The following is a 70696-nucleotide window of genomic DNA, read 5'->3' on the forward strand; positions in this document are numbered from 1 at the left end:
ACTGCGTAGTAATTTTCGAGAGTAATTATTTTTTGCGAACTTATACATATATACGAATATATAATAATTCATTTCCACACAGCTGAATTTATCCATACTGCCTTACTTCTCACAACGTTAAGAACACTGAACGATAGTTGCGAGTTAGATTCATCCATCTGTAATACATTTGTCGCTCAAATCAATACTCTCTTAACATCAACTATCGACGAGTTCTCATTATAAACAAATACAAATTCGATATTGTTAAATTGTTGCATTGACCTGGTTGAACAATACACCAACGAAATTACGTTCAACATCCAGATTACACGACCTTCTTTAAAAAATGTAAAAAATAAGGAGGCGTTGGGTTTTATTTTCATCGTGTAGGTATAAAGATGTTATTGATTCTTGTTCCCTTTATAAAGCCACAAGAAAGCCAAAAACTTTATTTGACCATATAAGCACTGATATACCTAAATAACCGATTTATAATGACTTTACCGTTGAGATCAGTGATCACCATATTCCGTATGTTTAAACATTAGGAAGACAATATTCGAACCAACATTCAAGTGGTTACGAAACGAAAAATTGTTTGATAAGAACAAATAGAATTTCAAAACCTTCCTTTAAACTTTCAGCTTTAATTTAATATCCTCAACCATTTAATCATGCACCGCTTTGAAAGGTTAAAATAATAGCACCCTGGATGAATGATCCACTAATCATAACAATGAGAGACCGAAACGATCTGTATCCAGGAATCCGAAGCTTAAGAAATGAATGTATTACAAAAATCTATAACGAATAAAAGTCAAGAGAAATAAATAGGAATTTTTGTTGTTCTGTATATATATGCAACGTTATTATTGTATTATTTTTTATTTCGTTGCTGAAGAATGTACATTTTACATTCAAATAAATACAAATCAATGGCTGTATGATGTCATAGGATCTTAAAAATATAATTGCTTTTAAAAATGTACTTTAATTGACGTAGATACTTGCAAACGTAAATTTGCTTTACTTAATAGACATGCAAAAAAATTATGAATAACGATAGGAGAAAACTAATACCATCCTTGAATGACTCTTGCAAATTTGTAAGAAAGTGTTTTGATGAGAATATGGTTACTTTAAGAATTACGAAAACAAGCAAAATATAAGAAACAATGACAATGCTTTGAAATTATCTGTTGTACGCAAAAAGTTTGGCAGCAAAGATCTATGACAGTCAACTATTAAATATTAGAAAAACGGAATTCTTTTTGCGAAATTTCCTACCTTACCTGAAGTACTTGTGTGTTTGATTTGTACCTTTAAAATTTATTAACACAGGACCTGAAGTAATAATCCTGTGTATAATAAATTTTCGAACTAAATAAATAAAAAAAATTTGTTGGCAAACAATTTCTGATATGGTTTGTACGCTTAGCATAACGTACAGTTTTCGCACAACACAGCACGTCTAATGTACCGATGCAACTTCGATCCCAGGTTCCAGTTGTCTCTTTTCGTATATCTGACATCAAGTGCAGCGTCAGCGAAAGACAAAAAGGTTCATATTGAGGTTGATATTGATGATCAGAAGGACTTTTTTATTTCCTAGGAAGATTTAACGTAGCCGAGCGTGATCAACAATTTCGGTCCGCAAAAAAAACGCACCCAGCTTTGGTCAAGTCCTCAGGGTCAGGCTTGCTAGAATTTTTAAAATGGTGCACTGACAGCGGTCACACAGTCACTACTGAGGAAGCAAGAATTCGTTAGCTAGAGAAATGCTTATTATTTTTGCAGTTTTATTGCAGTGTATGATTTCAAATGCTGAAGACTGCGGTCCTATAGGATATGACGCAAAAGATCTTTTAAGGTATATATATAATCTTAAGAGTAATAAAAACCCTAAACATCAGTAAATCAAATGGCCCAAATAGTATCCCATCAAAACTAGTCAGTCAGGGAAATCCTCTTAATTAAGCTGTATAGCTTAATTTGGAGATCTCCTAAATAAGCTGTATCATACAGCTTAATTAGGTAACATACATCTAAATTAGGAAGTAGAAAAAGTTTTTCCCTGCTTTCTCGAAAAATGTAAATTTTAGCAGAATCACCGCTGCAGCTCTTTTATCGTCAGTATGACCGCTATATTATAAAAGAAGAACAGTATTTCCACCACCCGGGTTCAAAAGATATGGACTATAAACAATGGTTCATTGTTAGCGATAGTCTATTTAAGCTGTACTGCATCCTAGTTAGGATGTCACGTTACGTAATACATCCTAATTAAGCGGATATTTTTAAAACTTCAAATTTAGCGGATCTCCGGGGTGCTACGAGACGTAAATATTGGATTTATTCAGTTGGATAGATGCTAAAACTCAGTTAAATGTGTGTTTTAGATGATCAAAGTTTTGTACATCTTAACTAAGCTGTAAAACGTCTAATTAGACTGTATCATACGTCCTAATTAAGCTGTACAGCTTAATTAAGAGAATTTTCCTGACTGCTAGTGGTCAATGTAGTCAACGAAATCTCACCTGCATTAACTAAAATAATCAACATTTCTTTTCAAACAGGCACTTATCCCGGCCTTCTTAAAACAGTTAAAGTCATTCCTGTTTTTAAAAAAAAGGCTCACCACTAGATGTAAATAATTATAGACCAATATCTTTGCTCTCTAATGTTGATAAAATTTACGAAAAAAATTGTTTACTCCCGTCTCATCTCATTTCTTGATAACCATAAATTAATCACTAATAAACAATATGGCTTCAGGAATAAACTCTCAACTAACCATGTATTAATCAGTCTAATTGAAAACATTAGAAAACAACTTGACTATGGAAATTTTTCTTGTGGATTTTTTATAGAAAAGCCTTTGCAGGCCTTGCCATGAGCAAATAACTCCCAAGCCATTAATTGCTCGCATCAGAGTGTCTACGCGAGCAATTTTGTTTGCCACATTTTTCGCTAAAAAAACGACAGTATAATCAGAATTATTGAATAGTCCTGGTCCTTTTAAATCCACAAGCAAGCCTATTCATAGCCAACCTGACCATCCTAGCTAATTCACCGACTTCCTGACTTAATTAAAAAACTATGTAGACAGAAATCTCTTTTGCCCAGCCTCTTCGTCGTTGGTAACCAGGTCTTACACGAGAAATCCAGCCATGCGGTTCTTAACTAATGCGGAGGCGAACGCCTTAGTTAAGACACATCCGGAGCATGGATGACGCAAGTCTGCAAAGCTGCACTTACAGGCGGAATAGACAATTTATCATGGATTTAATTGTAGATAATTTCTTCATTTGACGAAACAATTGGAAACCATAGCAGGTTTTTAATTTAATGGATTCTTTTCTTTGCACCACAACTGTTATTCAAACAATTTTAAAAACAAAACCCACATGCGGTGTAATTTTTTTTCTGTATAAATTTTATGTCCTTGCGTGTACCTTTTAAAAAGAGATTTTATTTATTAGTTTTATTTAAACCATGCAGATAAAGTTTTTTTTATAATTTGAAAACAAAGCATATTTTTTCCTATTTGCTTGTGATGACCTGAAAAATAAACAGTAAATTTATGAAAACGACAGTATAATCATGCATACTATTTTGGACATGTAGAAAAGGAAGTTAAAATTGAGAGAGTCTCCATACCAGTAGACGCTCAGTCATCGTGTTTGAGGTTCACGATTAAAAACGTCCCTTACTTTTCTACTTCAAAATGAATGTGCAAGGAATATTAACCTTAATGCCCATATCGCACGTGTTTTATAAAATGGCCAAAGAACTGTTGCACGATGGGTGGAATATAATCACACCAAATATCTTTTCAGTTTCAACTTAAAAGACTAATCAATGCTTGAGAAAAAGTGTTTACACTTATCTCAAAATTTTAATATTTACACGAGCAATATAATGCTCGGTAACGAGCGAGCACTATGCGGGCGCGAGCAATTGCTCGCGACTTATGGCAAGGCCAGTTTTGATACTGTTGACCACAACATACTATTGGGTAAAATGCAACACTATGACATTTGAAGACTAGCAAACTCCTGGTTTAAATCTTACCTTACTAACTGAAGGCATTTTGTTTTATTTCTGGGAATTCTTGCGGTCGGATCCGCGTCATAATACTGGTTAAACCAATCATGGGCCAGTATTCAGGTTAAGCAGCCATTATGAAATGGTGTACAAATGCCGTAATCATAATGTTTTTGTGGTGAAACCTTCATAAATACAATACTGATCTTTTTTTAGTCAAATCTTTAATAAGTTTTAGATACTGCCTAATTTTTGTCATTTTGCGACATTTTAACGTCGTTTTACTTGTAAATTCTGTTTCATTAAGGTTGCTACTGTGAAGGTTTGACCGTGAAAAGTCCACTTTGTACCCCATCAGAGATCAACAGAGGAGAACATTCCTGCTGCATAAATAGCTCTTCCGAACTATAAATTTTTCATGGGGTGCCTCTGGGATTGGTCCATGGACCACTACTCTTCTTCTGTATTAATAACCACCCAAACGGAATTTACTATAGTGATGTTTTTCGCTTTGCAGATGACACTATTATGCTTTAGTCCCAATTTAAAAACCATTAAGAACAGAGTAAATATTGATCTAAAACTTACTGGTTAAATGTCTTATCCTTTTCATAATTATCAGGAAAAAAATTAACTATGAAATCAAGTTGAAACTAGGTGGTAAACGTCTCTCACTCTCATCATCAGTCAAATACTTGGGGGTTTACTTAAATAAAAATTTAAGCTGGTTCTATCATTATAACACTTATCTGCCAAATACTCATGTAACTAGAGGATACTCCTACAAACTTCTTTCTATACCATCTATTAGGACTTTAACATATGGTACGGATTCTATTCACTATCAAGCAATAAAAAACTGGAACTCTCCCCCAAAGCATTTTAATTCTATTGATCTTACCTCACTTAGTCTTTCTAGACTTAATTATTTACCTGTACATCATCATCATCATCATTCTCGGCTTAACGTCCGTTTTCCATGCTAGCATGGGTTGGACGGGGTATATTAATGACCCTCTTCCAATCTGATCTAGACTGTGTTAGATCTAAACTCAACTTCCTCTGTATCAAGTCTGTCCTTATAACCTCCTGCTAAGTCTTTCTCGGTCTGCCTCTGGGCTTTGCCCCAGGCCTCGGCCAGTTCAATCTTCTTATCTGGATAACATCTTTAATTCTACGGAGACTTAGCCTGCTTCTTAGCTCATCTGAACTCTTTCTGTCTCTCAGACTGGCGTTACACATCCACCTAACCATTCTCATATCATTCCTTTCTAAACGGTCAAGATCTTCTGCCCATGTCTCACTACCGTACAACATAACACTTCTTACACAGGCCTCATACAACCTACCTTTTACCTCAATTGACAGGACTCTGCTAGTCAACAAAGGAAGTAACTCTCTGAACTTTTTCCAAGCAGAACCTATCCTGCAAGTAACACTTCTACCAATACCCCCTTCACTGCCCAACATATCACCTAAGTAACAGAAGTTCTCAACTATCTCTAACGAGCCACTGTTGTACATCATTAAAGCTGGAAATACTTCATTCTCTATAATCTCACCTTTGCAACGCTTGCATACAAACTGTATGTCAGCTCTCAACCTTCCACTAATAATACATTTCTCCAAAAAAAAATCACAACTCTTAAAAATATTTTTTTTGCATATTCCACATAAACAAAAATAGTTTTGAAACTATACCTAAAGGTGGCCTCCTTAGATAAGCTTTTGCTAGTGGTTGGTCTCCTGACTCCTATAGCTTGTATTGTATTATTTTCATTTTTCAACATACAACTTTATATACATTTATACATTTTTATATTATATATATATAGCAGCAAAAAAATACTACTACTACTAAATGCAAGTAAAATAACATCGCCAAAACGAAGGCTTCAGGCATCCCAATAATAAATATACAGATAATGGTGTTGATAAAGTAATAGAAACTCTTGACAGCTTATTTAAAAGACTCGTTACAATTAGCTTTTACTAACTTTGATAATTTTGAAAAATTTTGCAAAAGTGAAGAAGAGAGTCACAGAGTCACAAGGTAATACAATATTTAAGTTTGGAGATGGAAATGAAATGAGATCTATTAAACAAATGAAATTGCCAGCCAGAATTGCAGATTCTAATATCAATATTGTAACAGATGTTGTAAAAGGAGATTTGCCACTACTTTTTAGTAAAGATGCCATGAAGAAAGCAGGCACAAAGATTGATTTTTCAAAGGACAGGATAGAAGCAAAAGGTGTTTCTCACATCTTCAGGACACTATTGTATCCCTTTAGGCAAAAGAAAATTTGAATTTGATGATATTTCATGTGTGGACCTAATGCACCTAAAAGAGTGAACAGATGGCAATACAAAAACATGGTTCTTACATTTAATTGTTATTTTTATGAAGTATAGTGCTGCTACTGTCATACATAGCAAATAAAAAGAAGTGATTGTCAAGAAGATATTTGAAATCTGGATAGGAACAATTGGCTGTGCAGGAAAGTTCATGGTTGACAATGGAGGGGAGTTCGATAACAGTGAATTCGATAACAGTGAATTCATTGAGTTCTGTGAAAAATTTAACATTACAGGGTTGTAACCACTGCTGCAGAGAGTCCATGGAGTAACGGAATAGTTGAAAGGCATAATGCTATCATTGGAGAGACTGTTCGAAAAATTATGAATAATCAAAACTGTGAGTTAGAAGTGGCTTTAAGTTGGGCAATTAGTGCAAAGAACTCACTTGCGAATTACAATGGCTACAGTCCAAACCAATTACTTTTTGGCAAGAACCCCAATAACCATGCATATTGACAGACAAGACCCTTCTTCATTATCAATATCTAAAATCAAATCACTCTGCAAAAATTCCCTTCTCAATCCTGACTAACATTCATTGTAACATTCCTAACTAACTTTTTTTGCAATGATTGTACTCTAAACAGATAAAAAACCTAGTTACAGTGTGTATAGTTAATCTTCTTAAAGAAAGCAAACAAAATTTTTTATTTATTTATTTATAATGGAAAATTCTAATGATATAAATAAAATATCACCGTGCATATAACAAAACATCACAAGTTGACAAACTCTGTCCCTCCATCTTAACATAAAAGAAACGGAGAATATCGAACACAAAAACAGATATACACAAGTCTACATATACCAACCGTCGATCCTCCGTTCAAGGTGCTGCCATGCAAGTGCTATGGTTGACCTAGCTGAAGAGTACCTCGCCTCAACGCTATCGCAACAATTAAGTAGCGTAAACAGAGTCAATCAGGAAAGGGTCTAAAAAAGAAACCTGAATAAGTAGACCAATACACACATACATAAATGTGAGGGGAGTGATAGCAGTACATTTTATTTGAGAAGCACCATACAGGTAATGTTACTATCAAAGAAAAGATTAAAGGTGATGATAAAGCGCACAAGTTCTTTGAGAACCTAATTAAAGGGACCCATGCGCTGTAGAAATAAAAATAAAAGAGTTGAGAAATATCATAACAGGCTGATGCTGTAACGATAAGTAAGCATAAAGAAAGTGAAGAATAATTTAAGTCGGAATTTAGAGAGAAGTTACGTCATAATAACAAAAATAATAAAACTATCCGTAATCAAAGGTCACTTCATGCTCATTCAGTCAATGTGGAACAAAAGAATTCAATTTAATTTGCCATAATGCTTCACGACGGCGAAGGCTATCCACACTATAATGTATTCCCAGTCGTGGATACAATGATGGCCTGGTTGGTTAAAGTGAGCGTGAAAGGACTCTTGAGGTACTGTCTTTTTTGAATTGTAATTCCTGTAGCAAGATTTATGGTTGTTAAAATGGAGACAGAACTTGGTACTTGCACTTCCAACATACTCCTTCTTGCAACCCCGACATTGTACCAAATAAACCATCATAGTGGGATTACAGTTCAAACTCTTTAGATGTTATAATTTTTATCGCCGCTTTGAAAGCTTCGACAATTCTTAACATTGTTGCAGGCACCGCAACGGCTCCCCTTACACCTCTTACTACCGCTCTCCTCAACTTTATTCTGCTGTAACTTAGCTCTTACAAGAAAATCTTTTAAGCCTTTCCCTTGCTTTAATCCCACAATTGAAGCTTTGGGAAAGGCCTTGCGATGTTCTTTATCTGGTGACAGTAGCAGGTGTATATTGCGTATAATAAATTTTAATTTAGAAAGCGCTGGATGATAAGTTATATTAAACGTAATGCTGGGGTTTTTTTGACAGAAGATTTTCTATCCAATTTCTTTGAAACATTTGAACATGTTCTGGTTGTCAGTTTTCAATAAAATTTTCAGGATAATGTTTTCTCATGTATATCTTTTAATTTTTACAATAAAATAGGTACCTTAAAAAAATTTGCCAACAGGGTGATTATGCGCCTTTAATAATACCTGGGTCATTCTGGCCAATATCACCAAGGGTCTGGAGTAAGGGACTTTGAAATTGTTTCAAATTTACACTATTTGATCACTTCTATAAGTTAAGCACATTTGGAAAGTTTCACCTTGATATCTTTTTTCCATCAGTTGTTACGGCTAGCTATAACTGTTTTAGCAAGAGCGGAAAATTCCTGATAAAGAAGGTGAAGAAGATATAGATGTAAGCGAAGGTGATTCTGATGCTGACCCCAAACCTCCTATGCAGCAGGAGCAGCCAACACCAGCTAAAAAGGCAAAGAAAGTCGTCACCAGAAAGAAAAAGGCTCTTCCCTCACAACCTTCTGACGATTGGTTTTTACTGGGGGATGATGATGATGATCATAGAACATAATACTTCCGGTTTATACCAAGTAAAACTCCAGGAGTTCAAGGTAACTTTGAAGAGAAAAACACTCCAATTGACTACTTTTTTGAATTATTTCCTCTTGAAGTCCAAATAAACTTAGTTGATATGATCAATGAATTTGCTGATGCTAAAGTTATAGCTAATAACCCAGCCAAAAAGACTTCTATCTATGGCAAGTGGAAGCCAATTAATCGGTACGAGCTAATCAAATTTCTCGGTATCGTCATTGCGATGGGATTAGACAAGAAACCGTCAATCAAAGATTACTGGTCAATGAATTCCTCGATGTATACACCATGGTTTCACCATTTATTTGCTAGAGTCAGAGTTGAATCTATAATGCACACAATTGCTCATGTTTCCCCAGCCATGGCACAAACCAAAGCCACAATTGAACCATTTATAAATAAAATTGTCAAAAACTTTCAAACGTCATACTATCCTTATCAAGATGTTTCTATCGACGAAATGGTAATCGAATGGAAAGGACAATCACAATACAAAATGTATAACCCTATGTCACCAGAAAATCTTTTGGTTTATGTTGTGCTACTACTGGCTAGGCATACCATATCTTACCATATTTTGGTGCCAAAACTGACTATGCCGCAATATGTTAGAGTCTGGAATGTCAGAGAAAATTTTTGAATATTTATTACGTCCACTTGGCCCTGGACATCATATATTTGCTGATAGATATTATACTACGAAAGTCCTAGTTGAGTGTCTGACTGCTAAAAACTTTTATTACACAGGGACTGTTCAAGTAAATCGGAAAGGTTTTCCGGAAGACATAAAACAAAACAAAAAGGAAAATAAATTTGCTCTTATGGAGCATAAATTCTGGAGAAGTGAAACATCTGGATTATTGCATGTCATGTTGAAGGACAAGAAGGCTAAGAAACCAGTAGTTGTTGTTTCTTCACACGGAGAGTCTGGAATGACAAGAGTAGAGCCAATAAAAACAAACCAATAAAATTGTTGAGAAGCTCACCATAATAACTGGTTACAATCGATCCATAAACGAATGTGACAGATTGGATCAGTTTGTATCCTATTAATCAAATCTTCACAGAAAGACAGTAAAGTAGTTGAAAAGAATGTTCTTCTGGACATTAGAAGTCGTTCAAGTAAATACATTCATTTTGCATGCACTATCTCACGAGAAAAAAACTTTGTTAAAATTGTTCAAGCTTCAGATGGTTGACTAGCTTGTTGAGTTTTCGCATGGACTGAAGGGAGATGACCACCATGAACACAAAGTAGGAAGACGTCGAGTATCTAATACAGTTGAAGGGTATCAAGATAAGAAACATTTAATCGGATATATGGAGGTTGATAGGAACTGTATAGTTTGTAGCACTTCTGCAAACCGTAAAAGAACACGTTTTATCTGTACTGGATGCACAGATAAACCATATCTCCATCCCAGAGAATGTTTTTCATCCTATCACTCTAGGTGAATGGTATATCATGCTTATATTATTTACATATTTGATTCCTGTGGGAAAATATTATTGATATTGTGACATAAATAAACAGCTATATACATGTTGTGTAATTTTTTATTTTATCAGCTCAAATTTGAATGTTGAACGGGTGTTGGAAAACTTAATTTAAGAAAAAACTTTTATATAAAATGAATTTATTTTTATGCCTATCACATAATAATACGTTACTACTGCCATTTCTCAAGACAGGCACAAAATACTTTTTCATATTGTTTTTCTTTGCAAACATCTCCAAATTATCATAAAAAAATCTACAAACATCAAAACAAAAATCTATTCATGGCATATTTCTTTCAATTATGTATGCTATTTTTCTCTTCTTGTAGACAATTTATTCTTCTTTCTAATGGTGTGTTGCATTAATTCTGAAACATAATACTTCTTTAGTTATGGAAATTTTTAATATACCCAATAAAAATTTGATATCGTAAAAAAATTAATTCTGGCCAGAGTGGTTTTTAATTCTGTAGCAAATGAGCTGCATCTTAATTCCATGATCAAAAGATGCCTCACCTGAAAATAATGTTTTCAGTTGAGGCACGGTTTATTTAGCCGCAGCCTAGGATTTTGTAATACGAAACGTATTTTATTTATATATATATAAAAATAAATCGTTGTTGACAGCTTGTTTTTGCCATATAATGGCTTGTTTTGCTATTTTCCCCACGAAAATGTTGTGGGCTTTTTGTGGACTAAAAAAGTCTGCAAAAGTGTAGAAAACATACAGGAATAGCCACATAGAGTTTTTTTTGTGTACAGTTTGAATCAGCAAACGTTTTTGATTCAGTATTGGCAGCGTTATCATCACGACCATGTGACTAAACACACAAAGCTAAACACACCTGATCGAAATTGTAGGATGTGCTTGGCGCTTAGCCTAGTATCTGGACTTAAATTCATGCAACCTTTTCTAAGAGGCTCATGGAGTTTTTTGATATGAGAATGAAATGTGTATGTGACACAAAAAACAAACACAAAGTGATATCAAAAGGCGAGAAGGAGAAACAAGTATGCATGTTATCGGCATTATCAAAAGAACGCTACAATTTCTTGCGTTTGCAATTTTTTGCAGATGCAGTCCTCCATTATACTGTTTTGCATTGGCATTTCCCCATTTCATGTCGGCAAAAAAATGTTGACGTGAATTTTTTTATGATACGCCTCAGCAATCCACAATTTCACGTTGGCAAAAACTTTTTATTTTTAAAGCCATCTTGTTCACATTTATACTACTGTAATTCTATTTAGGGTAAGTAAGTAAAATGCTCAACACCAACTTTTTATTAATACTTTCTGTTGCTTTTCTATCTTCTATACAAGGCAATTGAAGGTTTCTATAGATTGTGAAGGAAAAATTTGCCTTGACATAAACTTGTTTTCTTTCCAAATGACCTTGGCATTCACCTCTGCATTTGCCATGTGCCAATGTGAATTAGATCACCTCAGATTAGTTACAAGTTCAAAATATTTCGCTCATGTTACAAAATTATATTACTCAATTTTAAATTTAAGAGAAAAAGTAACTTCCACGAGAATTATTTACATTTTTTTCGTTTGCTATGCATAATGGTGTAGTTTCTGTACAGTTAGATCATTTACCGTAATTATTCTGTATAAAACATGTTGGCCTCTCAAAAATAGATAATGTTTTCTATTGTCTATAAAAGGATATAGATTTAATATTTGCAGCATATAAGGGTTGCAGAAACCACTTCGAAAGCATTAAAAAATCTCTTAACCCTATTCGGTCCGGGGGGGGGGGGGGGGGGGGTGGGGGCGGATTCCGCCCCTCCCTGACGGTTTTTTTTTAATAACTCCTGATTGCTTTCTTATATGGCTATGATACTTACTGAGTTTCAACATTTATCTATTAGACACCTGCATACTAAATTTTTAGGTCCCATACCTTTCAGAGGCTTTGATATTGGCCATTACTCGAAACTACCCCTAAAATCTCTATGAAATCCTTATAATGGGGAAAATATAATAACTCCTGTTAGGATTATCCTTATAACTTGAAACTTGCAACACAACTTTGTTTCATCAAGAAGAATCATTTTGAATAATTTTGACACGTGACTAATCCGATTTCCCGATTTTGTCGGATTTTACCCGAAAATCGGAAAAAAACGGATTTTCGGGCAATTTTTGGCAATTTTTTATCCGATCCATGTAAAAACCGGAAGATATGTTAAAAAATTTTTATTTAGCTTTCAGAAACTTCAAACAGAATGTAAAAATTCGCTCTAGAACAAAAGTAATAATATTTTAAGCAGATAGTGGCATTTTTAACAATTTTCAAGCTTCTGATGACGTCACAAAAAATGTGCTGACGCAAGCAAAAAGTTATTGCCGCCATTTTGTTCCTTTTATGACGTACTATAAGTGTGCCAAGTTTGATTCAATTTGAACAATCCTATGAAAAGTTATTGAGGGGGGGCGGAATCCGCCACCCCCCTGGTCATAGTATGTTCTAAAAACCCTGGACCGGATAGGGTTAAAATGGTGCTGTTTTACTCGTGCCAGACGTCTTGTTTTTTTTACCACTCTGTAACTTAGGATTTGGTTTGATTAACACAGAGGAGGTTTTTTAAAAACTTATAACAACCATGGTTTATATTTTACCACTGTATATTTCTTTTTGACAACAATGTATAACAATGTATATATTCCTTTTAGTCCCAGCTATTGGTATTTCGACCTTCCGCCAAAAGACTGCCCACCTATTCCTGAACCAGATTTAATCTTTCTTAACTCAACAGACGCAAATAATTCAACGTGTCGCATATACTTTAATTTATGTCAGTCGATGTATTTTCAGTGTGCTGGTTCGGTGTGTGTCAACTATCTGAACACTGAAGATTATATAAACTTTCTAGGTGAAACAGTATCACATCCATTTCATGAAAGTAAGTGATGGTTTTTTAGTGTTCACTATTTATTTTCTTTATGTATGCTACACATGCTACATAAAGCTCCACCAGGTTTTCTTAATACTAAACGTATCAAGGTCGTTGGATGCGGCCCAGTGTTGATATTTATTTGATGTGTGTTTGTAATGGCAATGTATGCAAATATAAAATCTGTAATACTGTTTCTTGAAATCTGTAACGTCTTAAAACCTTCTCAGACATGAAAGAAAAATTTGTGCTGTCATCGTTGTTGTTTTTTTGTGAAGTATGGATAATGTAAATGGCATCAGTATTCTATTTATTTATTTAAGAATACTGAACGAGAATGTGAGGTATAAATAACGTTAAATTTTTTCACTTTAGATCATGATGCGAAGGGTTTTAGAGCACAGTACCCTGGGCAATATTTACAATGCAAAAATGGTAGAAAGAAAGTAACAACCACTTTTGTTTTCACGTGTGACAAAAGTAAGGTCTGGAATCGAAATGTCAGGAAGCAGCATGGTGGCTCTGAGGCTCCCAAGCCAGATTTAGTGCTGTTTAACAACAATACTTGTGAAGTGGGTTGTGTCTGTAATTGTCAAATGTCTAATGATTTTCTTACGCTTTCTGTCCTGTAACCGAACAACGATCCCCATAGTTGTATTTATATAAATCTTTCTGTCTTATCTTAGTACACAGTGAGTTTCAACTACTCTGGTGCATGTTTGAAACTATCGCCAGGCGATTCACGAACAAAAAATATCAGCACTGGTTCTTTTATACTCATCCTGTAAGTTTTTCACTGACTGTTTATTTTTTGTCAAAAGTTTTTAGATGATCAAGCGCTTTCTTAATGTTGTGTGTGTGTGTATTTTCAGATTTTTTCCTGCGGTTGTATTGTATTTCTTGCTGGGAATTCTCATCAATCGTGTGCGTGGTCACACAGGAAAAGATATGATTCCACAGAGAGAATTTTGGAGTGATCTACCAGAGTTAATCATGGTAAGTGTGTCCACATTAACGTTCTTATTTCGAAGCAATACGCGATTCTTATAAAATGCAATGGTATCCTAATTCAAAAACTGCGTTTTTTTGTCATTATATATTCGATTGATTTGTTTTTCACTAGTCGTTTCTATTCCGAGGAATGATTTTGATCAAAATGCATGAAAACTGAGTTTTAACCCTATTCACGTACTACCCCTGTAAGTTCTGAACCACTACTTCAGAGATACTCTACATATATCAAACCCATCACAAACTAACAAAAATGGCAGCCTCATTTTTATGTCTGACCACGTGTCAATGGTGACATCAGCAAAAATACGAAAAATGGCAATAAATTTATTGTGTCAATGCGCCCTTTTTAGGGAGGTGTTTAGTGTCCAAATTGTGTCAATTAACTTCTAAAGATAATGGATATTCAGATTTTATGACTTTTAAGTTGTTTCCAGGCTTCTTGTTACCATTATGGGGCGCAAAAATGAACAAATTTCTATTTGAGTTTATTAAGGTCACCTCAAAGAAGAATGAAAAAATAATATGTATGTATCACAATATGTATACCCACACATACCCACTTTATGTTTCTAAATATTTAGAGCTTAGAAATATCGAAAAAAAGCAGAAATAAAAATGGCGGTATTTTACGCTATGGGGTATTTTACGCCCTTGTAACTTAATATTGACCTCGGGCGTAAAAGGGCACAAGAGCAAAATAAAAAAAATATTATATATTATATATATATTATATAAGCGGTATTTAGTGGTTAAGTAATCAGAATCGTGTTCATTGTAATCAAAATAAAAGGCATGTTAAGTTATTTTCTTTTATCATAAAGGGCGTTCGGTTACGTGTTGGTGGCGCAATTGTGATTTTTTTCTGACTGAAAATCAGTAAATTTGAAACATATCAATATTGATCTAAGGATAACTAATACGAACAGTAAACAATGTTTGCCCTAACAAGCACTTTGGCGAAAAATAATATCTTCAATAATGGCGAAAAGTAATTCAAAAAGTTTTGTCTATGTTCAATATTAAATTTCAAAAATGAATAAGGTCTTGGAAGAAAAAAGTTTGGATTGTTTAGACTTTATATTTCACAGAAACTGATCGGTATCTGCAAATTTCTTGACTGTCTCGTGCGTTATTCCGATGACATCGTTATTATGGTGACATCGCTACAGGAACATGACACGGACTGTCGTTTTATTTTTTATTGTAGGACGGATTTGCATTTACTATGGCAACAGTCACGTGTCATTCGGAAGATCGCAGTAAAAACGAATATACTTCTGTGGATTGAAAGAGTGAGCTCTAGTGACGTCATCGTTCAACATTGTGATCAGTGAAAGTTGCATGAAGGAACATGTGAATTTACAACTAACATTTCATGCTGAGATGGTTTCTTTTGTTTTTAGTTGTTGTTTTATAAAATTATTTTTTATACACTTCTTGAGGCTAGCAGCAACTCGCTGCGATTTGCAAAACATTTCTATTTTGTTTGTAAAAATACTATTTTAATATAATCCATTTGACATCTTGCTTCGTATTTGATTTGTGGAAGAGAAATTATTTTCGAAGAAATTATATAACGACGTTTTTGTGTTTTTTTAATATTAAATTAACCTTTAGTTTTCAGTTTTAGAATTTTTTAGGTTGTTTTTACTATTTTTTATAAAGTTTGGTGACTTTATTGTCCGAAATTTTTAATGATCCGCGAAATTCGTTGAAATTGTTTAAAATTTATTCCCTGGTAATGAAAAATTTCGAGTTTTTTTTAAATAAAGTAGTCGTATAAAACATACAGAACCACTCGCTAGAAAACATGCGCAATAAAATTAAGTTACACGCATGATTTCAGTTTTCATGATCTCACGTATTTAGTTACCAATCCTTTTGATCTTAGTCGCCTAACTTTCCTATCGGATTAAACATTCCTGGTAAGGAAGTGTAATTTGGTCGATCACACTCCAGGCCTGCGGCGAGAAGACTTCAATGAAGCGAATAATTATGAAAAAAATATGAAGCCTCGAAATGGGAAATGGTGACGAGACAAGTAGGTTTTGGTAACATTGAGAAACATCCGAAATAAAGTTTTTAAAATCAGTTGTTTAGTAGTTTACCCTCGGACTTTGGTTTTTCATGCTTATTGTGGCTGCAACAATCTTCCAGTAAAATGGCAACTGCTTCATCATCCCAAGTAATCGAAAATATTCACGAGCAACTCATATGCGCTATATGTTTGGATAGGTTCACGGAACCGAAGTTTTTAGCATGTCTGCATACGTTCTGCTGTCAATGCTTACACAAGATTACCAATCAACAACCACGTGATAACGTCACGTGTCCGACATGTCGTGAAGAAACTAAGATTCCCGAGGACGGCTTGGATAAGTTGAAAACAAACTTCTTTGTTAACAGTATGCTAGATCTTGTCCAACTAAAAATTGAAGAAATTAAAAAAGAGAAAAAGAAGGGAGAGAAGTGTGAACAGTGTCAAGAACATGATAACGCCATATCAAGGTTTGTTCAATATCTCCTTTGACGCCACGCGACTTTAAGCAATAGCTCTTTTGAACGTGTTGCGCAAGAATACTCTCTGCAAACTCACCCACATGTCTTGTTTTTAAACAGAACATTTAAAATTTAGGTGAGGTTGGATGCGTTTGGTGCTTACATTTTTTTCAGCCTTGTGCATGGAAAAACTAGGCTGATAACTTTCTTTATGTTTCTAATTTTTTGCGAAATCTCAGCCTGAATGTTCTTATAAACTTTTGTTAACTAGTATAAATAAAAGTGCGTTTGTGAATTATTGTTGGGTAGAATCTTGGGAATTTAGACCTCTTGCAAAAAAATAATTATTTGAGAAAAATTTATTTAAAAATAATTTTCTAAGAAAACAGTTTCTGCTAAGAGTACTGATGAGCCGTGAGACGTGGATACATCTGATCAGTAAGAAACAGATGCAGTCTGTTATTTTATTTGCGCTTTTTTCAGTTTACGTAAAGTCTTAACATTATACCATTTTTTAGATGCATAGAGTGTGACTTAGTGTTATGTGGAAGCTGCATAGCTGATCACAAACGAGGACGCACTACCCTTGACCATCGCATCATATCAATGGAAGAAGAAGAATACAGCGATCGACAATCCCTCGATAAATACACGCTCACATTTTGTCGATATCACACCCGTAATGTGATTAAGTATTTCTGCAACACATGCGACGAAGCAGTGTGTCGCGTCTGTACGATATTAGAACATCGCGAACATCAGTTTGTCTACCCCAAAGAGGCTATGCCACAACAGAAACCTATAATAGAAGAACTTCTGGTGCAAACAAAGAAACACATTCCTGTTCTTAAATCGACTATTCGAGATATAACATCTATGCAGGGAACATTAAAAGATTGTCGCGCATCGATAGTCAGTGAAATTAACGCCAAAACACAAGCACGTATAGACGCGTTATTACTGTCAAAAGATAAACTTATTGGCGATTTAGATCGCGTATATACAGCTAAGCAAAAGACACTCAGTTTACAATCGGATGGCGTTGAATTAGAATTAGGGAAGATAACTGGCTGCTGTAGTTTTGCAGATAATGTCTTAAAGTTTGGAAACGAGGTTGAAATTTTGCAAATCAAATCGAGGCTACAAGAACTAAATAAACTTTCTATTAAGTTGGATCCAGAAGAAGATGATTCTATTCAATACATTGCAGACGTTGACCCTGCACTCAACACTATTGATTGTCTGGGTAAAATCTCTTCAAGTCAAACATTTGCGTCGCTTTCTTACGCTGAAGGTGACGGCTTAGAAACACCGAGGGTTGGAATCGAAACAAGCATAGTGGTACACGCTCAAAACAGACATGGGAAAAAATGCACAGGTAGTGATCGCGTCGAAGCGACTTTGGTTCTCCCGGATGAAACCAGAAAAGTGATGACGGCGGAAGATAACGGTAAGATTACACGTCAAACGCGTCGAACTCCCGACAGAATACTGGCGACAAAACTGAGAGCTAAACCTAAACCCCCACGTGACTCTAAAATTGTGAAAAGAGTAGAATTTAAATGAGCATGTTTATATGATGGCGTTGTAAGTCCCTCTTTCGGACTAAACAACGCAACTCTTTTTTTAAAAGTGAGTTCAACCAAGGATAGTCGTGCTTTTTATTCCGAAATAGGGACAGTTTTGGCTGTAAGTTTAATTTAAAAAATAGAAAGATAAAAATTATATGCAAGATTTTTTCAAATAAAAAACAGACACAAGTAAAACAATTCAAACACGCCTTTAAAAGTATGTCTTTTAGCCAATCACAGCGACGCTTCCTTGGTTGAACTCACCATAGACCACGTGCAAATTAAATCGAATATCATCTATTTTAGACGACGGTACATACACCATAAGTTTTGTACCTGATGTCAGCGGAAAACACTTGCTTCAAATCACAATGCAAGAAAAGCCGATACGGGGTAGCCCGTTCAAAATTGTCGTCATAAATAGGCGAGAGTACAACGAAGTCGGTACAAGCTTGTTCAAGTTTGGACAATATGGTTCGAAACGTCGAGAGTTTAAGTCACCGTTTGGTGTGGCAAGCGACTTGGAAGGATTTATTTACGTTGCTGATAGTTACAACCATCGAGTGCAAACTTTCGGACCGAGAGGAGAGTTTGTTCACATGTTTGGTTCCCATGGAGACAGAAAAGGGGAGTTTAACTGTCCGACAGACGTTGCTGTGTCGCCAAATAATAGACTCGTTGTTTGCGACAACGGAAATAATCGCGTCCAGGTTTTTGGTAGAAATGGAAATTTTATAGCGAAGTTTGGAAGAGAAGGAGCGAAGAACGGTCATTTTAAATCACCATGGGGCATAACAGTTTCTACTATTTCTCGGGAAATAATTGTCGCAGACACCGACAACCATCGAATCCAAATCTTCACCGCTGAAGGTAAGTTTGTCATGAAGTTTGGATCGCACGGTGACCGAGCTGGTCAGTTCAATTCTCCTTGCTACGTTGCTGTGAATCCAGAGAACGAACATGTCTTAGTGTCTGACTCCAAAAATCATCGGATACAAATCTTTGATCGGAGAGGGAAGTTTATCCAGTTGTTTGGAGTACAAGGTCAACAAGACGGGCAGTTCAACCACCCTCGTGGACTCTCTATGGATATCGCCAACAATGTTATTGTTTCAGACATGGGAAACCATCGACTACAAATACTGACGTACAGTGGCAAGATGGTCAAATGTATTGGTTCGGAAGGGAATGGTGACGGACAGTTGTCTTTTCCAGAGAGTGTGGCAGTTACACCAAATGGTTACATCATAGTGTCAGATCTGAGCAATAATCGCATTCAAGTGTTTTAAAATTATCCAGCTTGAGAAATTGTAAATAGATGATTTAGTTTTAAATATATTTTCATATCATATATGTCTAGTTTGTTTGACTTATGATGTCGAGTTTCAAATTAGATTTTTCGACGAACAAAACATTCAAAATAAGAATCGTGGAGGAAAAAACATCCTGTTTTTGAGTTTTTAGGTAAATGTTTTAACGCAAGCCAATTTAAAACAAGTTCGTATCCATTCGTTGTATCATAAATTTAAAAGTGGATCGCTAGGTTTCAATTTCCAACATTCTGATTTTGTACAATACCCCATCATAATTTTATTTCTTTCCCTCCACTAACATCAAACGCGTTATAGAAATTTACCGACTTTCGCGTCATTGGAAACCTTCATGTCACAACACCTTTAAAACATTCAAAATTTGAGAAATGTCGTTTTGTATGAAGGTTTCTTATGCGGCTTTCTGTTAACGTGATATGCGTCGTCCCTGATACTAAGCAGGCTGCTAAGGTCCTCGTCAGCTTTTTAAGGAACAGGGGCATAAAATCTTGCTTCAGTGTCAAAAAAACCGGCACTTCAATGTGGATATTATATACGTATGGGTCACCCTCGTTCCCAGGGATTTATGTCATTCGGATATGAGAGAAGACAAAAATCGAGGGTGTGTTTCGTGTCTCAAATCTCTGTGATAGGTATTGTTTTAGAGTGACGGGTACAAAAATGATTAGCAAAGTATATGTGGTGAATAGGGTACTCCATTTATACATTGTAATTGAGAACACGTTAGTTTGTTTTCTATTTTGCAAAATATCGAACTACACTATTTATCTTACTCTTTGCAAGTAAAAATATATGCTGCGTTTTTACTCAAGCTTTGCGGTGACAAAATGACCAAAACCGGTTTGGTCAGTTCCTGAAAGAGCACTGTGGCTCCACCCTCTTTCCCAGTGTTTTTTGCCTTTGTGATGCAACCCCTGGGAACAAGAGTATGCTGTGGCCTATTCAAACGGCCTCTGGATAGCCTCATCATCAGGGCATCTTGTATCCTTTCTGACCCTGGGACGGCGATACGAACATGGCCCTGGAAGAGGCTGGTCCGATATTAAACCTGATTGGCGTGGATATGTCACATAATTATTGCGTCATACAAAATATTTTGGCGAGGCGGCGAGTCTGTGACGAACAGGAAGCGTATTAAAATGGTGGAGGAGTATCATGTTTTCGAAATGAACATTTTAATATAAAGCATTACTAAGCAATGAGAGTATAAAATAAGACATCATAAAGTAATACTGCTTACATGACAATATTTCAATAGCTGGGAATGTTTAATAAAACTAGAAAAGTAGCTAGCTTGCACACTATACTTAGCAAACTATCAAGATAAGAACAAAAGAAAGAAACTCAACTTGTTTCCAAGTGGCCAGGTTTAATTTGCAGCTTTTTGCAAAGAATGACGTTGCATAAAATTATTAGCTGAAGGAGATCTTGCCGCCCATGTCCTTTATAGACAAAATAATTTTGCACAAAATATCAAAAAATGTTTTTTTTTACAAAATATATGTAGCATTACGTTTTAAAATATATCAGGTTGTTATTAGTGGGTATGTTTTATTACCTTATTCACCTATATGTATACACACCATCCAGATAAACTATCTGAGTTCATCACTACCATATGCCGCACGTAGTGTAGTGGGTTCGTCTGCGGCTCCCAGTTCTGGGGACCGCGGATGGAATCCCGCTCACTGCATGGCAGTATGTTAGTGATGAACAAAGTAGTTCTTCTTCAATTTGACTTACACGCATTATACTCGCCCGTCATGATCAGAGGTCTGATCGGGGTGAAGCATTCTCTGTTGAGAATGAAATACGGATGTGCTATGACAAATATTCACCTATACAGTATAATGCTTTTCATAAACTTTTTGGATTATTTATGTTTTAAACAAAAAAAATGTTGTTGTTATAGATCTCTGTGCGCAATAAAAGGTGAGCTTGCTGAGTAAAAAATAAAAAAGCTGTAAGGCATTTTATAAACATTATGTCATTAGGAAAAGAAAAAGCAGAATTTATAAGTAATTGGTGGCTTTTTGGAAATGTTGAGGCCACAAAATGTAAAAGCAAAAAAGACTTTTAAAGTAAAATACTTTTTTGAAGCCTTTTTCACACAATATAACTGCAGTGAGTCCACCATATACGAATTCAGTTTCAGTTAACTATTGTTTTAACAAACTTTGTGCAAAAAAGAATAATAAAAAAGCAACTTTGAGATTCGTACAGCAAAATCCTGGTCCTCATATAAAAGCAATAATGCAGACAAAGATATGAACTTACAGTAAACGAGAATTCTAAATTTAAGCTAAAATGAATAAAAAATGTAAATGTTAATATGAAGTTAAATTTCTGCCTAGCTGCTTTAAGTCAGGCACCTAGAATGATACGACCAGTTGAAAATTATGTAGCCGTATTTGCACCTTAGAGAACCAACGAAGTGGTATGGTCAGGTGGGTAAATCATTTAGTAATTTCCAAGTTACCAGCTAAGTTTTGCAACGCAGTGCTTGCTGGTCAACCAATTCAGAAAAATACACATAACTAAAGTGCTTGAATTTCTTTAAGTAAACAGCGGCCTAAATAACATGATTGTATATGTATGCATTCAGAAAACAATCAAGGGCAATATTCGAGCAGTTTGTGTGTTGCGGATGGGAAAATCAAAAGAAACTCGCCGCACGTATTTGTGACGTAAAACGCCGAGCTTGCTTTAGCTCTGCAAGGTTATGTATAAAACTTTGATTAATTTAGACAAATTTCATTAAATATTACACACAGAAAAGCTGTGTATTGGAGAATTACGTGATGGAGCCTCCTCCAGGGCCATGTTCGTATCGCGGTCCCAGGGTCAGAAAGGTACAAGATGCCCTGGGGGAGGAGGTTGGTCTCTGGAGACTAAAGAATCCCTGACGTTGTATTGTCTGTTATGGCACCCCATAGTACAACTGTTTTTGCGAATTCAGCACCTTTTTTATGTCGTCAATTTTATGAAGAATCTGAAATCACTATGGCGAAATCATTGCATCAATCTTCTATTCCAGCTGGCTTATTTTGGTTCTCCATTTTCTATGTGCTTATACTATAGTGCCAATGTTCTAGGACTTGATATAGCCACATTCTTACAGTGTAACATGACTCTTAAGTGGATTATTCCACCTCATACCGATGAGGTGGAATATTGCAGAAACTATTCATCTTCGCCATATTGTGTTATTGCTATCTCTTCTTTTATTCAAATTCATTAAATATTTGAGACATTTGGTAATAAAGTTTTAAAATTGGCGCAAATGTGTTTCGTTAAATCGTTATATATATATATTCTTGGTCTTTTTTTAATTTTTTGTTTGATTTTCAGTTTATCCTAACTCAAATGTATATAGTAAACAGTAGCTTTAGTTTATTGACATTTGCATTGATGGCAAAATATGTGAATTTGTGCATTAACAGGTGTATACAAAATGACTTCTCTCAGTGAAAGAACGTTGCGATGGGGCATTATTGGAAGTGGCTTAATTTGTGCAGATTTCTGTATAGCACTATCAACATTACCCCAATCTGAGCATGCTATAGTGCATGTTGGTGCACGAAGTATTGATAAAGCGAGAACATTTGCATCAAGATTTAGCATTGAAAACTTTAGTGACAGTTACAAATGTGTGGTGGAGGATGGAAATGTAGATATTGTGTACATTGGAACTATAAACACTACTCACAAAGAGTTGAGTTTGCTTGCTCTAAATCATGGAAAGGCTGTACTATGTGAAAAACCATCTGTTTTGAACAGTACTGAACTGGAAGAAGTTTTGAATTGTGCAAAAATCAACAAAGTATTTTACATGGAGGTAAGCTTATTTGTTTTAATGTTTAAAAAAAAGTAAAGTTAAAGTTAAATGATGTTAATTTTTTAAAAAGGCAGTATGGACGAGATGTCTACCGCTTCATCGGCAAGTGCTTACCAAACTTAATAATGGGGATTACGGTGATTTAAATGTTATGCTGGGTACATTTGGTTTCCCCTTGTTTGACCGACAACGTATCTATGATCCAAATTTGGGAGGAAGTATTTTATTAGACATAGGATTGTACCTGCTTACTATGGCTGATATGATGTTTGGTGAGCACAAGTTGAAAGAAATACATGCTTGTGGCCATGTTGAAAAAACTGGAGTTGATCGATCAGCAAGTGTAACTTTAACATTTGAAGGAAATAAGATAGCACAGTTACTTGCAAGTGGTGGTAAGGATATTCTGGATTACATTTTTTACTGTTTTCTTTGAATATAAAAGACAAAATCAAAAAATATATATTTGGGGGAAGAAAAATGGTTTATTTGCGTTGGTTACGTGTACTGATTATATGTAGTCCTTTTTAATGCATGTGGACACATATTTACATATATACATATTCGGTGTACCATATTTAGGCTAAATTTAGTGATTCACAAAAACCAAGTTTATATAATGTATAGACAATTTGCGATGTCATTTTGCTAATCACTGTACACAGTCAACTTTATGATTGAATTGCACATTAATCAGTCTTTTCTTATTTTAAGTATATTTTCTCTTCACAAATTTTAAGTTATGCGTTAGGGATTTTTTGGTTGTTTTCAGCTTTTGTAAATTTAGATTATATCTTGGCTTAGATTGGAGAAGAACTAACTAAAAATATATAAATAGTGACATCAACATTACTATACCAACTTGCACTAATCTGGAAAAACCTGCAACATCTTTGAAATACTTTCTTTTTGGTTTGACACGTGACAATTTTACTTTCAAACGACATATTTTTTTAATAATATTTAAAACCAAAAAAATCAGCATTTCAAAAAGGTTAATGAATTTTTTCTACTTCTTTATTTTTAAAGGGACATCGGGAAGGTTTAAAAAGACACCCTATCCAATATCAGCCAAAATTGGCCTTTTTATTTTTTGTTTACTGACAGACCTTTCTTGAACCCAAAAAATAAAAATATTAAAACAACTCAAATAATAATGTTTGTTTTTAAAGAAAATAGTTAAACATTTAGTTACAAATTTATAATCGGCGATTAGAAAGATTTTAGTTAACAAAAAGTGCTACCCTACTCTTTGTTTGTATATGACCATATTTTATGCGCAGAAACGTTTGAACATAGCAAAGTCTGCATTTCACAAACATAAACGTTTGTTTGTGCATTTAAATCACCAAAAGTTAACCCTAAAAAATTTAACTTTATCTTCCTTTGTGTACAGCTTTCTCTATCAAAACAAACTCCCTGTTGTCTCTTTCTACTTCAAGAGAAACAAAAAAAATCTTTTTCAAATCAATGGTCCTAAATCACAGTTTGTGCACTTAAAGAATTCTTCAGAAGAGAAGTAAAACTGACTTCATTTTATTCTTGATGTACGATGGTTATGCTAACATAATTTTTTTACTTCCCTTGACTTGTGTTTTTCTTACCTGGAAAGAAAGAAAAATATCCTGAAAATATTTGGAAATTATGTGGAGAACGGAAATAAATTTTAGTGGCCAGCGGTTGTATATGTACGACTATAAACGAGACGCAAAAAGCCTCTCTCCTCCCCCAAATAGTCATGTTAAAGAAGTCACCCAATGTCTTGTTGTATCAGAGTTCAACTGTTTCTCAGATGATGGAAATGGAAAAATCTGAAGTTTAATGGCCTCAACTCAGTAAAATGTAACATACAAGATAAAGTTTTACGAAACTTTATTTTATGCTGTATTTTTTAGATCACACTCTGCCGAATGACTGTGTGTTACTTTGCAGTAAAGCAAATGTGAGAATCATCAAACCATTTTGGTCGTCTGAGAAATACATTGAGGAGTATGTAAACGGAGAAACGAAGGAACACGATTTTCCACATCCTGTTGCCGCTATGGAAACTAATTTTGTAAATTCAACTGGTTTAAGGTGCGCCAAATGTTTTTGGTTAAAGTGAAGTTTAACCTTATTATCTATACGAGGTTTTCGTTCCTTGTAGCTAAAGTTCTCTGAAGGCTCTGTATATAGTGATTGCAACACTTAGTATATTGCAACTTCAATCCAACATGTAACAGATTTAAAATGAAATCATGCTATCCAAATTTTCTATAACTCTCTTTAAATTGGTTAAATTCCAGTTGTGATTCAACCTATACACTCTTCTCTTTTTTAAAAATCTGACGAGGGTGGCTGTTCTTATTTTTGGAGGTATTTTTACCCGAAATTATGTCTCCTCATTTTTTTTCTAAAGTTTAAGAGTCAAGGAAGAATGTTTTTTGCTAATGGAAGCTTTATAATTGTGTTCACAAACAATCGAGCGTTCTTATTTTATGATCATTTCAGTTTTATAAGCAAAGATTTGAACTTGAGGTTGTTCTTTTTTTTGTTCTTATTTCGCAGCAAAATCAGAGGCTTGTGTTCTTTTAAAGTTATTCTTATAAAAAAGGTTAGACAAAAAAACAAATTAAACAACTTTTAGAAATAGCACTCCAACGTAAAAGCTTAGCACAATTCTAGAATTTCAATATTGATAATGTATTTTCTTGTTTTTTTCAGTGAATTTGCTTTTTTATAGCCTGATTAGTCTCTGTGAGAAGACAAATTTCATAAATGGGTTTGCAAAAAAACCTTGTGAAGACCTAATAGAAAAAAATATCTTCGTGATGTTAATTTTGACGTTGTAACTTAGACAATGTTTCAAGATTAACTTATCAACTTTTTCTATTTTTTATTTCTTGTTACTTTTTGAGAAATTTAAATAGAATTAACATTACGGTTATATCGTAAAAGTATTTCAACTGCTGTATCATCAAATTACTTCTGTATTTTAGTTACGAAGCTGCACATGTGAGGAAATGCTTGGTTAATGGTCTGTTGGAAAGCCCACTTATCCCTCACGATACTACCAGACGCATTATGGGATACTTGGACCAATTGAGACGCCAATTGACGAAAAATTTGTAAACACGATAAAAAGGAACGAACGTTCCAATCATATATACGCTCTTATTTTTTTACTTTTGTATTTATATATTATAGATGTTAGAATTTTGATGTTATATAGTTTTATAGAACCTGAAAATTAAGATCTATAAATTATTATTATAGAATTATATTTCTTGCTTTAACAAACATTTACCAACTTTTATTTAGATTAAATTGATAAAAATATGGACAGGTTAACCACGGCACAGTTTCTCTACACATCCAGTGCAAAGGCGTCACTTTTCGATATCGTGTCTGAGGAGTCGTTAAAGTCATCGCTTAAACCCGCTTGGGAATACTTTTGTAAAGTACTGCGTACAAAGTGGCCACAAGTCACGTCAAAAGTGCTTAGGTATCCTGATGAATTATTTTACGCGTTCCTTTTTGTGCTTGAAGAATACAACTTGCGCAAAAAGTCGGCCTCCATCACGGAGAGTTTTTACGAGTTGACAAGAGAAAGTACGGCAGTTAAATCATCGGTGTGGTTGAGAAAAGCAAAATGGATATCATTAGCCGCCATTGTGTTGCTACCATATTTAACAGGGAAGTTAGATAAATTTTATGAACGCGTGAAAGCGCGAATTTTAGCCAATGAAAACGATGTGACGTCATTGGAGATATGGATTTACAACGTATATCCTATCCTATTGACTGGTGCAAAGTGGATACGCATTGTAAATTACATTTTATATTTATTCAATTTCACGAGTTACGCCTCTCCTCTGCTTTACTTCACTCGCATCCAATTAAAATACGCTAAATCGAACAATCCACCAATTGATGACAAGGAGAACAAAAGTTATCGGCTGGTTAATTATTTAACAGACAGTATGGCTTCCATCGCCTCCAAAATGACTCCGCTTTTCTTCTACTCGTTACAATTTGTAGATGCCTTCTATCAACAAGATACTTCACTTCAATCGTCCGCACTGTCTGTAACTGAACCTCCCAGTATGCCCAAGGTGGAATTATTTGTGTGTATTTAAATTTTATTTTTGAATTTGGTTTCTGTCATAGTGCGTTTTGTATTTCACATGTTAACTTCGTTTATTCATGTCACAACTGAAAAGCATGATACTTGTAGTTTTTAAAAATGGTATCAGACACCGAGCGAATTTACTCCAATTAGTAACAGTTGCTCGATGGAATTCTCCCTCTTAAGAAAAATTTTTAATATGAACCTACCTTCATTGAGCAAAAAAGGGGGGAGGTTCATGCGATATAAAAAAAAATTTAAAGGGAACTTAGTTCAATTTAGATCGAGACTTTATTTTTGTTCACTTATAGGTTTTGTCAACAGACAGCAAGCTTCCTCCATCGAAACAACAATGTCCTCTCTGTCGATGTCTTCACGTCAACCCAACCACAACTTCAGTATCTGGTTTTGTTTTCTGCTATGCTTGTATACACAAGTACATCGACAAGTTTGGCTGTTGTCCAATCACTTATCGCTCATGTGACGTCACAGATTTAATACAGCTACATCCGTGATACAGAGAGTGATTGGTGTTTCTTAGAAGAGAGATATTTCTCTGTAGCGAAATCCTAGAAAAGATCGTTCGTTCCATACGAAAGTGGTGTGAAACGATATGCTCGCTCGAGATAGTTCGCTCTACCAGGGAGTTTGATCATGTACAATTTTATAAAGTGGATTACTTTATATATCAGATGTTATGTCTTAATGAACTTAAACGAACTGTTGCACGAAACAAAAGAACACACATTTTCACATTTTGCGTGAATTTATTTAACGAAACAAATTTTATTTTACAATACACTATTGTATTTTACAATACATTAGCAGGATCTCCTAAGACCTTTGCACATTGTAAGTCACACTTCGGGTCAATTGAACCAAAACTGCTGTGTCCAAACCCCTTCACACCTTTGTAATATACATCACTTCCATTTATACAATGATCCAGAGTTCCTGACTTAATGAGAATCCATCTTGCCATAGCTGTCGCCACTTTGAACGCTGACCGCAACTTCTCCCAAAACGTTCCACCATAAGTTATTGCGTATTTCGATTCTTCTTTCAATTTACACATGGTCAGCATGTTAGCTTTAAAGGCGTTGTCGCACTGGCTTCTCGTCCAATTAAACTTTTTTCCCTAATGATAAAACTTGATGAAAATATAAAATAGCGAGGATCTATTTGGAAAGAGAAAAATTTCAGTTGTTTTGTCGTGACATACCAATTTTTCCCGCAATTTTATTTTGATACAAAAATCTTTTGCTTTTTGCGCTAATAATAAAAAAAGTTAAGCTGGGCCTCGGAAACGTTATGCTAAAATACCTAAGAATAAGTAACAAAAAAACGGTAAAAATCTTGGGGGAAAAACTTTACTTACACATCGGTAGCAAATATCGTGTCTCTCACAAGCGGGGAGAAACACGTCTTTATAAGGGAAGGGAAATCCCAGAGGAATACTACAACCATTTGTAAGTTGAGTGATGCATGGTTTGAAGTCGACAGCTTCTACCCTGTACAGGTTCAGCACATATATCATAATTGCGCTGCACAACATACCCGCCATCTTTACAGACTAAAACACTGTTAAAATATAAGCGAGAGGTTTTTGTAGTTTATAAAATCGCGTTTGAAAAAGTATTTCATGCTTTATTTTAATGACAAAATCCAATGTTAAATTTTCTAATTATCTGACCAATTTATTTGCGCAAATAATTTAAAAATGGCGCTTCTTTGTGACTGATTGAGTGATTGTCGAATATTATCATCAATTTTTGCACAATAGTTTTCATCTGTGCATGCCACATCTTATATAGGTAAACAGACAATCTAACTGCTCAAAGGAAAACTAACAATCGATAACAAGCTGTGCATAAAATGGTTATAATGTATGAATGTGAATGTATTTTTTTTTACATTTGTGAGCTTTGGTTCTTGAGATATTTTTGGTCAAAGTTGTACCACGGTTACAGCATGTAACCGTGGTACAACAGTGTCGATGTGGCCTTTCTGTTCGGTAAATTACTCACTTGTGTTACGTAATTCCGCGGGGATATTACCAAACGCATTTTAAATAAACTAGTCGTTAGCCCGTGGTAAATCCACGGGTTCGCCCGTCCTTTTTATACCGCATTGCGTGCTTTTCGCTGTTGCGCAGCTCAGCTACCATTTTGCGTGACAGACAGACAGATAGACAGACGTATACGGGTATTATAATGTAGATGAAGCGAGGGAATGCTTAAAGGTCTCCTGTGGTTGTCAGTAATTTTATTTATCATGTTTTAAAATAAATATCTTTCGCAGAATAAAATAATATTTCACTGTCATAAATTTAGTTTGGGACATAAGTTCATCACTTGAAATTACATCTATTCGAATTTATTATGAAATTCTTCTGATGTTATTTTTTGTATTAAAACATCTTGAAAGACGATATGTGCAATTTGCTAGTTTCGAAAACAACAATTCAAATGAAGTGTACTGGAAGTGATTTTTTGCAAAGCAAAGCAAATCAAAAACAGCTTTTTCTCTCTTTCCCTGTTTTCGCATGTCAAATTCTCATAAATTATTTTTCTACAAGGATGTTTTTCTACTACAATTTAGCTCGAACGTCGCAAGAAATATAAATCACTCTGAGAGAAGACGAAGAAATGGGTGAAAGTTCATTCATCGTCTTAGAAATCCCGCTAAGCTATGTTCGCCGTCTGACGTCACAAATCTGCAAACTATGTACTAACAAAGTTGGCTTTTGTTCTATAACGGCGCCGACCTTTAATGTAGTTATCGATTTTAGGGGGAAAAAATTTGGACACAAAACAATGAAAAAATATAAAATTTTTATGCCATGCTGTTTCGTGTAAGAATATTTTAGTTATAAAAGAATCATATTTGTAGGGTTTTTCGTTAGTTCTCCTTCAAAAGACATTCCAGGTCTAGCGATGAACGCTAAAATGTCATGGCCACGTTTCGTTCTTACATTTAAACGCAAACAAAAAACGAAGCAAGGAAAAAATTAGCGCAACAAAAAAACCACAAATATAAATTTTTCATGTTCATCGAAGATTGAATCAACAGTCAATTTATCAAGGAATGAACTAGTGCAGAATTTTTGTTGCGTTGTTTTGAATTTCACATGTCTGAATTAATTTGTTCCCGAGAAAAATAATTCTGTTCAACTCAAAATTTAACACTGACTATTTGGACAAATTTGTGCAAATCAATCCGCAAAACAGATAAAAGCTTCTGTGTCCATTTTAATCTAGTTTTGCAGCATTTGGATAATATTTGGCTCATATAACTAAATCAAGTAGTTATTTTAAAAGCTAGCTAAATCCACTAAAAGCGAATTTCATCAATTTACACATTTCTGCTAAATTTTGCCGCCTGTCGAATCCGTGGCCCTGATTTTTACAATTATTGAGGATTTTTCGAAATGTTAAATCATTTATACTATTAAGCAGAAAATCAAAATAGAATGGCAAAATATTGCCCAGGCATTGCATTTTTCCCAATTTTAAACTGACAATGACGTCACACAGAAATTGCTGGCGTCAGCAAGAAAATAATTATGTTATTGAATTCCCTTTGTCTCATCTGCAAGTCAGAACTGTGTCAGATGTTAAAATACTTTCAAAATTCTCGTGTGCAAACGGCGGTCAATTCGTCCGTTTTCACAAGCTTCGCATAAATTAAAAAAAAAAAAAAAATTATAAAAAAAATAAATAAAAAAATAATGTTCTCTGTAGCGGGGGAGATAGCCTTTCGTTATAGAATGTGTTCTAAGCATGGAAGCATTTGTGTTTCTTTCTTTTTCTTCTTTTCTCATTTGGGTAAAATCAAGTTTTTGATTTTAAAACCGACAGAAAGCAAATGACAAGCAGTATTTTGTTCAAATTATATTTCTTGGGTCGCCTAACAATTTCGAACATTTTAAATTACACAAATTAGGATCCCCAGTTCCGAAGTTGTTATGTCCAAACCCCTTCACACCTTTGTAATATACATCACTTCCATTTATACAATGATCCAGAGTTCCTGACTTGATGAGAATCCATCTTGCCATAGCTGTCGCCACTTTGAACGCTGACCGCAACTTCTCCCAAAACGTTCCACCATAGGTTACTGCGTATTTCGATTCTTCTTTCAATTTACACATGGTCAGCATGTTAGCTTTGAAGGCATTGTCGCACTGGCCTCTCGTCCAATTAAATTGTTTGCCCTGTATTTGCAATGAAACTTGTTAAAATCTTCGTGTAATATATTTACAAAGAAGAAAGCAAGAAAAGTAAAAACTTACACATTGATAACAAATGTCATGGCGTTCACAAGCGGGTAAAAACACGTCCTTGTATGGAAAAGGAAGATTTAGAGGTACGCTACATCCGTTCGTCATTTGAGTAATGCACGGCTTGAAGTCGACATCAACAGCCGTCACCTGGACATATATTCTTGCTACAAGTATGACAAGGACTAATAATACAGCCATATTTGTTCGTTGCGTTGCTTCAAGTGGGTGAAACACATGCTAAAAATTATATATATATTGACGTGGAGACGGGGGTAAAACAACATTTAAAACATACGACAGGGGTACATGTACATTTTAATTATGTTATGCCAACAATCCAATGATTTTTTTAAATACATAAATTGTTAAAATAAATTAATTTTTTTATTTATTTGTTTAAATCGTCCTGCAAAGTGAACATCCGCCATTTATGCAGTTTTACTGTTCAACATTTGTACACAATAAACACCTGCTTACTATTACAGTTTGTAAAGAACTCTCGTGTCGTCAGTAATTTTACCATCTTGAAACCTCCGACATGTTTGCAGACAAAGGTTTGTACGATGAAGCGTTGCCATTAGGTACAGAAAATAAATGTAGTTACTTGACAAAAACTCTTTTTCAGAAGCTATCTTTCCAGAAAGTAACAGAAGCGAAAAGCTGTTTTATTCTCGTTTTGGGTGAATGAATTGCGTTTCGATATCATTTACCCAACAAGCATCATGTATTTCGCAGTTCATTTCTGCGAAATGTTTCCCATTTACTTATTTTCACAAAATTATGCCCAAAATTTGTAAGGTTTGTAGGGAATAAAATCTTGCTGAAAAATGTTTTTTGGACACGAAGTCTGGAATTATAGAGGACAGAATTTTAGCAGAAAATTTCCAGTTACATTATGTTGGTGGTCGCAGCCAGCTATTTTTTAAATTTTTATAAAATAAGAACAAAACTTAACAAAGGAAACACAACAAAGAAAAAAAATCTACAAATTCCAGTAAATCACTGAATTTTGGTGAAATTAAAATATATTACGTTTCTCAAACTGCATGTTACAACAATACTTTACGTTAAAAAAAAATGAAAACTTTTCCATGAAAATATGTTCTGCAAGAAATCACGATATTGGACGTTTTTTGTGATGTATGTAAAGAAAATCACTTGAAGGCTTCGTGGTTTTAATGCAAATAAAAAAGCAGGCTATCAACTCCTTTCACTGTCTATCGCAATTATGTTTATATGGCTCGAAGTTTGCCAACGCATTTTTTAGCTTGACCAACCAACTTTCATAGTTGCCTTTAAAAATAGAGCTAAAAAGCAAAATAAACTGGAAATTAAAATAAAAAGTTCTTTATTTTTGTAACCTTTTCCTAGCATTTTTAGGAGAAGTAGCCAACCTGGTTAAGCGTGAATAAAAATGTAACACATGAAAAAACGTATTTAAATCATATTAACGCCTTTTAAAAGCCAAACAGCATCGCTTGACAGAGCTGTAGACTTGCAAGCAGCTTAATCATTAAAAATATAGAATATACTGGTGGGCTTACGAAGCGATGTATAGTCAGATAAACACATATAAAAGGGTATGTGTACTAAATCGGTAGCCATTATGGCGTCAGCTGTTGTAGTTTAGCTCTATCTCTTGCTAAGGTATCCTTTAAATTTGCAGTTTGATATCAAATTATGCAAACATGTGGGAATGTGTGGGAAAAAAATGTTTAGTCATCATAATTTCTTCTGTTTATGACGTGGTCGTGATTGTGAGCAATTACTTTGTAACATTAATTGCTTCGTATACTTCCTTTAACTTCAAAGTTAACGAGTGTAGTGGGAAGATGTTGTGTTGAACTTGGATAGCAAGAAATGAAACAAGTAGTTGGATTACAGAAATGAAGGAAGCGAATTTACTTGCGCCAGTATTGACTATTTTCATCATTGCTGGGATATTACTGTATTTAGTCCACAGAGAATGGAATTGTTGCCACAAACGCGTATGTATTTTTCATGTTATTTACGGCCTTGCTATCTAAAACGAAAGTTTAAAAAATAAGAAACAAAATTACTTAAACAAGAAAATTAAGGATTATTTTAACATTGTGACTTTTATATGTTAACTTTTGTCTGTTTTCATTTAGCCGGCGAAAGATAATGTAGTTCGGGATGACACAGACATCTCATCAGTGGAGATTGACGTTGAAACGGAGAAAAATGTGGATGACTATTCGAGCAAAAAAGTAGGATTTACGAACGCGTCATACGTCACATCCGATATGGACACTGGTATTCGTGAAAGTTTTATAAGTGTGGTTGTGGAAGATATGGGCCATTACATGTTGTGTGAGTCAGATGACATAGTTGGAAATAACGCGACGTAACAAAAGTGCTTTTAGTTACGAAATCATTCCGAAAACGCTTTGGTAATTTCATTGTTTACAAAGTCAATGATTAAATTATTGTTATGTCCATTGCCATTCCTTTATTTCCTGGGAAGAAGTTGGAAGAACAACAAGATGAATTAAAATGAAAACGATGTACAATTCTTGTAAATATTTAAATGCAGATATGCTTCAGTTAATAATACTAAATCTAGAAATTGATATATACAAACTTTAATCTTGGAAGAAAGTATGAAATAAATTACGGTTATTATGAAATTTAATGTCCTCATTAACTCAAGTTGTGGTAGCACGGATAGAGGAAGGTCATAAGTTAAGACCATCCTTTGATCACCGTTTTTGGAAAACAAGCTCATTTCAGGCAGGTGATTTAAGTTTATTGAGAAAAAAAACTAGGAGAAATGTTGGCAAATGAAACTTGTAATATAAAACAACTCCTCAGAATTAAAAGTAAAAATGTACAATTTAAATTTGTCGGAAATAAATATACCCACGTGACGATGCACGAGTTTTCGACAAAAAGCTTCGAATGTTATTTGTACATTTTAGATGTTCTTATTTTTAATAAAATTTAACTATGACAAAGAAAAAAAAATTTAAACTCCTCAAAAATGTCGCATTAATTATTTTCCTCGTAGCTACATAAAATTTTCGATTTGCGCCTGTTAAAAAACCAACTTATGTACACCAAAAAAAATCGTTTCCCACAATCGATTTCAAAACTTTCTTTTTTCTGTTTTCGAAATTTCTGGCATTAACAGACGTTTCGTTTGACTTCTCCAACTTACTAATATATATAACGGCTTTAAATAATCAGCAAAAATGTTGTTTATTTATTTACTTTCTATCGTGCTAGCTGCATTGTTCTTTCGAAAATTATAACTTCTCTTCGAAACGCTTTTTGCCTCTCACAGTGAAGTGGTTATTTCATTTTGACAAGTTTAAGCGATATAGCCCTTCAGATTCTGAATGTTAATTTATTATACTAAACGTTAGCCCGTGGAAAATCCACGGGTTCGCCCGTCCTTTTTATACCGCATTGTGTGCTTCTCGCTATTGCGCAGCTAAGCTACCATTTTGCGTGACAGACAGACAGACGCATACGGGCATTATAATATAGATTTCATTTCTTGCGTCTTTTCAAACCTTTGCACTTGATAATCTTTAAGGACGGTTCCAAAAAAAAAAACATCTGTGAAAAACTTCAATTTTAACCTATAATGAATTGTTTTACAGCTATGCTTTTTTCTTGCTTTCTTTCTATCTCTTTTGTTTCATTTATTGGTTTGAATAATTCTTTAAAGGCGTTCTTACGTGTTTGAGAATTTAATAGAACGGCGACGAAACTCAACCAAGCCTAACGGTAAACCTCCAAATGCCACACCTTGTGTTGCTGTTTTTTACGCTTTATCAGCTTCCTTTCATGACAAAATATGCTCAAATGATGTAAAATGTTACTTGCTTGCTTCTGCAGAAAAAAAAACTTGCAATAAATTTATGTAGTTATGTTGTGCAATGACACATTTGAAATGATGTTGACATTTCTACTGCTTTTTGTTTGCTCTCTATCTACTTTTCAATGTCATGGTGAGTTACTTATAAATTGTTGGTGTAGATTTGTACGCTTAAACAGAAGATGTATTTCAAGAAATATTGATAAATATTAGAGAAAAGGAGATGGTGAATTGTATGTTAGAAATTATACATTTTCTTTTTGTAGGAATGTTGGATGAATGTTTTTTGCCCAAACAACTGATGCAATGCAAAAAATCAAATCCCTGGAGATATGTGTATAATTTGCAATTAAAAAAATGCGACAAACTTCGTAAAGGAATATGCAGTGGAAACGCAAATAGATTTAAAACTATGAAAGAATGTCAAGAATCCTGTATCGGTAAGTTAAATGACTTTCTCAATTCTCAATTCAGCATTCTGGTTTAAAGTTTCAAATACGAGTTGAACATAACATGCTGCAAGCTATCAAAATATCTCCTTTGCTTATACGGCATTTGAAACTAATCATTTGATAAAATTGTCTCACTGCTCGCTTTTCCTTCGTCGATTGGATTAATTTCTTTCAATTTGCTGTTGTCCTTAGTGTTGGTTTCGGTCGCCGTATGTTTCGTTCTGTAATTTATTCCACTAGCATGTGTGCTTGTCTTCTTAGTGACAGAGGAAGATTGTCGTTTGAAAAAAGATGAAGGAAATGGAAATTGTAGCGAGAGTGGAGATTGCAAAAAGATGTTTTATTTCTACAACTATGACCAAAGGTTCTGTGAAGCATTTTTATATACTGGTTCAGGTGGGAACTCAAATAAATTTCCCACTTTTGAGGATTGCGTGCACATGTGCGCACCACGTGAGTATTTTTTCATTTATTTAAACAACAATTCGGCCTCAAAGCTTATGTCATTTTTCATCCAAACAGAATTACTCCGAGATGAACTTCATTTATGCGGAACTTGTCGCACAACTCTGGCGTATAAAACTCCACCCAATTTTTTGTTCGCGTTATTTTAAATGTAAATGTGGTAAAAATTACATCTTATTTATTTAGATGTCACGACTGACGATCCAATTCGTGATTATCAATTACAATCAATATCTGAACACACACCGGATGAAAAATATAACATGACGGAACTTAAGGAAGAAGAAATTACAACGACGCCTGCTACTACTCCTTCAAAACAAGACGACCACCATTCGGACCACCATTCGGACCACGATGACGACCATTCAGATCACGACGACCACCATATAGATCATCATGACGACAAAGATGACAATGTTTTAACGTTAACTGTGGATCCTGAAGAATTAGCTCTGCTCAAGTATATTAGAAAATCACTTAAAATTCACCGCAAGAAGATGAGGGAGGCTTACGATGAGATTGATGAAAAAGTCATGCCGAAAACATCTCCCACGACAACTCCCATCACAGTCACCCCTACACCGCCCTCAGACGCTTCACCGACAGACGGGATGAGCGACGACATTGATGACGACATGAATGACGACTCAACAGATTACTCAGATGCTGGCACACCATTTGAAGATGAAACAAAATAAGTTTGAAGTAAAAACCTATTGAGACAATTTTGGACTGCTTGTTCATATACTACTACTGTATTGTTGTTATTAAAGTTCTTGTCTCGTCGGCTTAGCTGCGTATTATTTCCATAATAATTTGGTGCGCCACCAAAAAAAAAAGGAAAGAGAAAATATGCGCTTGTTATATACCCTGCGAGGTCTATGATATGGTTTGCAGTTTTTTAAGATGGGAAGTAAGAAATCAGATTCATGTTAGTTCGAAATGAAATAAATATCCACTGCGAACGGAATGACACATTTCAATCACGTGTCATCGTGTTCTCAAAAAGTAAAATCAATAAGTGATACGGATGTAAGTATGATACAACCTCGTCTCCAGGTTGTTTTTACATTACAATCATACATAAAGTGAAATCAATAAGTGATACGGATGTAACTATAGTACAACCTCGTCTCCAGGTTGATTTTCCAATACAATTATATCGTCGTGTTGAAAAAGTCATTTAAAGTGTGTATCAACCTTACAAGATAGATAGAGAAAGTTAAGTGGTACAATTTTTTATTAATGTGCACAGAGTGTTAAATATTCATGACCTAACTGCACATTTTCTTTCTCGATTCATATGTTTGTGATTCATTCAGCAACATAGCAGGTGACTTGAATTAAACTGTTCAAATCACTGAACCAACACCTGTGATCAAACGTTTGAAGAAATATAAAGACATTAAAACAGATGAACACATTAGAACTGCTTTCACGAGAGGAAGAAATATTTAATTTTTGTTTTTGAATGATGAGAGCAGCCCGTGTGTTCAAGTGTGGTCGCACTTCTCTGCAGAGATCGAAAGAAACAAGCAATTCATACAAGACAACTAAATTGAAACATGAGCTTAAGAAACTGGAAAGAAACGATGTTATATTTGTCTTAGATGAGCAGAAAGGTGACAGTTTCTTGATTTTTTCATCTCCCAATTTTTACTTTTCACTTTCTTTGTTCCATTTTTTTTTCGTTTTCGCAGCAATACACAAATCATCTATTTCAACAAGAAGAACTCACCAAAAAATTTCGTCCACGTTTTACCATAAAAATATTTAGCTGTAATGCATAATATAATACAATACTTTTATAATACATTTGTAAGTAAACAGAAATGTAGAAAATTTTTTTATTTAATCAAAAACATAATTTTGACGCAACAAAAATATTCTAATATATACGAAAAAGATGAAGTTTTTTCGCCTTATATAATAATTTTTTTGGTTAATCGCCAACTTTGAAAAAGTTTTACGAATTTGGCAGGATACCCACTAAATGATGTTACGGAAACACGAATATCAAATGCGATATATTTTTATCCACTGTTGCGACGGGTAAATATAAAGGACTGGCGACTCCGTGGGTTTTTCCACGGGCAACGACTAGTCTTTATTATAATACCCGTATACGTCTTTCCGTCCGTCTGTCTGTCACGCAAAATGGTAGCTTAGCTGCGCAGGTAGCGAGACGCACACAATGCGGTATAAAAAGGACGGGTGAAACCGTGGAGCACATATAACAAGATCTTTTCTAGTAAACTTAGGTCCCTTAGTACTTAAACGTCAGAAGTTGAAGTTAGATAACAACAACATACGGGTTGCAAAAAAGTTACTCTGTTTAGATTTCAAAAGTTTCTTATCACCAAAAGCTTAAATGAAATTGTTAAAATGTAAGGAGATTAGTAATGGATCGATGTTCAAATTCAATTTTACTTAAAATATATTATAATACATAACGGTATCGAAAACTCGTTTGTTAATCAAAACAGCAGTGACGAAATGCAGTTTTTCGTGAGAATTCTGCAGAAAGATGCATTGGAACTCGAATTTGATCGTTAAGATTAACGATGCAAGTAAAAAAACAATCGAATACTTAAACAACAGTGACTCTAACCTATATAATAACACTGTGTCTATCTGTAAAAGGCAAAGGATTATATTTTTCACAATTTTCTTTATAAGCGTCTATAATACACCCCCCATAAAAATGTTCTGTATTTTAGAAAAATGTTTCTTTTACAATTTTAGTTGGCTAGAACAAATTCTGTGATAAAATAAAGTGATTTTATTTGTTGGGAAATTTTTGTATTTGATTTTAACTGGTGCTTTGTTATTGTACGGGTGCCTTTTTATTGTACGGGTGCCTTGTTATTGTACGGGTGCCTTGTTATTGTACGGGTGCCTTGTTATTGTACGGGTGCCTTGTTATTGTACGGGTGCCTTGTTATTGTACGGGTGCCTTGTTATTGTACGGGTGAATGTTGTTATTATTGTTGTCCATTTTGTTTAAAACTTTTGTTCGTGTCTTTTAAATGAAATTGACAACAAATCATTTTGTGATAAGAAGCACACTAAATTAAGTAGATTCTTCCACGGGTTTGAATAACAAGTTGAGTATTTATGCTTTTAGGTAACGCCGCTCGAAAAGTGTTGGAACTTCATGGACGGCAATATCTGCAGATCAGAGTAAACCGTGCTGACAAAACCAGTGGTAACCAGATAACATTAAAAATCTGCTTTAACGTACACGAAGATATCTACAAATATCAGAAGTTGCTGCTCGGCGCGATACACTTTTGTGACGAGGCCATTCTTTTCCATTCCCTTGAAAAACATTTTAAATCAATTCAAACAATTCTATCTGACGCCATGTTTTCCAACAAACCAATAAGATATGAGCCTCTTGGTCGCCATTTTGAAATGAGCAAAGAGATGACAGTCCACCATGTTGAAAACGTCACGGAATCTTTAAGACAACAGCTCGAGAAAGAAGGTGGTTACGTCATTGACTTGCTTCGATTTAGCAACTGTCAGTTGATGGAGACACATATGCATGCCATGGAACATTTATTGATGCATGTCGCAAAATTGGATTTAACTGGCAACGATGCAATGTCGCCAAAAGCTCTTCAAGTTCTTTCACATGACCTCCTAAAAGCAAAGACGGGGCTCAAGTCGTTAAATTTGAGCTCTTGTAATTTAACGGATGCTCATTTTGTACCGATGCAGCCATCTTTACACGTTGTAGAAGCCGTAGATCTCAGCTACAATGAGGATTTGTCGCCACTAGCCATGAAAATGATCACGGGCTCCATGCAATTCGCTGATGCTAACATGATGACACATAATTTATCATGTTTAATTTTAAACGGTTGCAACTTAAGTGATGAACACATCAAACAGTTGTATCGCTGCGTCAGTAGGTTGCATACATTAGATTTGTCTGGTAACACCAAACTAACATGTGTTGCCATGAAGGTGCTAGCAGATGCAATCACCGAATCAAAAGTAAACAAGCTAAAGGTTTTGAAATTAGAGAATTGTGGGATACTACAACCTCATATTGAAAATTTAATGCATTGCATTTATTTACTTCAACACCTTGATCTTAGCTGGAACGTGTTTTCTTCGTCATGCGTCCAGTTAATAGCTGCTTCAATACTAGTTGATAAAAATCGAAAAATAGAGAGTTTAAACTTGACTGGCTGTGAGCTAGCAGATGATCATTTGTCGCACGTCGTCGACTGCATGACGGCTTTGCAGACACTACATATCGGATACAACAGAGACGTCAGTTCACATTCTGTGCAATTAATTTCTGAAAAAATGGCCAGTATTCAAAAGAATTCATTAAGCACTTTAACATTAGCAGGTGTGAAGATTGAAGAAGATGATATATCAAAACTTTTTAACTGTGCAAAACAAGGTTTACAGAACATGGACTTGACGCATTGCCAACTCAATAATACACACATTGCAAACATGGCAGAGAATATCTCGTGTTTTACGCAACTGTACCTTTGTAACAATCCTGATCTAACAGACGTCTCTGCTAAAGTCATATCAGACGCTATAACAAACAACATTGAAAACGGAAGCCATTTAAAGGTGCTTAGTTTTAAGAAGTGCCAGCTTAAAGATGGATTTATTGAATGCTTGGCACCCTGTTTAAAGCATCTTGAAGTTCTGGACATCAGCTATAACCCAACGCTAACACCCTCTGCAATGAAGATCATCTCAGAAAGTCTTTCCCCTCCTTCACATCTTGCAGAGTTAAACATTTCAGCATCAGGTTTCAAAGACTCTCATTTTGTGAATTTAAACGGTTGTTATGTGCGACTTGAAAAGCTGGATATAAGTGCTAATAATTTGACTTACATCACTTTGCTAGCCATTAAAAACGATATAGCCCAGTGCTCTCCACCTCAGCTGAAACTGAAAGAACTGAAAATGTATCAAGCATTTTGCTTGCGTGATTATCATTATCGAAAATTTGAGAATGAACTGAAACCTTACCACGTTAAAGTAGAGAGTATATAACTGGCATTGGTAATTCTGTGCAATGACTCTCTTGGCCTCTAAAATAGTAATCGAGACATTATACCTCGCTTCTCCAGGGTGTATGTAAATCATATTATTTTGTGAAAACACAAATGTACCATATATTTGTTTATAGGTAAGTGCGGGGAAAAAGTCGCGGTAAAATTGAATTCAATTTGAAATATGGAGCTATGCAAACACGACATCTGCTTGCTCTGGAGGGCAACAAAAACATTAAACTTGTTTACAACAGAATTTTTTTTATAAAAACCTAGTTTATAAGGACAATGAGATTTCACTAAAAATTAAAAGCATATAGAGAATGCACTCATCCTAAATGCTTCCATAAGTTTATAAACAAAATAGTGTGAGTTTGTGATTCTTAAGAAGTGAAGAATCAGTTGCGTTCAAATGTTTTATTCCCTTCTTTTTATGCTTTTGGCTACAATTAGATAACCGTTACTTCCAATCCCACAAATCATCATCGCCATTCGTAAATAGGCCAATGTTAAAGTTCTCCCGGTTTTTGATCGCATAAATTAACGTATGACGCGTTTGCACAATCTGGTCATATATTGACCAAAATTTACTCAACGATACCAGGCTATTTTTTGTCGTCTTCTCTCATATCAAATAGACAAAAAGCCCTGGGGACGAGGGCGTTCAGAGAGTGTGTCTGTATGTCTGCAACTGACAAAGTGGATGTGTTCATTTTCGTTTGATGTAGCCGAAAAACTTATGGCTTAAAAGTTAGATTTGCTGACGTTACGGCACGACGTCAATATCACTACTTTAAAATTAATGAAGCCATTACAGTGGGTGTTTTCTTAAAGAACTAGTCGATAAGGCCCGTGGAAAAATCCACTTAGGCAAAAGGCCAATGAAAAAATAGGTTGCTGTAGATGTTTTGCTGACGTCAATGCATATACGAAAAAAAATGTTCTTAAAATCTTACACCAAATGTTGAATGTCAAATCGCATTAAATTCTCCACACAAATCTTTCACAAAATGAAAAGAATAGCTTGTAAGGTGCAAAATCTAGTTGACAAAAAGTTACAACAACGACACTCACAACATCAACACTCACAACAGCCACAAAACCTACAGTTTCAAAAAGGAGGACTACAAGAGTTAGCACAAATCAACAAAAATAAATTCTTCACACATTTTAAATATTGTCTTACACAAAATATAAAGATCAACCAGTTAAAAACACAAAATTTTTCTTTTTTAGTATGATGATCCGTACTACCCTTTACCAACAATTCTGAACCTAAATGTCAAAAAATCAATAAGCAGAGAATAAACTTGAATTAAAAAAGATCATTATTTTCATTAAATTGTATACGGTTCGTAAACAAAAGTGTACACAAAATGTAAAAATGTTCGATTTTTGAGAAACACATCTAAATCAACAAAAATAAGTTCATTCAGCATGTCGTATATTGCCATTACCCATCACCTTCCACAAAAAGGTTATGAAACACATCAAAATTTAAAAAAATCAGTCATTTCAGTGCATCCAGTCCTCACGTTTAGATTACAAAATATAAAAAACAAAAACAGTTTCAGTCGGAACATTAAGTAATTTTTTTATTATTTTATCATTATCCCTACAAAATTTTGTAAAATACTTAAGAAAAACAAAAACGTGAAATCATGGAATTTTCTTCCACCAAAAATTACATCACATACATTTAGTACATACAGTTAGTTCTCCCATGACCGTTGAATTATTTTTCAATATTGCACAATTTTTAGCCATGATACCCAGCATAATTTTACTTACCACCAGGAAGTCGGAATAGTTAAGGTGGTAAAGATACGCTGATTGATTTCAAAGGATTTCTTTGCGGTTCTATTGTTTTTTGCTCACGTGATCAATATCAAGAAATGCTTTCGTTTAAGCGTGAATAGCCTCACTCACCCTAACAAATATAATGAATTCTTGTATTATTTAGGATGGTAAGATGTGACCACGCCGACTTTGGGTTCATTGGTTGATTTTAATTTGGGGTTTGCTATGAGATGGATTTGAATTTTAGGGATTTGCTCTGACATTTGTCTGCGTGTAAGCTTTCATTTAAGAGAAACTAAATTTGATATCTTTAAAGAAAACTCAGTTAACTAGACTACGAAATCCTAACTCTTTTAAAAACATTGACGAATCAAAATGAATTTTTTGTCTGTTTATTCGCAACTTATTCCATAAATTTACTAAAAATAATGTATTGTTTTATGAACTATTTAAAAATTATTAACAGAAGAAAAAAAATTGAGCTCCGAATAAAATCAAATCATTTTGATTTTATTCTCAATAACAAAGTTTAAAGAACAAAAAGCGAAACTTGCACTAACGAAATTGAAACAAACAAGTTTTCCCGAGTGGAGTGCATTTGTAAAAAAAATTTGTAAACAACAATGGTAATCAACGATGCTGAAGAATTCTTCATAACTAGTCGATCCTTTCTTTTTATACTGCATTGCGTGCGTCTCTCTACCTGGTATTATTGTGCGTGACATATATACGGGCATTATAATATAGATTATATTAATCAGATTCAAACTTCTTTGCATGCAGTAATGGTGTGAAAGCTAAATTGAAAAAAAAATTGCCGATGGCAAAATCACAATGTTACAGCAAGATTTCTAAGAAATGAGTGTCTCATGCGTGTGTGTATTCAATTTAGATATTGCCTTAACAAACCAGGCTCTTTCAATCTATATTCTTACAACGTTAGTTTATACGCTCAATACCTATATCTATATCTCCTCCGAAATAATTCTTGACCTAGCATTTTCTTTTTTTCCAGAATTTAAATATTCTGATTCTTCCATATTTAGGTTTTTTAAATAGCTGAGGAAATAGTTTACCGTCTATCAGGAGCTTTAGCAACTTTACACTTTTTTGCGACGATTTTGCAGAATAGCAGAGTGGAAGTGTTTTGGGCGCGCCTTCGAAAGAATTCCTTTAAAAGAATCACAGCACGGAGAATGTCAATTACATAATTCCCGGATGTCAAAACAAAAACAGGAAGGAAAATTGTTTTTGTCTAATAATATTATAAACTTTCGCAATGACGTACAACTTTTTACTTAAAAATTTTTTTTGACAGGTTTTTAGATTTTAAATGTTTTTTAAATTTCTATTCTTACAGATAGATTTAATCGCATCTAAAATATCATGCTGTGGGTGGTGTGTTTAAAAAATAACACAGTCTGCAAGATATTTCTCTTCCAATCAACCAAATTTAATGGAATCGAGGTTGCTTTCCTAAGCAAATAAAAAAAGTAAAGCAGAAAAATAAAATATAAACAACTAAACAAATCCTGAACAGCTTGTTTATTCACGAACAACAAAATAACTTTAAAATTTATTTTCACAGTTATCAAATACCATCTTTATTTCCAACGTTAGCTGAGCTTTTTTTATTTTCTTAAGTAGATATTTAATTCTTAAATCAACTTACTGTATCACCTGATCTGTCGGCGATGAATTGCTGGCACTGAGAAAGTCAATAAAAACTTTACTAACAATATTCTACCCTCTCGGTAAAAATGGTGAGAAAAACATCACACAAGCTGAGATAAGTTCAAATCGGTCTGTTTATTTAGAAGCAGTATTTTTGTAAGTGCCTAGCTAGCTAACTATTGCATTTTTTGAACGTTTTTCGTGGTAAGGTTGTTCGTATATTGTGGAAGGTTTTTTTATGTATTTTTTTATGTCGTTGTTATACTGAATTTTTATCTTTGCTTATTTATGCTTTTTTGTTTATTTTTATTTTTATTTATTTCATATTTTATTTCCACGTTTTGAACTACTGTTTGACCTGTTTCATAACAAAGCATACTGCCATTATACTTTGCCGGCTCTTTTCTCTTTCCATTTATCTTCACAATGAAGGAGAATTATTTGTTGAAACATCATATGACCATGTAATTAAAGCTCGCTAATTAATCATTAGCATTAATTACATCCTGATTTTAATTGTAGCAGAAGTTTTTAATGCTTCTCTGTTTGACAAATCAAGATATTTACACTGTTCGTGAGACGGTAACGGCCATGAATACATCAACAAAGTTGTCTCGTTCAACTCAATTTTTAAATAAACGAGGTAACGTTTTTACTTTTTTTTATAGATGTGACTTTTATTCATCCTGCAATCTTTCAACAGGTACAGTAAAAAAATTTTAACCTTATTTTTTCCAAAAGGGGGATCCACCTTGTCCCTTAAGAATGTAAATAACAAATTTTACTAATTGGCTTAGCTAAAAATTGACTGATTTTTTACATTAGACGATCTGTAAGATACTGGCCATTATTCGAAACTACCCCTCAACTTTTAAACTGCCAAAATACTTGATCGATGAAAAGTCTTATTAAATTTTTATTATGACTAACTACTAGCTACTCACTTCGTCATAATATGTTTGAACCAAAAAGGATTAAATTCTTTAACTTTTCCCAAAGTACTAAGTGCTAATTGATGGTCGTGCAAACATATTACTATCTGTCTCCTGGGACATCCGTAACTTTAACACTACCTTTCATCTTCTTCCTGCTTAAAAAACGGTGACTTCCTAAAAAGTTTTTTTATAAACTTGATTTGAAATGGTGTTCATGCAAAAAGTAGATATTTTTTACGTCTAATGATAATGTAGAGTGCATGCATGCTAAAAAGACATTTTTGTAATTATAACATGTATATAATTGACGTCAGGTTGGGTTACGTCATTTTCATTTTTAGGCAGCTGTCAGTTCTTTTTTTAATGATGCTATCTTTAGTTATATCACCTGTAAATGTGTATCATGCAGTCAGAGCATGTGCTTTCTTCCGACAACAAACAACTGTGGTTTTAACAAACCGTTATCAAAAGTATCGCCTGTGTTTATTTCTTTAGCAGACCGCCTCGGTTTTACAATGAGTATGAAAAGATTGAAGGGAAAGTTTCGGCTGAGCAGTTCATCGTCTGTTACATCACAAGTGTCCATAGTAAGTCCGCTGTTTATACAAAAAGGGAATCCAAAAAACAAACAAATATGATAACATCTCCAATCTATTTTGATCGTTCAATGTGTTCGAACTTTTTTGTTATAAATATACGTCACATGACATTCATCAATTAATCTAATTTGCATGCACTGCCGAACGAATTTTTGAACACATTCTTTTCTGCTGTGGTAATTGAAGTTTTGTGTTTAAAAGAATAAATTTTTTTTCTTTTTTGCGACTATATTTTAACACTTTTTTCGTTCAAATGTTTTTCGTGTGAACTGAGGGTTGAGAATCTAGTGGTAGACGTTTTGTTTGTGTGGAAGTGATCACAACGTTCTTAAATGTTTTTGCTGTTTTTATCAACAGAGTTAAAAGTGTTTTTTTTTAATTCTTTGTGAAAAAACAACAAAAGTGATGTCATTGTCATCAAATCACTGTGATTATGATAAGTTCTGCTTAAAATGTCTAATGAAGCCAACTCGCTCGTCAGAAAGATTGATAGCCATAAGTTCTTTCGTTTATTTGTCCATTACCACCGCTAATGATGTTGGCATAGTTATAAATGATTTCAATTTTCTTTTCTTTGTCTGGTATCGGATGTTTAATATTAAAATAATTTCATCTGAAGAACACTTCACTCTCATTGTGACAGGTTAAAAAGGGTGAATGCTTATGAAAAGAAAAAGTTTTTTAATATTGTACTGAAGCAAGTTTTTTTACAACACCGTCGACGCGAAAAGAATGTTTTTTACTAGCTTTATGATGTGTTTATATTATTTCTGATCAAATTTTATGACATGTTTTCACGGTGCATAATACTTAGCAGATAATTAATTCGATTAAATATATCGCTTCGCAACAAACTTTTAACTTAGAACAAAATTGGAAAGCTGCTCTTGTTTGTCGAGATAATTGCTTCTTGAATTGTAATGGGAGTGTTGCACTTGAAAACGAAATTATGTTGTTGTCACAGAAAAGTTTTTTTATTGTTGTTACATTTCAGTTGAAAAATCAAAACATGTTTTAACATTAAAATCTTGTGTATGTAGTCTGATAAAAAAAATGTTACAACGCGGAATACTGCGTCTGTCTAAACGCAAAAAGAAAAATGAATATATTTCAGATGAAAATGTATCCATCCAGGTAGGTAAGGCTAAGGACAGAGCATTTCTGTGGAAATGAAATTTACAATAAATATGCCAACTACTCTAATTTATCTTCTTCAGGATGAATGGTCAAAATACGATGAGAGACTGTTGGACTGTGTTGCCCGTGAGGATATACCAAAATTAAAGTGAGCACTATAACAATACCTATGTATTCTGCATTATTTCTTTTATTCTGATGTTGTTTGCTTGTTTCAGGGAGACGCTCAAAAAGAAAGGAGTTTCTCCTATTAAACTTAGTCGAGATGGTCAAACAGCGTAAGTTTTACCACTTCACTTCATACTCATGAAGAATGTCCGGTCAAGCTAAATGACCATTACTCCTTACAACAACGGACATTGCAATAAAAAATAGGAACACTTCTGGAAAACAATATTTTTAAATTTTTTTTGTTTAGGTCTATGATGTATTTGCATACGTATTGTTCTATGTCTATTATAGCATGCACAAAGCTGTTAAGAAAAGTATGATCGCAGCTATTGAGTGTATGTTGATGGAGCAGCCAGATCTATCCACAACAGATATTCAAGGTAACATTTCAATTCGTGGATGGTGTACATGATATAGCTGCAGATATAATACAATTGCTCTCATGTAGGAAATTTGTATTTCTTCTTTAGGACGCACAGTGTATCATATTGCAGCCATAAATGGAGACACTATCGTTTTAAAAAAATTACTCGACTTTAGTCGATGGAATTTAGAGATTAAAGACGCATGCGACATGACGGCGCTTCATTACGCTGTGCGCAGCGGCGAGACTGCGTGCGTGAAGCTGCTTATCGATAACAACTGTCCTGCAAATGCACAGGATGGTGAAGGGAGGACATCGTTATTAATGTCACTTCTAGAAGGACATGACAAAATCGCAGTGACGCTTATCCTTCATGGAGTAGATGTCAATATTTGTGACAATAAAAACAGGTGGGCTGTCCTGAATTTTAGCATGAATTTTATTTTCATGCTAATTTATACTCTATAATCAATGTTACTGTGTCGTGTAGGTCTTGTCTCATGATTGCCTGTGCACAAGGAATGTGCCAAGTAGCCGCTCTGCTCCTTTCGAAAGGCGCCGAGACTGAAGTGCAAGACAAGACAGGGAAAACAGGTAGGTCATAGAATTTGTGCTGCACCTTCCGCTGAATTTTCAATTTTAAAACTTAAAATCAAAAAACGTTTTAGTGTTACAAATTGCACAGGAAGCTGGACAGACAGACATAGTTAATATTTTGCAGAATGGACGTGACGAGTTAGAAATTAGTGGTGATTCTGGTATGGTGAATACCGAAGGTGAGATGATTGTCTTTCTTAAAAGTTTGTTTTGAAAGTTCTGAAAGTTATCTTTTTCTTGACTTTCTCATTCGATAGATGTAGAAGACAACATTGAAAAAGATGAACACGAAGAAAATGTGAGTATCCGAGTTAAAAAATAATATGATGTGTCCAAACTAAAATTTCTAAAACTTCAATAAAATTATATTTTAGGACGACATTGCACCCATCGAGAAAAGAATGACCAGGGTAGGCGAGAGTTTTAACAAAAGAAGTGAATCTGCTGGTTAAATATTTTTATTTTAAATTTTGTACGTGCGTTTTTTTAGAACTCGTCATCTAGTTCGACCAAACGAAATTCCGCGGTAAGTACGCTACGTATAAAGTATATGCAGCGCTTGCATTGATATGTTCATCATCATAGATAAATAATCAGTGTCGACACATTCTACTTTAGTTGCGACACGACGATAATAGTCTGACGACGTCTATAATAGAGTCTTTAATGGTGAGTGGTGGATCTTTTTACGGCGACGTCCATAATTTCACAGCAATATGTAACAGTTGCGGCTTTTTAGGGCTTCGATGTAGGTAGTGATACGATAAGTGAAGTGAGTGCCACCGAGGATCAGCTTCACATGAAGGTATACTTATCATTGTTAGATGCGATATTCAACTATATTTTCTTTGTTTCTTTTCTTTCTTCTCTACATTTTTGCAACTGGATAATTTCTCTGCAACTGTGTCATAAACAGGGTTAATTCGACCATTTCGTCAACAGCTTTACTAATATTTTTAAGATTGAAGATGAGCGAAAGGAACTGGAAATAAAGTTAAGCAAACAGAATAGGAGAGTAGAAGAGCTAGAATCAGAGGTACACTTTACATTCCAATTCAGTGAGATGTTAAAATTATTGTGTTTTTTCTTTACTTTACATCCTCATTTAGATGACATCAGTAAGGAATAAATTAAAATGGGAAACAGAACTGCGATTCGCTGCGGAGGTAAAAACATTTAAGAGAATTAAATGACTCGAAAGACTCAAACTTTCTTATAATTTTGTGTAATCAGAACTTCGTCGCACCGTTTTATCTGTTGTGTATTTCCCAAACAGTAATTCTTAATTTCTTTTTGATTTAGAAAGAAGTATTGGAGTTGAAATCACAAATCGAATTGTTGCAAGTAAGTATTTGTACGTTCAAAAAACACACTAACAATGACCTCTTGATTCAACAAATCTTGTTTGGTTGGTACTTTAACTGTGTGAAGACTCGTATAGCTGAATATTTAACTTTTTTTCTAGGAGAGTAGAACCAGAAGTTCACATAACGACGAATTGAAAGTAACTTTTGGTAGCGACGAATATTTATCTGGTAAGGTACTTAAGTTATAACGCCCTCGTTATTGTCACAGCCCCTTGCTATCAACGCCCTCGTGTCTGTCACCACCCCTTGCTACCAACTTTGCCTTTTTGATATTAGAGAAACGGCAAACAATACCCTGGTATCGTTGACTGGATTTTAAAATATGATTGGCTTTCACATTTTCGCACAATAATGATGATTTTTCCCTTAGTCAGCACTTTTCCAGGTGAAACTTAAAATGTCGTCTGCGTTATGCATGAAAAAAAAAGATAGACTGGTGACATAAGAAAACAACAGCCCTGTCATGACATTTAGTGTATGTAGCTAGCTAGCTAAGCACAAAAGGTTTTATAATAAACACTGCGTAGCTCGTAGCAAGTAATGGAAACCTAGATGTGTTGATATGAGATAGCTTCAGCTATGTATTTCAGCTTCGTGTTTTGTTTAAATTTGGATATGGCTAGCTAAACTTTTTCAAAGTAAATTTTGTAAGAATATTTTTTTTGACAGGACTTTTTTTTAGCAATTTTGTGAAATATTTGCAAACTATGTTTCTTTATTTCTTAGCGAAATTTTTCATGAGAATGTGCCATCTGGATAAAGTGTCTCTGACAAAATCTATATTTTTCAGTTCGAACTGAAATTTGGCGACTCCTCTTTTAAATTTAACATACAACAGAATATTACAAAAAAAAATAAATAGCACAAAAAAATAATGGCACCGGAGTGGCTTTTTGTGAGAGAGTGAAAAATATTTCATAAAATTCTGTTTTCTCGTATTCTAAGTATTAGCAAATAGGAAAGCGTGTTACACAATCCCAACACATTTTATCTAGACCAACTAATTGCTCTTAACATTTTCAAAAATCGTTGGGTCCCCGAAAAAAGCTTAAATAAGGATATTTTCTTGACTCAAACCGGTCTAAAAACATGTCATATTTCAATTTTTCACTAAAGTAACACATTTTTTTTTGTGAAACTTGTTTTACTCATTGCTCAATGTTTCTTGAAAAATCATTCATTTAGGTTAAATGATTCTTAAATGTTTCTTAAGTTATTTCCATTTTAAGCCTCGTGTTTCTTAAACTCATGTTTCTTAAAAAAAAAATATTTTTAGCGAAAAGTATGATTTGGAACCGGAAGTACGCTTTTTATAGCGCTGACTCTCTCAGCTTACCCCTATTTGTTGCTTGTACTCACATGTTTCTTATTAATGTATCCTAATGAAACAAGCTTTGGAGAGAAGCTAAAAATTATTTTTTAAGCACTTAGGCTGGATGTTTTTTAAGGTCAAGTTGATGCAAAGATAAGAGCAGGTTAATATTTCGCACCTCGGACGAAAATACTCCAAAACGACATAGCATAAAGGGATAGCATTAAGCATAGCATAGCGTTAAGGGATTAAATTTCATAAGTAAAGGAATGTGAATTTCATGATTTAATAAAAATAATATATGTATTAGTTCTTGCAAAGATTAATCCCCTAGATATCCATGCAGCAACGCCTCATCAATGATATATAACTTTTTCGTCTGTACCATAAACTACATGCACTGGAACATAAAATGTTTAGCTGCTAAAGTTCTGCCATATTGTTCGACAAATAAATTAACATATTAAGTATGACGCGTTCGCATAATCTGGCCATATATTGGCCAAAAACGCTCAATGATACCAGGGTATTTTTCGTCGTCTTCTCTCTTATCAAAAATGACATAATTCTGGGGAAGGGGGTAATCAACGTCCTCAATCAACTTGAATGAAATTGTTTATATTTAATTTGTGGATCGTTTAAAATATTTAGGGGATAATACTGTAAAAGATAATGGTGGAGATGCTAATCACGACGATGATAGAGATGGTGATGACAATAATAATGGAGATGCTGATGACATTGATAATGGAGATTTTGATCAGAAGGATGGAGAAATTAAGAATGAGCAACCAGAGGAAGAAGAGACTAACTCAGATTGTGAAAGCTATGGACAACAGGGTGCCCATAGCGACAGTGACGAAAGTGTTAGTAAGGAAACCGGCTACCGTAAGAAAAGCTTAGGTTAGTGAATTTTTGAAGCCACCTTTTATTTGTGATGTCAACCTGGTTAGGTATTGACAACAAAAGTGTTACCTTAGGTACAGCGAAGCAACATATTGATATGCTCGAAGAACACATTTTAAGTTTAGAAGAAGACCTACTTAACAAAGACAACGAAATATGTGGACTGGAAACTAAATTAAAGGTTGGTTGTCTTATTCTCAGCACTTTAAGTCATGTGCAGCTAGTTTCAAACTCCATATTTCATTTCTAGAATACGAAAGAATTAGTTGATTTGAATAACAATACCACGGTCTCTCTTGAAGTGTATAACCAGTTAAGGGTAAGATTACACCGTACCGCTTTTCCCCTGTGCTTATGTGCGTGTATTTTTTAAACGGTTGTGTAATCTAGGCTGATAACAAGAACGAGAGAAACTCATTCAAGGAAGAAATAAAAACATTAGAAAATAAAATATCGAAACTTGAGGAAGCGGTAAGTGTTGTAACATCTGCGTCAAATAGTTTAGTTTGTCTGTTACGATTCAATGAAAGGCTGAATCATGTCAGTTAAGAGGTAACAGTCAGTTGAAAAATAAATCAGGTCGTATATCTTTAAATTTAGGACCGTCAAATGAAAGAAAAAAAAGTTGCTTTGGAAACAAGGTTACAGTCAGAAGAAAATATGTCGAAAGAGCTCAATGAAAAAATGCTGATCATGCAAATTGAAATGAACAATTTGAAGAAGGAACTCGAGGTTTTTTTTATATACTTTTTCACCTAGTTCTTTAACTTTCTGTTAGTTAAATACTTTGAATGCGTTTTCAACAGTTACATCCGCCATTTTGTGAAAACTCTCAAATTTAAAAAGTTTCAAGGAAACAATGCTTTTGTTTTCAGGAATGTCAAATTTCGTACGAACAAACGATCGAATGTTATCGTGCCAACATGGTAGCACTACATCAGGTAGGTTCGAACTGCTTTTTTTCACGGAAAGGAAGTTATATTATATTATCGTATGGATAGAGCTTAAGACAAATTCCGAAATTTTAATTTATTTATTTTTCTATACTTCAGGATTCTCTTGATGCAACATTAAAAGAAGTGCTTGTGAGAATAGTAAGACTTCGATCTGGCTAAATCATCTGCGGTAGAGAATTATAGAAAACCTCTACGAGAGAGGGTGAAGTATTACCTATACAAAGAATGGCGCCATCAAATGATGTATGTTCAATATCACAGAATGAGAACTGTCGTATGCGCGTGCGCACACGACAGGCCTGCTTTCGACCTGCAATTAGCGCCACAGAGCTCCCTCATATCTTAAAAGTTGTTAATAACCGTTATTAAAAATACAAAAATAAACTGTGATTCTTTACAAACTAAATATCACGATAATTTATTATAATTTATGAAGAGGGGTAGATTTTTTTTGTGTTTTTATAGAAATGTACAAAGCTTTATATATCATTTTGTTTTACAATTACTTTTCCTTCTCTTGTGAATATTTTTTCTTGGCAGCCTTAGCAAAGAATATTATATGAAATTTTTCGAAAAGACAGAGTGGTCAACAATTTTAAATAAATAATACACGGCCCAGTGACAATCTCAGATACTGTTAGAAGTTTAATTTATCAAGAAACGTATACCAGTAAATTAAAAAAAATAAATAAATTGAAAGCTACGTGGGGGTTAGGTTTCTACTTTAACGAAATGCGTTTTTGTTCAGTAAACTTGAGAGTCGACACACATGTACAGTAGAAACGAAGTAGGGAGATCTATACACAGTTGATGACAAACGTGCTTCCTTTCTCTACACCTTTTTACCGTTTAATACGTGGTCAGACTCTGAAAACTATTATTTTTAGGCAAAGTGGCCATAGGAGACTACTTGATGAGAAACGCAACATGCATACGACACATCCCACTTTTGCTTAATTTTTAATCAAGTCGTGTGATTTCATTATTCATTTTTAGGTCCCCAAAAGTCCGAAAAATTTACCAAACTAAAAGTTAAGTGTTGCAAATGTCTCGAATTAATGCACCTGCACGTACCAATTTTTTACCTACTAAGTATCCACATTATGGCGGAACATGCAACCTCGTTCCCAAAGCTTTTTGTTTCTCATCGGCGTCCAATATGCAAAAACGAGACAACCGGTCTTAGCCGAGGATGGGGAACATGGTCATCCAAAACAGTATTATTATCAAATGCATGTATTCATGTATTGAAAACGGCGCATTCGCACGGCTATGAAATCGCGGAACAGTCGAATCACTGGGTGGGTGTATGTTTTATAAATGTAAAAGTCGTAAAAATATTGTTTTAAATTTATTTTAAAATTTAAATCAAATTATGAAAATTATTTGGGATACTTAAGGCCAGTCTTTTTAGGTGTTTTATCACCCGCAGCACCAACCCTCGTCGTACATTGGTAAACTTATTAGTGAGAAAAAACCATTTCTTAAACACTCTGTACCATGTTTAAAATTTAATTGGATGACGTCATTCCGGTATGACGTATTTTGCATTCCAATCACGTCTGCTCATATAGGACCTGCTCTACTTAAAAATTATAAATGGTACAGGGTCCTCAAATGATAAAAAAAGTTTCGTAATAAAATTTACATCATGTATCCGGCGTTTAGTTGTGCGGGTAGACATTTGACGGTAACCCGCGCATTTGACGGGTCTTTTTCTTCAACTGACGGGAATTTTTCCGACATTGTAAAATATGACTTTAATACCTCTACGAAGGCGTCAATACCGATAAGCAGAAAATAAAAAAGGCTTTTAATTTTGTTATGGCTGCATTTTTTGGCTGTGGTTTTCAGAGTAGCAATATTTTTTTTATTTTTAAGAACATACATAATTAAAATTCTCCCGAATGTTATAAAGCTGTTAAATAGCAATTTTCAGATCTTTAAATTTAAGAAATGTATTTTCACCTAGTGCAGAAGAACAGAGTATGAAGAATACTTTTCAAAGTCACGGTTATTAAAACTTTGTCCTACAAGGAAGCATGTAGTATTGACTAAGTTACCGGAAATAAATTTACAGGAGAAACCTTAAAGTTAACAAAAAACGAAAAATGAGAAAACCATAGAAGAAGCATGGACAAAGAAAATAAAGACGGTGATACATATCTGAGAACAAGGGCAACATATACTAAAGTGAGATCCTGCTTTGAGTCTAAACAGGACAATCTATCAAGAAAAAAAACAGGTATATATTATTAGTCATAGAATCCGCAAAAATCAAGCTCCCACAGAAATAATGCACTCCGCAAAATTCTAAATTTGAGCACATAAAATGCGATTACAACATGATTCACAAAATGAGATTACAACACAAAATTAAATCTCCCCTAAAAATTTCTTTTGTTGTCGAAACAATAAACAGGCATCTGAATTGTAAAAACTAGCACTGCCTCCGAATTAGAAAATTTGCAAACAAAACATGTACGAACTTACATTATACAAATTCCCAAAAGAAAAAGACATTCACCAGATCCATTTGAATTGGCATTCGATAAAGCAGACCTATTGAATGAAGTAAAATCAATCGCAGATGGCTCTCCAGTAAGTAAAAATGTTTAAATGCATATATATGTTTAAAAAAGTTAATGTATATATTGTCTTTTTTAATGTAATTATATAATTCAAATAATAATTCAAATTCGATTAAATGTTATACATACGGTATACCGGTCCGTTTACGTTATGGCAGTTGCGTCACATACTGTATACACATTTTTTAAATTACTTGAACGTCCAACTCGTTTATTTTTTTGATTTTCCATTTTAGCTCAACTTATCGACATTGGCACGGTAATACAACATTCCAAATGGCAACATGGTAGTTCGTGAATTTCTTAAAACATCTGGTGTACTTTATTTTTCTTTATCACGAAATTTAATTCTCGAAGATCTGAAATATATATAGCTTATATATTTCAATCGCAAAATTGCAAGCATTATTTCCAAAAGTTGTGCACAAATCTTTTTTGCCACTTTATAAAAAAACAAAAAAAACAACAAACATGTAACTAGATATATATATTTATACCTAGCTATGGTCATAATATCAAGCACCAAGGCAAATTCGTTGTAGTGAAATTTTATATATATATCGACGAAAGTTTTTAAATTTCCCAGGATTTTAATTCACCAAAAATAAACTCACATTAAAGACACACAGTGAGTGTAAGGCTAGAGTTCGGGAAAAGGTTTATAAGGATATATCAGGCTAGCAATTCCTTTCTTCCTGTAAATAGCCTATAGCTATAAATTCTTAGCTCATAATAGCAGCTTGCTGTTTTGTTGTTTTTATGACTGGCCAACTCTGTAATCTTACCTTGAGCTGTCATTCCAGGAATTGCTTGACCCGAAAGTAGATAGTATTTAGCTAGCTAGACTAGACTAGAGCTGGTAAGCTGGTTTTGGCGTGATTCTTTTCTAATTATGTTAAATTCAACCTGCTCCAACCAAACCAAGATTGCCGTTTCCTCGTGTCGGACAAGGCTGCAATCTTGTTCTGGCGACATGACAGCTTAATCACAAAAACGCGGAAGCTCCTGAAAAACAAAACTCTAGTAGACGATAAATTGCGTTTTTTTGTCAAACACCAACAACACGGAAAAAACGGCCAAACCAATTCACTGCTTCGTAAACGGACAAGAACGACAAGAAAACCACCTCATATAACTTTTTCCCACCTCATAAAAACACTAGACGTTTATTTGACTTGATTATCCAGTTTATTTTTTAGGAGATCAATTTCATAACCAACCAACCACGTTCCAAGGGTCCCTCTACTTTTATAATAATTGTCCCGCCAGAGATCATCTTTGAACATGAAGATAGTGGTACCCAGGTCTAGCCTTAATTCTTTGACCGTGTCACTCAGAACTTCTGCACCCTTGTACCTTACCATGATACTATATTATTATTCGAAAACACTGCATTGTTATCTTCTTTGATTTTATGCGTGATTTTCTTGATTATAAGTTTGGGTCTGTTAAAGCAAACTGTTCTTTAATATTTTGGATTGAAATATTTCAGTAGATATACAATATACCAAATGATTCAAGTTTTTATATTTCTCTTTTATGTGTTTTTAACTATTAATTTCTTATATTTTGAGTATAACTTTGGAAGGTTTGCCGTATGCAATAGACTGAATAGCTGATTTTGTATGACTTAACGAAAAATGTTGGATTATTTTTTAATGTTTGGTATCCTTTTTTCCCCGGTGTACTTCTGGAATGGCAAAGCAAGTATATAGTTTTAGCGTATTTCGCTTTTTACTTAACGGTTGTTAGACGCCTTTGATTTTTTTGGACATTTTCCATTTTTAATTCATAATTTTTTTTATAACTTTTTTTGTTGTACATGCTTATATTTTTAGATGTTTTGTTTCAGCGTTTATAAATATATAATATTGCAGATTGTGAGCAACCTCAATCCCAGGGCTTTTTCTCTTTTTGCCATCCCGTTATAAAAGAAACAAAGAGCCCGGGGTCGAGGTTGAAATGTGAGTTTTGAAAATTCAAATTACTGTGTTGTATGTTTTTGTTTGGTATCCCTTACATCGGTTTAATGAAAGATTCAGTGGATTCTTCCACGGGAATTCGGCTAGTTATTTAATATTTCAGGTGTCCACGTTCTAAAAAATTGGTCTAATTGATTATAATTGGCTTAATTATTACACACTTTTTAAAACATTATTTTGCTGTCCGCGTTAATTGATACCCGTATATTTAAGGGCACATTCATTGCGTTCATTAAATCAGCATGGCGAACAAAGTTCCTGGATAATTTACAGAATGATTTTACTTAACGAAATAAACTTGTGTTATGAATTTTAAGTTCTTAGTTCTTATATCTAAGACTTTGAGAGGAGGGACCTAAACACTCGGCATGTAAGTGCCGAATTAATACATATATAAAAAATCTTTTAATTATAAAAAAACTACTATGATGCTGATGTAGACGAAGAAAAAATAGCGTTTTTAACATTTTTTTTCTTTCTCAAAAACCAAAATTTATAAATTTGCAACTACGATAAAACTAACATTACAAAATTGTGCTTAAAACATATAAGAATTTGCGTGACTCCTTTGATATGTTTACTAGATAGATTTCATCAATGTCTTGTCTCGGCTAAATGTGAATCGACATTTTGAGAATTGATAATTAATTGATAATAAACTAACATCATGTAATAATTAAAATCACTTTATTATTGTCAAAAAACAAAAAATTGATGCTATTTCGTTAATTTGTGCGTTTTTTTATTGATATTTGTTCAGAAGTTTGAATATCAATCGTATATCCCAATGTGAAGAACTCTGCCATAATGTTCTTTCCCTTATCAGCTAAGTTTAAAAGGGTGTTCAAAATCTTTGTTATTCCAGCTATAAAAATAATAAGAAATAGTTACTCTCAAATTTTAATTTCAACAACAAACCTTAAATAAAGATTCAAATAAATAAAGCTACAGTACGCCATATTAGCATTATGATGTTGGACGATACGACTAGACGTGATTAATCCAATGTTAAGATTTTCGGGAAATTTGTAAAAACCGGAACATATGTTAAATAGATTTTATTTAGCTGTCCAAAAATTTAAGCTGAATGTCAAAATTTGTTCTAGAACTAAAGTCATTGAATTTTAAGAAGATATTTCAAATTTCAAGGTCCCGATGACGTCAGAGAAAAACTGCTGCCATGAGCAAAAAATTGCTGCTGCTATTTTATTAATGTCATGATGTTATTAAGGGCGACGGAAGTAATTCAGTTTATACAGTTACAAAATAAAAATAACATTTCAACAAAATTTATGCCTAACCAACCCTACTTTATTTGGAGTGATTAAATCCAAACACCTCCCCAAAATACCCACAATCCTGCAAAAGTAAATATTTAAATGAACAGAGAAGAAAGAAAGATCCTCACGTGAAATTCCGAATTGACCAGCTGTTTTTATTGAAGTACTCGCCTTCCTAAACCAAAACCAAAGTTACTACGCAGTAATAAATATGACTGATTTCTGTTTTACGCCAACATGACACCTACTCACATAGTAAGTAAAAACTAAGTGTTTCTTACCTGTGAAAGTACGATATTGTGTTGTCTTCAGATTCGCCAGCACGGTTGCAAGCTTTTACACTAAATGTATATGCTTCATCAAGCATCAAACCATCTATGACGTACAAGTGGCGAGATGAGCCGACAGAACCTACATTATCCCATTCTGAGATGTTGTTCTTCCTTCTCACGATAAAGTTGTCTGCACCTTCACTCGTCCACTTGAGTGTACAACTTGTTTTGCTTGTGTAATAGCATCTTAGATCTTTTACTTTGGATGGTAGATCGATACTGAAACAAAAAGTTGAAATTTTTTTGGTAAATCTAAGAATTATTAGCACTGTTCATTAAACGTAGCGTCGGGATAGTGTATTTTAAACCAGCTGAATTCACTGATACTTTGTGAAATCTGGCAAAGAAAATCAAAGTTCTGAGGTTATCGAAAAAAACAAACAAAACAACAAAAAACAAAAGCGAACAGAAAACAGGGAACTTACTGTTCAGGAATGGTTTGAGTTAAATCAGGTACTGTTAATTTTGTATTGTCGTATTAATCCACCTTGCGTTCCCCAAAAGTTCCTTGTACTCCCAAGATCTTATGTTCACATTAAGAATGCTTTTGGCATGATTGGTTGAAGTTGTATAATAGGGCTCTTCTGTGTCTAAACTACTGTTTGAACATTTAACACTCACTTCGTTTAAATATTCTGGCAGCAGTTGTCTAATGATATTACCAACAGGTGAATGGTTTTCTTTAGTGGAATTTACGGAGTATATCTGATTTACAATTACCACTAGGGGAACTGCAGAATTTGCAATTATAGCACGGTTGTTTGATGGACGTTCCCAATAGAATAGTTGTGCATGACCTTTCACAAAAAAATCAACCTTTGGGATGGCTACTACTGGAAGGAAAACCATCTACTCCAGTCAAAAATGCTTTACTCAAAGAAAGATCAAATTTTGACACTTCAACTCCTGTTTTAGGAGTAGAACTATTTTTCTTCTGTGTACAGTTGATTTCTCTTTCAATACATGAGTTGATGATACGCGCAGATATAAATTTATTTTCCGCCATTGCTGCTTACCTGAAAAAGAAAGATTATTTACAATGAGATAATAACCGCACGTTCCCTGATAGGTACGCCAATAATGTCTCATATTTTCATGTAGGACCTCTCGACCACGCACCAAAAAGTTGAAAAATTATTATTACCCCAAGAAATGTAGATCAAAAGTAAACAGTTAGCTGTAGTAAAGAATATCCACGTAAAATAAACACATGGTCACACAGAAACCACAAGGAAATGGGGAAAGCTTTTTAATCAACCTAGAACCCAACGTTTTTTAAACTTACATTTTTTTTTATTTATTTCAAAGTTCAGACGGAGTTATGACTTTCCTGAAAATTTTAGGATATAAAACTCACTAAAAATGGAAATAAAGGTACTTTAATATCTTGAATATATTGTTGTTTTTCTAGCCGCCATATTTCACAATCTTGTTGATCTCTTATTCCCCTCCAATAAGCGGGCCGTCGCAAAATGTTCGTGTGAAGCCGTAGGTAAACAAACGGCATTAACTTAAAATGAGCACTGAGATGGAGTTCGATAAAATCGCCATTACGGTAGGCGGCATATGAGAAAAGTGAGACCTGATACCCTATGTGATACCCGAGACCTGATACCCTGACACCGATACCCGATATCCAAGACCCACTACCCTGACACCGATACCCGAGACCCGATACCCTGATTTTTTTTATTAATTTTTTTCGGCGATGTTTTATTTCAATAAAAATCTAAATTTTTCGCATTATTTTCTTATTTTTTCAACCTAACATATCAGAGATGATATGTTAAGTTTATTCAAAGCAAGACGTACGTACGTTCGATCGAATGAATAATTAACGAGGAAGTCCAGATTAAGCATGTGAAAGTGTCTGTTCGATGGATTGAATGGGAAAGGAAAAAGCAAATAGTGAAGTTCGTGTGTTTAGTGAAGTAATAGTAATTTTAAAACGCGTTTTTATTATATTTTACATTCAATTACAACTACAATGGAATCTAGGTATGTTCTCTTTTAAATATAAATTGTTTTTCGAGTAACAGAGGCTATGTAATCGCACCCAATTTTTCTTCTAACAGTTACATCTTGAAAAAAGTGAAGTTGATGGAAGCGAGAATTCAGAAAGTAAAAGGAGATGGTTTTTGTGCACTATATGCAGTGTTGGGTGCTATGAAGCAAAAAGAATATAGCGCGATACCTTCGTTGGATAAGGCGGGGCAAACCAGTCCTACATTTCATCCAACATCACAAAAATTGCATGTTGGATGAAATGTTTGACTGGTTTGCCCCCGCCTATAGTCTCATTGAAATGACAAGATATGAACTCTTAAGCAATCTATATTATTACGGAGTGTTTACTGCCGATGACACTGATATTATCGAAGAATTTGATGAATACGTAAAGATGAGGAATTATAATCAGAGTATAGTAGATTTAATCATACACGCTATTAGCAATAGCATGCATTTAACTATAAAAATATTTTTACAACAAGAAAAAGAATACGTGTTGTACGATCTCAACAATATTGTGCCCAACAGAACAACATCGTATAACAAAGTAGACGTGTTGAAAGTTGGCGAACACTATGATATTTTGACATTGGGTAAGCATCATTTATTTCCGTGTATAATTGTTAGTTTAATACAGACAAGTTTTAATTTGAATATCATTTTTTTTTTAAGGCATCCATGGCATCTGTGTGGACTTCATCACTCTTGATTCTGACGATGAAATTTCAGACGCAATGTCTGGTATGTCATATACTTTAGTTTTTCTCGCATTCAGCATAATTTCCCTAGGCATTAAAAGAGAAAGTGATGATAGAGAATGGATCTGGGTCGGAAAAGTGGGGAAAAGAAGTAAGTTAATTTTTTTCGATAGCTTTTCATGGTGAAACAACGTTGGTAAAACGGTAAATATTATCATTCATAAAGTAAAAAATTTATCATTTTTCACTCTTTTATGGTTTAGAACAGCGGGTAGATAACAAACATGATACGCAAAGAAAAGTTATAATAATAGGTAAATAATTTTATTTCCATTTTTAAAACTTGAAGACAAACTTGATATTCTGGATCCTTGGGTATGGAGCTAGTAGAGTTCAACGTTATAATTGGTGATAATTACATAATATTATAGATACAAGTAGTGATAGTGAAGATAACATTTTATCGAAGAATCCATTCGAATACAACTTTCCAACAGGTTAGGAGGTTTAACATTTTTAACAATGTTTTGGTGTGTCTGTTCAATGATTTTTACGTGTCATTAATTATTCGAATTAGATAACGCGGGTTTAAATGAAGAAGAAAGTATCTGTGATGAAACAGTTTCTGATAGTTTCAATATGATGGATGAGAGTGATGGTAATGAAAGTGATGTGGATATCATACCAGACGGTAAGAAATCAGACGACCTCTTTTTGGTGCACCTGATAGCTTTAATGAACCTTTTCAACAGGATAGCCAATAATAAAAAAAATTATGTTATAGGTATATCGTATTACAATAACGACTTGACGCTACCAATTCTTAAATCTGGAAGCTCTAGGTCATGCAAAACAAAATGGATAGCAGATATGATCATTCGTCAGGACTTTCCTACCGGAAATATTGCTTCTGCAACACCCGTTTATGTTCAACATAATGTTTAATTTGTTGTCGACACAACTAAGCTTGGAGATTGGAGGGATATGAAAGTCGATCTCATTCCTGACATAAAGAGGAAGGCTACAAAAAAATTTTACTATGTCACTGATATTGATGGTGAATTGAGATCTGCAGATCAGTTCGAGTCGCACGAGTACAAAGTCACGAGATTTGTTTATTCACAAGGACAAACTGGTGATTTTCATAAAGTCATCATCACTGTAACCGAAGGAAATGGTGGAATGAACCCGTTGGTGTACATAAAATACTACTTTGATAGCCACGAAAATGCAATAGATATGAAAAAAGAAGAAAAAAATAACCGCAAAACATTGCACTCAACAAGAAAACAATTGCTAGAGACTCGTAGTAATGTTAACAAGAAGGGTAAAAATACTTTCCATAAAGTCAGTGATAACTTGTTGTGAAATTTGCTATCGGTTTAAAGGTTTCGGAATATGTGCGCATACTGTCTGCATAGCATTCAAGTTGAATGTGGTCGAACCTTTTTTAAAGCAATGCGAAAAAAAGACAACTAATGTCAGAAGCCTAGTATACTTTTCCAAAGAGAAAAACGCGGGCAAAAAGAAAACGAAGGCAACTCAGAGAAGAAAAGGGACAGCTAACGTTAAAAAGGTTCCAATCACAAATTTAATCAATCCACAAGCTTCTGCACATACGAGAACACCATCAACGCAACCTATTCCACCTTCAGAAACAGTTAATAAACCAGCACCAACAGATAATGGTTATGTCTTGTTCCTTCTCAACTACACCCACACAAATGTATCAACTTGCTATGGTTGTGGAGGAAAATTTCAGTCTAATATTTCATCGGACAATATAGAAAATTTAATCGTGGTTTCGAAAACTAAAAGGAGTTATTTCGACCCTACAACGAAAAAACAAACATTCCCTAATGAATTTAAAAACGTCTATTATCACTTTAATTATTCATGTTTGATCAGACAAAATAATTTTTTGATGCTAGTTTCATTGTAGTTCCTGGTGATATAAAACCATTGTTGAGCCAGCAACATAATCGCATATTACGTGCAACAAATATTTCCGTATAATGAAGAAATATATACATATCAAAATGTGTTTTTATTATCGTTCATATTCAAATAAAAAATTTAAAAAAAATATAAAAAAAAATCAGGGTATCGGGTCTCGGGTACGGTATCAGGGTATTGGGTCTCGGGTCTCGGTGTCAGGGTCTCGGGTATCGGGTATCGGGTATCACATAGGGTATCGGGTCTCACTTTTCTCATATGTCATTACGGTAGGCTCTGTTCATGCTGTTCTTTAATCAACATCCCAGAGATTCTGTTGGAAAGGCACAGAAGAAGTAAAAACATCCGTGTCACTTTCTCCACTTAGATTTAATTTTCTCTTTATTCTATTCGCCATTGTTTTTGGAGACTAGACAAAACAAAACAGAAAGAAGAAATCACAGCATTGTCTCGTGGTTATTAATTATGATAATTAATGCTTATCACGCTCTTTCTTTTTTTATTAGCCTCGCCGGGATTATTGCGTATTATTAGGAAAAAACACAATGGGGGAGAATGCTTATTGTGATATAGTTGAAGATAGTTGAAGCACTATGGAGATAATAAAATTTAGAGCATCAAAAGGGGAAATTCTAAAAATTGTAACTAACTGTTTGAACAAAAGAAAATAATCAAAAAGTAAGACAGCTAACGAGGCGAAGCTGTCTTCAGAAACAACAACAAGAAGTGGTCAGTGTTGCAAAGAAGTCTGTAAGTTAAAACGTATAAATAATAAAGAATAACACAGAAACTTTGATTGATTTATCTAATTTAGTATGTTCGGAACTTTGTTGATACATTTGTAAAAGCATTACGATGGAAACACAGCTACAGATGCTCTCCGTCATTCATTATTATTTCTGTAATGGCATGAATCCAGCAACTATGTTATCGATTTTGCCGTGCGTTTATTATCGCATGATTCGTGCAATGAAATGCAATGGCGGTTCTGTAGGGGAAGAGAAATTGGGGTGAGTTTGTTATTTCAATGAAACATTTGAACATGTTCTGGTTGTCAGTTTTCAATAAAGTTTTCTGGGTAATGTTTTCTCATGTATATCCTTCAATTTTTACAATAAAATAGGCACCTCAACAAAAATTTGCCAACAGGGTGATTACGCTCCTTTAAGTAATGAGTTGTTCGGCCAGCTTCGTCTAATCTACCAACGAATGGACAGCAGCTGTGGGGGATGACTTCTTTGATCAGCGAATAACAGCTGTTGCGGTGGTTTGTTTGATTTTTAGCTTATTATCATTTCTTCCATCCTTATTTCATACTCCGTACTTCAGAATCCCATTTTTTGTCATTTTTCTTTTGAAGAAACAAAATGTTTATAAAAACACTGCCTGCTATGCATGTCACTCACTGGTTGAGCAGAACATAACGTACAACCGAAAAAAAGTACTCATCAGGTCCTTTCCACAAACTTTGTTTTTATACTTTCTTTGTAATCTATGCTCACATGTATTATGAAAAAAACAACTTCGTTCCTAGCGCCTGTTGCTAGTTAGAAAACCCTGTGTATGTAAAACTTGTAATTGGTTTAAAGCAACGCATAATTTTATTATAAGCGTCTAATAAGGTTTCTTTGTGCCCAGGATCTGAGTTGAGATAAAAATTAATAACCCGCATGTTATCAATTTTTATTTCAACTCAGGAGTGTTCGCTGAGGCATGACTCTCCTTTGATGTTCCTTGCCAAAGTACTATGGTCGATTTAAACAACAATTCCTTTGTTTTCTGCTCTAAAATCAGTCGACTTTTGGACTCTCTTGAAACAAAAGAGATTTGTGACGAAAGTTGTTGAAATTTACAGAAACAGAAAGAGTGATATTAGAAGATGGGGTGTGTGCGAATAATTTACCCTTCGGACAACTTCGGCGAGCTGTGATTCTGAACTTGTTTCCGATTCAAGATGTCTACCGATGTCAACATTGTACATTTACTTTTGTAGATGCAAATCTTCTGACCATAGACACTTTCCAAACGATGTTTCTATGAGGCCTTATAGAGGACACGTGTTCTCTTGATTGTTTCGTAAAAGCTACTGAAAAGAACAAAAAGCACGCGCAAAAAGAGGGAACTGGGGAAGACTAAAAAAGCAGTGAATGACGCAACAGTAATGCTAACTGGTATGGAAAATGGTTGTGGTCTTACCAACATGGCGATAACGACTTTAGCATATAAAACTATTGCAACCCTGGCCAGATGGACACAAAAATGTGTATATTGTAGTTAACAATATCTGTTCTTATTAAACTAATAGGGCTAAATATATAGATGTGATTTGTGTGTTGGTTCCTTCCTATTTGTAGTTTGTTGTGTTGTGGGTTTGTTTTTAATTAGAATAAATATTTCAAATATCAAGTAGTTTGCCTGTACCTGCATTTTTTAAACTATTGTATATATCTGTTGTTGTTTTTCTTGTTGTTGTTTTTCTTGTTGTTGTTTTTCTTGTTGTTGTTTTGATCTAATAATACCTGACTCCTTTTTCTTCCCTCACTGAAAAGCTGCAGAAGAAGAGGTAGAAAAAAAAAAGTTAGGTAGGCCGGCCTACACACAAGGTACTTTCGGTTAGGCACATAACAAGTGTGATTAATGACGTGCTAACGTGCCAAAAAGTGTTGACGTGAAATAATGTCAATCTTTTATCCATTATTTACTGATCATGTTTGTCAACTTTATTTCATTCTAATACGCGAGTACATTCCTCCTCGTTTCTTTTTATCAGAAAGTCCTCTAAATAGATAGTCCTCTAAATTAAAGCCTCACTTTGTTTCTTTTCCATATAACATATTATTGCGGACGATGTGGCAATATATTAAAAGACAATCAATTCCGTTATATATCACTACCAAATCTCGGTATACGTCACGGGGAATAGTAAAACACGATTACATGGTGTCATTTGTGAAAAGTGAGCCAATAGCACAAAAAGTCATGGGCAAGAATATGATAGTTCTTATGCAGAAATACCACCAACGAATGATTACAAAAGAGAACAACTTCGACGTTGATTCATGTTGTTCTTAAGCTGGCAGTTTAGCTACCCTATTGCTACATTTAGGGTTAGGCTAGCATTTATTATTTAATACTAAGTAAAATGGGTTAAGTTTGCTACAGCTAGCCCGAGTAACAATGAAAGGAGACAACATGTTCGCGCAAAAGATATTATGATAATCATAATTTATATGAGGACGATATATCGTGTATCTAGTAGTATCTCCGGTTAAGGAATCATATTTTCAAAACAGCATGGCTGACAGCAATATTGATAATGAGAAACATTCTCAAATATACGAGGATGCGATTCCACAAGGTATAAATTGATTCATGATACAGAAAAATACTTCTTCTATGCTTCTAGCATCAGAGGTCTAATTATTTTTATTGGTATCAAGTGTCTATCATGGTGTTTTTGAATTTTCGTATTGATGTCTGAGAAGCTAGCTAGTTAGCTGGTCTAGCCCTCAGCCTTAGTTAAATAGTTTTCAAAGTAATGCATGCCCCATTTGGACTGGGAAAGGAAGCTAGCTAGCTATAGCTTTTAACTGTAGCTAGTATAGCTAGCTAGCTAGCTAGCTAGAGTTAGCTACATTTTTTTATGCTAGCTAGCTAGCTAGCTTCCTTTCCCAGTCCAAATGACCTTTTCAAAAAGTAAAATGATTTCATCATAGCAGGTGATAGCCGTCATTGTCATTATTGTTATTTTATCATTTGATTTTTAGAAATTGCCAGCAGAAAATGCAAAGTGTGTGGTGAAATAATAGCAAGGAAGCGAAAAACTGTCCAGGATTATGTGCCAGCAGGAAGTACAAATGCTACCCTGCAAAAAGATATAATTCATGGTCGAGTATGTTGCTGAGGCCTTACTTATCAATGCGTAGTTTAATGTAAAACAATTGTAATGTTTTTAGATTTTTGAATTTTTGTGATGAGTTTTTAATGTTTGTCTACTTTAGTTGTTAGGTCTACATCAGAAACATGACGTTCATGCATACGTGTTCTATGTTAAAAGAAAAAACTTGAATATTACCACTCATTGCTTTGCCACTCCAGGTTTTGCAGAAAATTTTGTAGGTACAAAAGAAAACATGACCGAATGATTAAGCCACTAAAAGAGAGTTTCCTAGGTATATTTTTTCTCAACCAAATATCTACAGTTGATACGTAGATATAATTTCGAGAATGTATATAGTATATATGTAAATCTCAACAAAAAGTTTTTATTTTTATTTAGAGTTTCTGAAAAGCAACTCGAATAAGCAAACTGGTATGTGTGTACAGTGCTAAACCTTTTTAGAAGAACTGGTTGTTTTAAAAATGACACTTGCTAAGTTTTCTTTGATTTTCACAAGCTTTGTATTTTTTGTAGATAATGAAAAATCTATTGAACCAGACCCTGAAAAAGCAGAATCAGAATACACAGGTTTACATCTATTTTTTTATGTTAAGTAGTAACATTGGATGTAACATGTCAAATTTTCTATTGAATTGTTGTGATTACAAAACATTTTTGCTTGTAGATATGATAGTAGAGCACATGGATAATGGGTTGAAAAGTAGTTCAGGTGTGTTATTAGATTGAAATGTATGTATATGTGCAAAGAGATGATTTTTGGCTTTGTTGGTTAATTATTATTTCAATTAATGACATTTTTAGGAAGTGATGGTATGATTAACAGGGCCAATGAAGTGGCAACTATTACAACAACTTCTAAGTAAAATCACACTTGATTTTTGATATTCTTTTAAAAGTAACATACATCTTTTGCAGGTTAAAAAAACTGTGACTTTTACCACCTTTTTTGTTACTTAACTTTTTCTTTTTTGTTCCTATTCTGCGAAATATGATTTAAGAATATTCTGAAATTCAGTCATTGAACTGTGCTTTGTATCTCAATTGTTTGTTACATGTAGGTCAGGGCATTAAAGAAGCCAATATAACAGGTAATTTCACAGTGGTAGTTTTGATTAACTTTATTTCTGCTTTTTTTTACTCACCATTTTCTTAATAGCTTTAAACAATTACTGTTTCAAATGTGTTCTAACAACAATGATAATATTTTAAGAAAGTAATGTTGTTTCTGGTGTGGAGAAAAATTATTTTGATGGTAATTTTGTTGATGGAGCATCTTGTAAGTTAAATTCTGAATTTTTATAGACCATGTGTAAAGTTAAAAATCTGTTGCTAATATATTTGTTAATATATTATTCGATTTAGTATTACCGAAATCGAAATCAATTGGTTGCGTTCTTGCTGTGTATGCTGAACCAGGCCATGATGAAATTTTTTGGCTATTGCGAGTTGTTTCGCTATCAAACAGGAAAATAGAGGGCGTCTGGTTTAACAAAAATGCCACCAGGTCATACAGTATGGGAGACAGTTGCAAAATTGTGTGGAACAACCTTGTTCGTGTAAGTAAGAATTTCAAGCAGTTCTTCGTTATACACGTCGTTAGCGAAGCAGGGGTTTGTTGGATTTCAAAGGAAGCTGAGCAGTTGCTTTTAGACAACTGCAATTAATTATGTTTATGCATGTATTGTATATATTATCTGTTGTACATATCTCCTTTTTATTTTATTATTACAATATGTTTTAGCAGATTTATTGGACACACAGTCCGACTATATTATCAGAACTTTTTAATAACTTTGCTCAAAACGTTTGCTCGGAGTGCTGTGTATTTAAAAAATTATATTTTAGCAACTTCTAAAGGTTTATATATTCTATGTAGTTTCCTCAAAAAATTATTTTTTTAGCTTCTGGTGTCTAAAAGATCAAATCCTGTCTAAGACGGATTTACCATGAAAATCTCTAGATAAAACCCCATGATTTTTTTAATTTTTTTATATATATTTATTTTGTGCACTTTTTAACTTTTCTATTTATAACTGCATTATCTTTTAAGATGCAAGCTACAATTACGGACTATACTTACTTTAAATAATTTTGTGCTCTTTTATCCTGGGGAATTAGCTTGGGAAACAAGCTAATAAGTATAAAAAAACCAAAGTATCTTTAGATATGCAAAATGCGAGCTCTAAATACAGTTTTAGCAGAAATCTCTATAAGACGGACAACGAGCATCTCAGCATTTATAGTCTTGATGTTAACCCGACTTAATCAAGTTCCTAAGTATAAAATTTACGCCGCTGACGTGATACAGGTCAATGATGGTCGCCCCTATTAACTGAACGATAGAAAGAAATATGATACGCAGACGTGTTACAATGTAATAGTGTCCCCCCCCCCTAATAAGTAAACGATAGAAAGAAATATGATACG

At 34.2% G+C, this 70696-nt stretch overlaps 9 protein-coding genes across 14 annotated transcripts; 7 read left to right on the forward strand and 2 right to left on the reverse strand.

Annotated features, from left to right (window-relative positions):
- Positions 1–1678: 1678 nt before the first annotated feature.
- Positions 1679–15789, forward strand: LOC130648064 (uncharacterized). Its single transcript, XM_057454087.1, has 6 exons — positions 1679–1852; positions 13032–13261; positions 13628–13824; positions 13939–14036; positions 14125–14248; positions 15474–15789. The coding sequence occupies exons 1-6, from the start codon at positions 1761–1763 to the stop codon at positions 15552–15554; spliced, it is 822 nt and encodes a 273-aa protein (XP_057310070.1). The 5' UTR covers positions 1679–1760; the 3' UTR covers positions 15555–15789.
- Positions 15790–16276: 487 nt separating this feature from the next.
- On the forward strand, positions 16277–19689 carry LOC130648055 (E3 ubiquitin-protein ligase TRIM71-like). The gene is made up of 3 exons (XM_057454078.1): positions 16277–16774; positions 17284–18215; positions 18643–19689. The coding sequence occupies exons 1-3, from the start codon at positions 16428–16430 to the stop codon at positions 19623–19625; spliced, it is 2262 nt and encodes a 753-aa protein (XP_057310061.1). The 5' UTR covers positions 16277–16427; the 3' UTR covers positions 19626–19689.
- A 3329-nt stretch (positions 19690–23018) lies between these two features.
- LOC130648075 (trans-1,2-dihydrobenzene-1,2-diol dehydrogenase-like) lies at positions 23019–26706 on the forward strand. Its single transcript, XM_057454096.1, has 4 exons — positions 23019–23505; positions 23576–23900; positions 25401–25581; positions 26484–26706. Exons 1-4 carry the CDS (start codon positions 23122–23124, stop codon positions 26614–26616), a joined length of 1023 nt encoding a protein of 340 aa, XP_057310079.1. The 5' UTR covers positions 23019–23121; the 3' UTR covers positions 26617–26706.
- Positions 26707–26788: 82 nt separating this feature from the next.
- LOC130648082 (putative peroxisome assembly protein 12) lies at positions 26789–28412 on the forward strand. The gene is made up of 2 exons (XM_057454106.1): positions 26789–27599; positions 27925–28412. The coding sequence occupies exons 1-2, from the start codon at positions 26823–26825 to the stop codon at positions 28126–28128; spliced, it is 981 nt and encodes a 326-aa protein (XP_057310089.1). The 5' UTR covers positions 26789–26822; the 3' UTR covers positions 28129–28412.
- Positions 28413–28424: 12 nt separating this feature from the next.
- On the reverse strand, positions 28425–29177 carry LOC130615418 (conodipine-P1-like). Its single transcript, XM_057436369.1, has 2 exons — positions 28992–29177; positions 28425–28751 (listed from the first exon to the last, which is right to left on the reverse strand). Exons 1-2 carry the CDS (start codon positions 29175–29177, stop codon positions 28425–28427), a joined length of 513 nt encoding a protein of 170 aa, XP_057292352.1.
- Positions 29178–31493: 2316 nt separating this feature from the next.
- Positions 31494–32117, reverse strand: LOC130636858 (conodipine-P1-like). The gene is made up of 2 exons (XM_057446741.1): positions 31908–32117; positions 31494–31829 (listed from the first exon to the last, which is right to left on the reverse strand). Exons 1-2 carry the CDS (start codon positions 32094–32096, stop codon positions 31500–31502), a joined length of 519 nt encoding a protein of 172 aa, XP_057302724.1. The 5' UTR covers positions 32097–32117; the 3' UTR covers positions 31494–31499.
- Positions 32118–33592: 1475 nt separating this feature from the next.
- Positions 33593–34800, forward strand: LOC130636950 (uncharacterized). Its single transcript, XM_057446837.1, has 2 exons — positions 33593–33886; positions 34031–34800. Exons 1-2 carry the CDS (start codon positions 33785–33787, stop codon positions 34268–34270), a joined length of 342 nt encoding a protein of 113 aa, XP_057302820.1. The 5' UTR covers positions 33593–33784; the 3' UTR covers positions 34271–34800.
- A 3296-nt stretch (positions 34801–38096) lies between these two features.
- LOC130637043 (uncharacterized) lies at positions 38097–41823 on the forward strand. Its single transcript, XM_057446905.1, has 2 exons — positions 38097–38287; positions 39793–41823. The coding sequence occupies exons 1-2, from the start codon at positions 38137–38139 to the stop codon at positions 41700–41702; spliced, it is 2061 nt and encodes a 686-aa protein (XP_057302888.1). The 5' UTR covers positions 38097–38136; the 3' UTR covers positions 41703–41823.
- A 3314-nt stretch (positions 41824–45137) lies between these two features.
- LOC130648093 (ankycorbin-like) lies at positions 45138–54035 on the forward strand. 6 transcript variants are annotated; one of them, XM_057454126.1, is made up of 25 exons: positions 45141–45331; positions 45844–45878; positions 46606–46697; positions 47927–47994; positions 48065–48124; positions 48309–48397; positions 48488–48791; positions 48872–48975; positions 49050–49157; positions 49236–49276; positions 49353–49388; positions 49469–49504; positions 49597–49647; positions 49718–49783; positions 49940–50014; positions 50088–50144; positions 50281–50322; positions 50444–50513; positions 52309–52555; positions 52633–52744; positions 52814–52882; positions 52954–53034; positions 53164–53295; positions 53439–53504; positions 53616–54035. In XM_057454126.1, the coding sequence occupies exons 3-25, from the start codon at positions 46626–46628 to the stop codon at positions 53676–53678; spliced, it is 2049 nt and encodes a 682-aa protein (XP_057310109.1). In that variant the 5' UTR covers positions 45141–45331; positions 45844–45878; positions 46606–46625; the 3' UTR covers positions 53679–54035. The 6 variants fall into 6 exon arrangements, with proteins under 6 accessions (XP_057310098.1, XP_057310109.1, XP_057310114.1 ...); XM_057454131.1 differs by having other exon boundaries at positions 46609–46697; XM_057454115.1 differs by lacking the exon at positions 45844–45878 and having other exon boundaries at positions 45138–45818.
- The last annotated feature ends 16661 nt before the right edge of the window (positions 54036–70696 follow it).

This window comes from Hydractinia symbiolongicarpus, chromosome 1 (genome assembly GCF_029227915.1).
Source record: "Hydractinia symbiolongicarpus strain clone_291-10 chromosome 1, HSymV2.1, whole genome shotgun sequence".
Taxonomy (NCBI): domain Eukaryota; kingdom Metazoa; phylum Cnidaria; class Hydrozoa; order Anthoathecata; family Hydractiniidae; genus Hydractinia; species Hydractinia symbiolongicarpus.

Bases quoted from the DNA above. Each gene is read 5' to 3' on its own strand.
- LOC130615418 (XM_057436369.1), bottom strand. From the start codon at position 29,177: ATGGCGGGTATGTTGTGCAGCGCAATTATGATATATGTGCTGAACCTG. The intron at 28,752-28,991 runs GTAAGTAAAGTT...TTTTATCATTAG, and splicing joins ACGATATTTGCTACCGATGT to GGAAAAAAGTTTAATTGGAC.
- LOC130636858 (XM_057446741.1), bottom strand. From the start codon at position 32,096: ATGGCTGTATTATTAGTCCTTGTCATACTTGTAGCAAGAATATATGTC. The intron at 31,830-31,907 runs GTAAGTTTTTAC...TTGCAAATACAG, and splicing joins ATGACATTTGTTATCAATGT to GGCAAACAATTTAATTGGAC.
- LOC130648055 (XM_057454078.1), top strand. From the start codon at position 16,428: ATGGCAACTGCTTCATCATCCCAAGTAATCGAAAATATTCACGAGCAA. The intron at 16,775-17,283 runs GTTTGTTCAATA...ACCATTTTTTAG, and splicing joins CATGATAACGCCATATCAAG to ATGCATAGAGTGTGACTTAG. The intron at 18,216-18,642 runs GTAAGATTACAC...CATCTATTTTAG, and splicing joins GATGACGGCGGAAGATAACG to ACGACGGTACATACACCATA.
- LOC130637043 (XM_057446905.1), top strand. From the start codon at position 38,137: ATGATGAGAGCAGCCCGTGTGTTCAAGTGTGGTCGCACTTCTCTGCAG. The intron at 38,288-39,792 runs GTGACAGTTTCT...TTATGCTTTTAG, and splicing joins TGTCTTAGATGAGCAGAAAG to GTAACGCCGCTCGAAAAGTG.
- LOC130636950 (XM_057446837.1), top strand. From the start codon at position 33,785: ATGAAGGAAGCGAATTTACTTGCGCCAGTATTGACTATTTTCATCATT. The intron at 33,887-34,030 runs GTATGTATTTTT...GTTTTCATTTAG, and splicing joins GGAATTGTTGCCACAAACGC to CCGGCGAAAGATAATGTAGT.
- LOC130648093 (XM_057454115.1), top strand. From the start codon at position 45,710: ATGCTTCTCTGTTTGACAAATCAAGATATTTACACTGTTCGTGAGACG. The intron at 48,398-48,487 runs GTAACATTTCAA...TTTCTTCTTTAG, and splicing joins ATCCACAACAGATATTCAAG to GACGCACAGTGTATCATATT. The intron at 48,792-48,871 runs GTGGGCTGTCCT...TGTGTCGTGTAG, and splicing joins ATTTGTGACAATAAAAACAG to GTCTTGTCTCATGATTGCCT.
- LOC130648075 (XM_057454096.1), top strand. From the start codon at position 23,122: ATGACTTCTCTCAGTGAAAGAACGTTGCGATGGGGCATTATTGGAAGT. The intron at 23,506-23,575 runs GTAAGCTTATTT...TTTTTTAAAAAG, and splicing joins ACAAAGTATTTTACATGGAG to GCAGTATGGACGAGATGTCT. The intron at 25,582-26,483 runs GTGCGCCAAATG...TCTGTATTTTAG, and splicing joins GTAAATTCAACTGGTTTAAG to TTACGAAGCTGCACATGTGA.
- LOC130648064 (XM_057454087.1), top strand. From the start codon at position 1,761: ATGCTTATTATTTTTGCAGTTTTATTGCAGTGTATGATTTCAAATGCT. The intron at 13,262-13,627 runs GTAAGTGATGGT...TTTTCACTTTAG, and splicing joins ATCACATCCATTTCATGAAA to ATCATGATGCGAAGGGTTTT. The intron at 14,037-14,124 runs GTAAGTTTTTCA...GTGTATTTTCAG, and splicing joins GGTTCTTTTATACTCATCCT to ATTTTTTCCTGCGGTTGTAT.
- LOC130648082 (XM_057454106.1), top strand. From the start codon at position 26,823: ATGGACAGGTTAACCACGGCACAGTTTCTCTACACATCCAGTGCAAAG. The intron at 27,600-27,924 runs GTGGAATTATTT...GTTCACTTATAG, and splicing joins AACCTCCCAGTATGCCCAAG to GTTTTGTCAACAGACAGCAA.